Source organism: Lutra lutra, chromosome 3 (genome assembly GCF_902655055.1).
Source record: "Lutra lutra chromosome 3, mLutLut1.2, whole genome shotgun sequence".
Lineage (NCBI taxonomy): Eukaryota > Metazoa > Chordata > Mammalia > Carnivora > Mustelidae > Lutra > Lutra lutra.
Window position 1 is genome coordinate 112,649,637 of NC_062280.1, and position 51,019 is coordinate 112,700,655.

The window sequence follows — 51,019 nt, forward strand, 5'->3', positions numbered from 1 at the left end:
TCAACTTAATATAGACTGTTACACACATAAAATGTTCTATATGGACCCAATGATAACCACAAATTTTAGAAAAAGATATGCAAAAAATAAAAAGAAAGGAATCCAAGCATAACACTAAAGAAAGCCATCAAGCCAAAGGGAAGAAAACAACAGAATAAGAAAGAGAGAAGAACTACAAACACAGCTGGAAAACAACAAAATGGTGATAATTACTTTGATTGTAAATGAACTAAATGCTCAAGTCAAAAGACATAGGGTGACTAAATGGCTAAAAACAAAAACAAAAACAAAAACAAAAGCCATCTATATGCTGCCTATAAGAGACTCACTTCAGACCTAGACAATTCAGATCGAAAATGAAGGAATAGAAAAATATATATCATACAAATTAAAAAAGGCTGGGATAACAATACTTACATCAGACAAAATAGACTTTAAAATAAAGATGATAGCAAGAGACAAAGACATAATGATAAAAGGGTCAATCCAATAAGAGGATATAACAGTTGTAAATATTGATATATCCAATGTAAGAGCACCTAAATACATAAAGCAAATAGTAGCAGACATAAAGGAAGAAAGCAACAATAATTCAACAATAGTAGGCGACTTAATAGCAGATCATTCAGATAGAAAATCCACAAGGAAACAGTGGTTTTGAATAAAACATCACATTAGATAAACCTGACAGATATATACAGAACATTCCACCCAAAACAAATAGAATACACAATCTTTTCAAGTGCATATGGAGCATTCCCTAGGATTGATCACATTAGGCCACAAAACAAGTCTCAATAAATTTAAGAAGACTGAAATCATATCAAACACCTTTTCCAACTACAACTGTATGAAACTGGAAATCAATTACAAGAAAAATCTGGAAATAATCCAAAAACATGGAAGCTAAACAACATGCTACTAAATGATGAATGTGTCAACTAAGAAATCAAAGTGGAAACCAACAAATACATGGAGACCAATGGAAATAAAAGCACAAGGGTCCAATATCTTTGGGACACAACAAAAAGAGTTCTAAGAGGGAAGTTTATAGCATTAGAGATCTACCTCAAGAAATAAGAAAAATCTCAAATAAACACCTAAAGGAGCTAGAAAAGGAGAGCAAACAAAACCCAAAGCTAGCAGAAGGAAGGGAATGATAAAGATCAGAGCAGAAATAATGAAATAAAAATTAAAAACACAAGAGGGCCTGGGTGGCTCAGTGGGTTAAGCCTCTGCCTTCAGCTCAGGTCATGATCACAGGGTCATGGGATCGAGCCTGGCATCAGGCTCTCTGCTCAGCAGGGAGCCTGCTTCCCCCCCTTCTCTACCTGCCCTTCTGCCTACTTGTGATCTCTCTCTCTGTCAAATAAATAAAATCTTTTAAAAAAATTAAAAACACAATAAAAAAGACCAATGAAACCAAGAGCTGGTTCTTTGAAAAGATAAACAAAATTGACCCACTTTTAGCATGATTTATCAAGAAAAAGAGAGAACTCAAAATCAGAAATGATGGAGAAATAGCAGACACCATAGAAACACGAAAGATTGTAAGAGAATATTATGAAAAACCATATGCCAATAAATTGGACAACCTAGAAAAAATGGATAAATTCCTAGAAACACACCATCTTCCAAAACTGAATCAAGAAGAAATAGAAAATTTGAACAGATTAATTACTAGTAATCAAATTGAATCAATTAAAAAAAAAACCCCAACAAATAAAAGTCCAGGATCAGGCTTTACTGATGAATTCTATCAAATTTTAAAGAAGAGTTAATACCTATCCTTAAACTATTGCAATAAAATAGTAGAGGAAGGAAAACATCCAAATTTATTCTATAAGACCAGTCTTACACTAATACCAAAACCAGACAAAGACACTACAAAAAATGAAACAGGCCAATATCTCTGATGAACAGAGATGCAAAAATCCTCAACAAAATATTAATAAACCAAATTTAACAATACATTTAAAAAGTCATCTACCACAATCAAATGGGATTGTGGTTGCAAGATTGCAAGAGTGAGTCAATATTCATAAATCAATCAATGTGACATACATATCACATTAACAAGGGAAAGAACAAAAAGTGTACGATCATCTCAATAAATTCAAAAGCAGGGGTGTGGGGAGTTAGGTGAGCCTGGTGGTGGGTATTAAGGAGGACATGTATTGCATGGAGCACTCAGTGTGGTGCATAAACAATGAATTCTGGAATACTGAAAAGAAATAAAATAAAATGAAAAAGGAAAAAAATAAATTCAGAAGGAACATTTGACAAAATACAACATACATTACAAAATACAACATACACTCTCAACAAAGTGAGTTTAGAAGGAACATACCTCAACATAGTAATGGCCATATATGAAAAACCCACAATAACATAATACTTAATGGTGAATAATTGAAATATTATCATCTAAGATCAGGAACAAGACAAGGATCTCCATACTCAATACTTTTATTCAACACAGTATTGGCAGTCTTGGCTGCAGCATTCAGACCAATAATAATAACAGTAAATAAAAGGAATCCATCTACATTGGTTAAAAAGGGATAAAATTGTCACTATTTGCAGATGACATACTATATATAGAAAACCCAAAAGACTCCACCAAAAATCTATTAGAACTGATAAATGAATTCAGTGAAGTTACAGAACACAAAATTAATATGAAGAAACTGTTCCATTTCTATACACTAAAAATGAGGTAGCAGAAAGAGAAATTAAGAAAACAATCCCATTTAAAATTATACCACTCTCTCCTCCAGCAATCCAAGATGCCAAAGGGAAAGAAGGCTAAGGGGTGGTCCCAGGCCTTGCTCTTGTGAAGAAGCAGGAGGTTCAGAAGGCGATCAGTCCCCTGTTTGAGAAAAGACCCAAGTATTTTTGGCATTGGACAAGACGTCCAGCCCTAAATTTACCTCACCTGCATTGTCAAATGTCCCTGCTACATCCAGCTGGAGCAGCAAAGGGCTATTTTCTACAAATGTCTAAAATGCTTCCTGGAATTAACCAGTCCACCCAGGTCCTGGACTGCCAAATAGCTATTCAACTGCTTAAGCTGGCCCACAAATACAGACCAGAGACAAAGAAAGAGAAGAAGTAGAGGGGGGAGGAGTCAAGATGGCGGAGAAGTAGCAGGCTGAGACTACTTCAGGTAGAGGGAGATCAGCTAAACAGCTTATCTAAAGATTGCAAACACCTACAAATCCAACGGGAGATTGAAGAGAAGAACAGCAATTCTAGAAACAGAAAATCAACCACTATCTGAAAGGTAGGACTGGCGGAGAAGTGAATCCAAAGCGACGGGAAGATAGACCACAGGGGGAGGGGCCGGCTCCCGGCGAGCGGTGGAGCTACAGAGCACAAAATCAGGACTTTTAAAAGTCTGTTCCGCTGAGGGACATCGCTCCAGAGGCTTAACTGGGGTGAAGCCCAGGCGGGGTCAGCGCGGCCTCAGGTCCCACAGGGTCACAGAAGGATCGCGGGTGTCTGAGTGTCGCAGAGCTTACCAGTATTAGAACAGGGAAGCCGGCTACAGAGACAGAGCCGAGGAGTAAGCTCTCAGCTCAGGGTTACCTTGAACCGGTCGCAGGCTCGGTCAGCTCGGAGTGCAGCCGGAGGCCAGGGTGACGGGAGTGATTGGGCGCTGTTCTCTGGGGGCGCACTAAGGAGTGGGGCCCCGGGCTCTCAGCTCCTCCGGGCTGGAGACCGGGAGGCCGCCATCTTCATTCCCGTCTTCCAGAACTCTACAGAAAGCGCTCAGGGAACAAAAGCTCCCGAAAGCAAACCCAGCAAACCTGAGCGGATTACTCAGCCTGGCCCCTGGTAAGGGCCGTGCAACTCCGCCTGGGGCAAAGACGCTTGAGAATCACTACAACAGGCCCCTCCCCCAGAAGATCAACGAGAAACCCAGCCAGGACCAAGTTCACCTACCAAGGAGTGCAGTTTCAATACCAAGGAGAACATTGGAATTCCAGAGAAGAAGAAAGCAAAGCATGGAACTCATGGCTTTCTCCCCATGATTCTTTAGCCTTGCAGTTAATTTAATTTTTTTTTCTTTTTCAATTTATTTTCTCTTCTTCTGCTAAATTTTTTTAACTTTTACTGTTTTCTTTTTTAACGTTTTTTAAATAGTTTATCTAATATATATATATATATATATATATATTCCTTTTTATATTTTTTATCGGCTTTCTTTTTTTAATAGTTTTTTTTTTTTCTTTCTGAACCCCTTTTTATCCCCTTTCTCCCCCCTCACGATTTGGGATCTCTTCTGATTTGGCTAAAGCATATTTTCCTGGGGTTGTTGCCACCCTTTTAGTATATTACTTGCTCCTTCATATACTCTTATCTGGACAAAATGACAAGGCAGAAAAATTCACAACAAAAAAAAGAACAAGAACCAGTACCAAAGGCTAGGGACCTAATCAATACAGACATTGGTAATATGTCAGATATAGAGTTCAGAATGATGATTCTCAAGGTTTTAGCCGGGCTTGAAAAAGGCATGGAAGATATTAAAGCAACCCTCTTGGGAGATATAAAAGCCCTTTCTGGAGAAATAAAAGAACTAAAATCTAACCAAGTTGAAATCAAAAAAGCTATTAATGAGGTGCAATCAAAAATGGAGGCTCTCACTGCTAGGATAAATGAGGCAGAAGAAAGAATTAGCGATATAGAAGACCAAATGACAGAGAATAAAGAAGCTGAGCAAAAGAGGGACAAACAGCTACTGGACCACGAGGGGAGAATTCGAGAGATAAGTGACACCATAAGACGAAACAACATTAGAATAATTGGGATTCCAGAAGAAGAGGAAACAGAGAGTGGAGCAGAAGGTATGTTGGAGAGAATTATTGGAGAGAATTTCCCCAATATGGCAAAGGGAACAAGCATCAAAATTCAAGAGGTTCAGAGAACCCCCCTCAAAATCAATAAGAATAGGTCCACACCCCGTCACCTAATAGTAAAATTTACAAGTCTTAGTGACAAAGAAAAGATCCTGAAAGCAGCCCGGGAAAAGAAATCTGTCACGTACAATGGTAAAAATATTAGATTGGCAGCAGACTTATCCACAGAGACCTGGCAGGCCAGAAAGAGCTGGCATGATATATTCAGAGTACTAAACGAGAAAAACATGCAGCCAAGAATACTATATCCAGCTAGGCTATCATTGAAAATAGAAGGAGAGATTAAAAGCTTCCAGGACAAACAAAAACTGAAAGAATTTGCAAATACCAAACCAGCTCTACAGGAAATATTGAAAGGGGTCCTCTAAGCAAAGAGAGACCCTCAAAGTAGTAGATCAGAAAGGAACAGAGACAATATACAGTAACAGTCACCTTACAGGCAATACAATGGCACTAAATTCATATCTCTCAACAGTTACCCTGAATGTTAATGGGCTAAATGCCCCAATCAAAAGACACAGGGTATCATAATGGATAAAAAAACAAAACCCATCTATATGTTGCCTACAAGAAACTCATCTTAAACCCGAAGACACCTCCAGGTTTAAAGTGAGGGGGTGGAAAAGAATTTACCATGCTAATGGACATCAGAAGAAAGCAGGAGTGGCAATCCTTATATCAGATCAATTAGATTTTAAGCCAAAGACTATAATAAGAGATGAGGAAGGACACTATATCATACTCAAAGGAACTGTCCAACAAGAAGATCTAACAATTTTAAATATCTATGCCCCTAACGTGGGAGCAGCCAACTATATAAACCAATTAATAACAAAATCAAAGAAACACATCGACAAGAATACAATAATAGTAGGGGATTTTAACACTCCCCTCACTGAAATGGACAGATCATCCAAGCAAAAGATCAACAAGGAAATCAAGGCCTTAAATGACACACTGGACCAGATGGACATCACAGATATATTCAGAACATTTCATCCCAAAGCAACAGAATACACATTCTTCTCTAGTGCACATGGAACATTCTCCAGAATAGATCACATTCTTGGTCCTAAATCAAGTCTCAACTGGTATCAAAAGATTGGGATCATTCCCTGCATATTTTCAGACCACAATGCTCTGAAGCTAGAACTCAATAACAAGAGGAAATTTGGAAAGAACCCAAATACATGGAGGCTAAACAGCATCCTTCTAAAGAATGAATGGGTCAACCAGGATATTAAAGAAGAATTGAAAAAATTCATGGAAACAAATGATAATGAAAACACAACGGTTCAGAATCTGTGGGACACAACAAAGGCAGTCCTGAGAGGAAAATATATAGCAGTACAAGCCTTTCTCAAGAAACAAGAAAAGTCTCAGGTACACAACCTAACCCTACACCTAAAGGAGCTGGAGAAAGAACAAGAAAGAAACCCTAAACCCAGCAGGAGAAGAGAAATCATAAAGATCAGAGCAGAAATCAATGAAATAGAAACCAAAAAAAACAATAGAACAAATCAACGAAACTAGGAGCTGGTTCTTTGAAAGAATTAATAAGATTGATAAACCCCTGGCCAGACTTATCAAAAAGAAAAGAGAAAGGACCCAAATAAATAAAAATGAATGAAAGAGGAGAGATCAAAACGAACACCAAAGAAATACAGACAATTATAAGAACATACTATGAGCAACTCTACGCCAACAAATTTGACAATCTGGAAGAAATGGATGCATTCCTAGAGACATATAAACTACCACAACTGAACCAGGAAGAAATGGAAAGCCTGAACAGACCCATAACCAGTAAGGAGATTGAAATAGTCATCAAAAATCTCCAAACAAAAGCCCAGGGCCAGATGGCTTCCCGGGGGAATTCTACCAAACATTTAAAGAAGAACTAATTCCTATTCTCCTGAAACTGTTCCAAAAAATAGAAATAGAAGGAAAACTTCCAAACTCATTTTATGAGGCCAGCATCACCTTGATCCCAAAACCAGACAAGGATCCCAACAAAAAAGAGAACTACAGACCAATATCCTTGATGAACACAGATGCAAAAATTCTCGCCAAAATACTAGCCAATAGGATTCAACAGTACATTAAAAGGATTATTCACCACGACCAAGTGGGATTTATTCCAGGGCTGCAAGGTTGGTTCAACATCTGCAAATCAATCAATGCGATACAACACATTAATAAAAGAAAGAACAAGAATCATATGATACTCTCCATAGATGCTGAAAAAGCATTTGACAAAGTACAGCATCCCTTCCTGATCAAAACTCTTCAAAGTGTAGGGATAGACGGCACATACCTCAATATTATCAAAGCCATCTGTGAAAAACCCACCGCAAATATCATTCTCAATGGAGAAAAACTGAAAGCTTTTCTGCTAAGGTCAGGAACATGGCAGGGATGTCCGTTATCACCACTGCTATTCAACATAGTACTAGAAGTCCTAGCCTCAGCAATCAGACAACAAAAGGAAATTAAAGGCATCCAAATCGGCAAAGAAGAAGTCAAACTATCACTCTTTGCAGATGATATGATAGTATATGTGGAAAACCCAAAAGACTCCACTCCAAAACTGCTAGAACTTGTACAGGAATTCAGTAAAGTGTCAGGATATAAAATCGCACAGAAATCAGTTGCATTTCTCTACACCAACAACAAGACAGAAGAAAGAGAATTAAGGAGTCAATCCCATTTACAATTGCACCCAAAACTATAAGATACCTAGGAATAAACCTAACCAAAGAGACTAAGAATCTATACTCAGAAAACTATAAAGTACTCATGAAAGAAATTGAGGAAGACACAAAGAAATGGAAAAATGTTCCATGCTCCTGGATTGGAAGAATAAATATTGTGAAAATGTCTATGCTACCTAAAGCAATCTACACATTTAATGCAATTCCTATCAAAGTACCATCCATTTTTTTCAAAGAAATGGAACAAATAATCCTAAAATTTATATGGAACCAGAAAAGACCTCGAATAGCCAAAGGAATATTGAAAAAGAAAGCCAAAGTTGGTGGCATCACAATTCCGGACTTCAAGCTCTATTACAAAGCTGTCATCATCAAGACAGCATGGTACTGGCACAAAAACAGACACATAGATCAATGGAACAGAATAGAGAGCCCAGAAATGGACCCTCAACTCTATGGTCAACTCATCTTCAACAAAGCAGGAAAGAATGTCCAATCGAAAAAAGACAGCCTCTTCAATAAATGGTGTTGGGAAAATTGGACAGCCACATGCAGAAAAATGAAATTGGATCATTTCCTTACACCACACACGAAAATAGACTCAAAATGGATGAAGGATCTCAATGTGAGAAAGGAATCCATCAAAATCCTCGAGGAGAACACAGGCAGCAACGTCTTCGACCTCAGCCGCAGCAACATCTTCCTAGGGACTTCGCCAAAGGCAAGGGAAGCAAGGGCAAAAATGAACTATTGGGATTTTATCAAGATCAAAAGCTTTTGTACAGCAAAGGAAACAGTGAACAAAACCAAAAGACAACTTCAGAATGGGAGAAGATATTTGCAAATGACATATCAGATAAAGGGCTAGTGTCCAAAATCTATAAAGAACTTAGCAAACTCAACACCCAAAGAACAAATAATCCAATCAAGAAATGGGCAGAAGACATGAACAGTCATTTCTGCAAAGAAGACATCCAGATGGCCAACAGACACATGAAAAAGTGCTCCATATCACTCGGCATCAGGGAAATACAAATCAAAACCACAATGAGATATCACCTCACACCAGTCAGAATGGCTAAAATGAACAAGTCAGGAAATGACAGATGCTGGCGAGGATGCGGAGAAAGGGGAACCCTCCTACACTGTTGGTGGGAATGCAAGCTGGTGCAACCACTCTGGAAAACAGCATGGAGGTTCCTCAAAATGTTGAAAATAGAACTACCCCATGACCCAGCAATTGCACTGCTGGGTATTTACCCTAAAGATACAAACGTAGTGATCCGAAGGGGCACGTGCACCCGAATGTTTATAGCAGCAATGTCTACAATAGCCAAACTATGGAAAGAACCTAGATGTCCATCAACAGACGAGTGGATAAAGAAGATGTGGTATATATACACAATGGAATACTATGCAGCCATCAAAAGAAATGAAATCTTGCCATTTGCGACGATGTGGATGGAACTAGAGGGTATCATGCTTAGTGAAATAAGTCAATCGGAGAAAGACAACTATCATATGATCTCCCTGATATGAGGGAGAGAAGATGCAACATGGGGGGTTAAGGGGGTAGGAGAAGAATAAATGAAACAAGATGGGATTGGGAGGGAGACAAACCATAAGTGACTCTTAATCTCACAAAACAAACTGAGGGTTGATGGGGGGAGGGGGGTTGGGAGATGGGGGGTGGGGTTATGGATATTGGGGAGGGTATGTGCTATGGTGAGTGCTGTGAAGTGTGTAAACCTGGCGATTTGCAGACCTTTACCCCTGGGGATAAAAATATATGTTTATAAAAAATAAAATTAAAAAAAAAAAAAAGAAAGAGAAGAAGTAGAGATTTTTGGCCTGGCCTGAGAAGAAAGCTGCTGGGAAAAGGGATGTCCTCACTAAGAGGCCACCTGTCCTTCGAGCTAAGGATAATACTGTCAGCACCTTGGTGGAAAACAAGAAGGTTCAGCTGGTAGTTAGCACATGGTGTGGATCCCACTGAGCTGGCTGTCTTCCTGCCTGCCCTGTGTCATAAGTTTGGTGTTCTTTACTGCATTATGAAGGGGAACACCATGCTGGAGTGTCTTGTCTTCACAGAGGTTAACTTGGAAAACAAAGGAGCTCTGCCTAAGCTGGTGGAAGCTATTAAGACCAATTACACTGACCGATATGGTGTGATCCTCTGTCACTGGGGAGACAATATCCTAGGTCCAAAGTGAGTGGCTCACATTGCCAAGTTTGAAAAAGCAAAGGCTAAAGAACTGGCCACCAAACTGGACTGAGTGGATGCTGTTGGATTTTCTGTAAATAAAACTAACAAGAAGTTGTCTTTTAAAAAATAATAAATAAATAAAATTACACCAAAATTAAAAAAAACCCTAAGAATAAATTAAATCAAAAGGTGAAAGACCTATATACTGCAAACAATAAGATACTGATAAAAGGAATTGAAGATGACCAGAACAAATAGAAAGGTATGCCATGCCCATGGATTAGAAGAATTACTATAATTAAAATAAATGTCCATACATACCCAAAGCAATCTACAGATTCAATGCAATCCTTATCAATACAAACAGCATTTTTTACAGAACTGGAGCAAATAATTATAAAACTTGTATAGAGAGTATTATGCTAAACAAAATAAGTCAGAGAAATACAAATACCATATGATTTCACTCATATGTAGAATTTAAGAAACAAGACAAATTTGAGGGGGAAAAAGAGAGTGAGTGAGACAAACAAAGAAACAGACTCTTAACTATAGAGAACAAACTGATAGTTACCAGAGGGGACACGGGTGTGGGGATGGTTAAATAGTGCTTCCTGGAATTAACCATGGGGAGATGGGTATGGGGATTAAAGAATGCATTTGTTGTGATGAGCACTGGGTGTTGTGTGAAAGTGTTGAATCACTATATTGTACACCTGAAATTAATATTATTCTTTATGTGAACTAACTGGAATTTAAGTAAAAACTTTTCTTTTTAGTAGGCTACACACCCAGCATGGAGCCCAATAAAAGACCTCAAATAGCTAAAGCCATCTTGAGAAATAATAACAATGCTGGAGGTATCACAATCTCAGATTTCATGATATACTACAAAGCTATAGTAGTCAAAACAGTATGATACCAGCACAAAAATAGACACATAGATCAATAGTACAGGAGAGTGCCAAAATAGATCCACAAGTATATAATCAATTAATCTACACCAAAGGAGGCAAGAATATTGTATAATGGGGAAAAGACAGTCTTTCCAATAAATGATATCGGAAAAACTACTAGACAATTACATGCAAAAGAATGAACCTGGCCTCAGGAGGCTCAGTCAGTTAAGTGTCTGACTCTTGATCTCAGCTCAGGTCTTGATCTCAGGGTTGTGAGTTCCAGCTCCACAATGGGTTCCACACTAGGCATGGAGCCTATGATTAAAGACCTGAAACCATAAAACTCCTAGAAGAAAACATGGGTAATAAATGCCTTGGTATTGGTCTTAGTGATATTTTCATTGGATCTGACTGCAAAGGCAAAGGAAATAAAAACAAAACCAAACAAATGAAACTACACTGAACTGAGAAGCTTCTGCACAGTGAAGAAAACTATCAACAAAACAAAGAGACAACATACCGAATGGCAGAAGATTTTTGCAAATCATACATTTGATAAATTTTTCATGTCCAAAATATATAAAGAACTCATATAACTCAATGTCAAAAAAGCAAATGGATAAAAAAAATTGGTGGAGAATCTGAATAGAAATTTTTCAAAAGAAGACATACAGATATCCAACAGACACATGGAAGGATGTTCAATATCACTAATCATCAGGGAAATACAATAAAAACCACAATGAGATATATCACACCTGCCAGAATGGCTATCATCAAAAAATAAAAAACAAAAACAAAAAACAAGAAATAGCAAGTGTTGGCAATGGTGTGGAGAAAAGGGAACCCTGGTTTACTGTTGGTGGGAATGTAAATAGGGGCAGCCACTATGGCAACAGTATAAGGTTTCTCAAATTAAAATAGAATTACCATATGATCTAGGAATTCCACTATTAGATATCTATATGAAGAAAATGAAAACACTAATTTAAAAAAGATATATTCACCCTTATGTTCACTGCAGCATTATTTACAATGGCCAAGATATGGAAACAACCTAAGTGTCCATGGATGAAGATGGTGTAGCATAAGCACACCAAGATAATACCACTCAGCCATAAAAAAGAATGAAATCTTACTACATGCAACAACACACTTGGACATATTGGGTATTATTCTAAGTGAAATAAGAAAGAGAAAAAAGAATACTGCATGATTTCACTTATAGGTGGGATCTACAAAACAAATGAACAAATAAACAAAATAAAACTTAGACTTATAAATATAGACAACAGATTTGTGCCACCAGGGGGGAAGGGGGTTTGTGGAAGGGTGAAATGAGTGAAGGGGATCAAGAAGTACAAACTTCCCATTATAAAATAAGTCATGGGGATATAATGTACAGCATGGGGAATATAGTCAATAATGTTGTATTAACTGTGTGGTGACAGATGGTGACTACACTTTGGAGATAATTTTATAATGTATGCAAATGTCAAATCACTATGTTCTATACCTGAACATATAATATTATATATCCATCATATCTCAGTGATTAAAAAAAATAACTATGCTGGATGAAACTTGACCTCAGTTGTAGTTAGAAACAGATCCCATATGGTTTCAAATGATAGTAAGACACTCTCAGCTTTGGACTGAGAGACTGAAGGGTCTACTTTGTGCACTTCAAAGATGCAGGAAGTTGTTCTTCCTCTTGGAAGTTTTAAACTCCACTCTTCAGTTTCCTACCCCAGGCTGCTTCCAAACTTGTCAAATATTTTATGAAAAAGATGGGCACTCTGTTTGAGCTAAGTAAGCCCTTTTTCTGGAAAGGACTTTGTCTCCCAGATACCAAAGACTAAAGAAGATTAGGTTCTACCATTTAAAAACACTCCAGTCTCCTGGCAAAGATCCAGATGCACCAAATCAGCAAATTAATTGAAGGGAGGGGGAATAAAATGGCTGCCATGTTTAAAAAATTTAATAGGAGAGATGGAAGATGGTGGTGGAGTGGGAGGACCCAAGGCCTACCTTGTCCCATGAACACAGCTAGATAAATATTAAACCATCCTAAAAGACTGGCAAAACAATCTCCACAACTAAAGGGAGAGAAGAGGGGTACCTTGGTGGTTCAGTTGGTTAAGCATCTGCCTTCAGCTCAAGTCATGATCCCAGACCTTGGGATTGAGCTCCACATTGGGCTCCCTGCTCAGCAGGGAGTCTGTTTCTCTCTTTCTCTCAGCACCACCCCCATGATCTTTCTCACTCTCTCTCTCTCAAATAAATAAATAAAATCTTTATAAACAAACAAACAAGCAAATAAATGGAGAGAAGAGGTCACCTTGAAGAAGGTAGGGAGTGCAGAGACGTGGTTTGGGAGAGAAACAGATCATGCTTATGGAGAAGAGCAAGAGAGAAACTAACACACAAGGGAGCACACAGAGAAAATGAATCCCATAGAAATTGGCTCGGAAAGTGAGTGGGCCCAAATGTCATGAGTCTAACAACCAGATGGGTTTAAACATGGAATGTTAAGGTCAGTGGGCATGGTGCATGGAGAGAGCTCAGAGTCTTCAAGGCTGCTCTTGGAGAGAAGGCAGTGCAAACAGCCTGTAGACATACAATGTGGAAACAGCCATCTGAACAGCACCTGGAACCCAGAGGGGGGAGGTTATTTACTCATTTTGGACCACGTTCCAGAGAGGCAGTGTTCATGAAGAGATACTTCTGGGAACAAAGGAAATGGCAGGTGCCATTTTCCATCCCCACCCCTCCACATAAGCATAGGGCCACCTGTGGGAACCAGCACAGCACTGACACTCACTACCTAACTTGTTTATTTTTTTATTTATTATTATTATTTTTTAATTTATTTGACAGACAGAGATCACAAGTAGGCAGAGAGGCAGGCAGAGAGAGAGGGGAGGAGGCAGGCTCCCTGCTGAGCAGAGAGCCCGATGCGGGGCTCGATCCCAGGACCCTGGGATCATGACCTGAGCCGAAGGCAGAGGCTTTAACCCACTGAGCCACCCAGGCGCCCCCCTAACTTGTTTATACCAAGCCCTGCCCCCCCTGCACCCTGGTGGAACCACCCTTCCTAGTCATGCTTGCCTCAGTCCCAGCACCATGGGCCACCTCCTCCAGAAGACTGGTCCAAACTCCTGCTCACATCACACACCCCGATTTGGTAGTTTTGTGGAGCCTTGGTCCTTGTGGTGGTGGTGAAAGATCTCATTTCACAAGCAGACTGGAGCATACCTAGTTAAAATGCACTATATTCAGGCCAGGGAAAAAAAACTGCCCACATCAGGCAAAGAGAGCCTTTGCTGACAACTGGCCTGAAGGATAAAGCAGCCAGGACAAAACAGCAGAGTGCATGCAGCACACATTGGAAACACTCCTGGAAGCACCAGGCCTGGGAAACAGGGAATACTACATCTCAGGGTCACTACAAGACCTCTTCTCCATAAAGCCATTACCCTCAGGAACATAAGATGTAGCTGACTGTTCTAACACAGAGAAACAGGCATAGAGACTTAAATAAAATGAGAAGAAGAGAAATTTGTCCCAAATGCAAGAAAAGGACAAGGCCAAAGCTAGGGACTGAAGTGAAAAAGATAGAAGTAACATACTGATGGAGTGTTTAAAGCAATGATCATAAGACAAATCCACTAGACTTGAGAGAAGAGTGGAAGATATTAGTGAGGTCCTTAACATAAAGATAAAACAGAACCAATCAGAGGTGAATACAATGTGTAAAGAATACACATTCTTTTCAAGTGGAATGGAATGGAACATTCTCTAGAATAGGTCACATACTAGCCCACAAAACAAGCCTCAACAAATTCAAGAAGACAGAAATCATCCTGTGTATCTTCTCTCTCTCTCTCTTTTTTTTAAAAGATTTTATTTATTTTGAGAGAGCTAGAGAGAGAGAGAGAGCGCGCATGATGGGGGAGGACAGGGGGAGAGAGAGAAGCAGACTCCCTGTTGAGTTTGGAGCCTGAATACCATGCATCTTTTCTGACCACAATGTTATGAAACCAGAAGTCACACAGGAAAAAAACCTGAAAGATCACAAATACATAGAGGTTAAATAACATGCTACTAAACAATGAATAGGTCAATCAGAAAATAAAGAAGAAATTAAAAAATACATGGAAACAAGTGAAAGTGAAAACAATGGTCCAAAACCTTTGGGATGCATCATAAGTTTGTGCTAAGAGAGATATTTATAGCAATACAAGCCTACCTCAAGAAGTAAGAAAAATCTCAAATATTCAACTTAACCTTACACCTGAAGGAGTTATAAAAAGAATAAAAAATGAAGCCTTAAATAGGAAGAAGGAAGGAAATGATAAAGATTAGAGCAGAGATAAATAAAAACAAAAAAACAGAATAAAACAAAATTAAAAAAAAAAAACTACAATAGAATAGATCAATGAAACCAGGACCTGGTTCTTTGAAAAAAATCAATAGAATTGGTAAACCCTAGCCAGATTTATCAAGAAAAAAAGAGAAAGGACTCAAATAAAATCACAAGTGAGAGAGGAGGAAAACAACTAACACCACAGAAATTCAATTATAAGAGAATATTATATGCCAACAAATTGCACAACCTGAAAGAAATGGATAAATTCCTAGAAACATATAACCTACCAAAACTGAAACAGAAAGAAATAGAAAATTTGAAGAGACTGACATCCAGCAAATAAATTGAATCAGTAATCAAAAAACTTCCAATAAAGAAAAGTCTAGGGCCAGATGGTTTCACAGGCGAATTCTAACAAACATTTAAAGAAGAGTTAATACCTATTCTTCTCAAACTATTCCAAAAAATAGAAAGGGAAGGAAAACTTCCAAATTCATTCTATGAGGCTACATTACTCTGATACTAAAACCAGATAAAGAAATCACACACACACAAAAGAGGGTTACATGACCATATTTCTGATGAACAGAGATGCATAAACTCTCAAGAAAATACTAGCATACCTAATCCAACAATACATTTAAATACTTTTTTTAAAAAGATTTTATTTAGGGGCGCCTGGGTGGCTCAGTGGGTTAAAGCCTCTGCCTTCGGCTCAGGTCATGATCCCAGGGTCCTGGGATCGAGCCCTGCATCGGGCTCTCTGCTCAGCAGAGAGTCTGCTTCCTCCTATCTCTCTCTGCCTGCTTCTCTGCCTACTTGTGATCTCTGTCAAATAAATAAATAAAATCTTTAAAAAAAAGATTTTATTTATTTGAGAGAGAAGGAGAGAGTTTGAGCAAGAAGGGTGGTGAGGAGCAGAGCAAGGAGAGGCAAACTCCTCACTGAGCAGGGATCCAGATGCAGGGACTTGATCCCAGGACCCCAGGATCATGACCTGAGCCGAAGGCAGCCACTTAACCAACTGAGCCACCAGGCGTGCCCAATAACACATTAAAAAAAAAATCAATCACCATAATCAAATGGGATTTATTCCTGCATTGCAAAGGTGGATCAATATTCACAAATCAGTCAATGTGATAAAAGAAAGGATAAGAACCATTAGATCATTTCAATAGACACAGAAAAAGCATTTGACAAAAGACAACATCTATTCATGATAAAAAAAAAAAAAACACAACAAAGTAGGTCTAGAGGGAATATATCTCAACATAGTAAAGACCATATATGAAAAGCCCACAGCTAGCACGATCCTTAATGGGGGAAAAACTGAGAAATTTTCTTCTAAGGTCAGGAACAAGAGAAGGATCTCCACTCTCACCACTTTTATTCAACACAGTACTACAATTCCTAGCCACAGCAAACAGACGACAAAAAGAAATAAAAGCCATCCAAATCAGTAAGGAGGAAGCAAAATAGTCACTATTTGCAGATGACATGATATGATATATAGAAAACCCAAAAGACTCCACCAAAAAACTGCTAGAACTGATAAACAAATTTAGTAAAGCTGCAGGATACAAAATCAATGTACAGAAATCTGTTGCATTGCTATATAGCAATAATGAAGCAGCAGAAAGAGCTGTAGTAATCGAAATAGTATAATACTGGCACAAATACAGACACATAGATCAGTGGAACAGAATAGAAAATGCAGAAATGAGCCCACAATTACACAGTCAATTAATCTTTGACAAAGCGAGAAAGAGTATCCAGGAAAAAAACAGTCTCTTCAACAAATGATATCGGGAAACTGGACAGCAACATACAAAAGAATGAAACTGGATCAACTTCTTACACCACACATGAAAATAAATTCAAAGAGGATAAATGTGAGACCTGAAACCATAAAAATCATAGAACACAGGCAGTAACATCTCTGACATTGGCCAGAGCACCTTTTTTTCTAGACAGGTCTCTAGAGGCAAGGGAAACAAAAGCAGCATAAACTATTGGAACTTCATCAACATAAAAAGCTTCTACACAAGGAAGAAAACAACAAAATTAAAGGACAATCTATGGAATGGGAGAAGATATTTGCAAATGACATATCTGATGAAGAATTAGTATCCAAAATATATTAAAAACTTATCAAAGTCAACATCCAAAAAACAAATAACCCAATGTAAAAAATTAGCAAAGACATGAATAGACATTTTTCCAAAGAAGTCATACAGATAACCAACAGACACATGAAAAGATGCTCATCATCACTTATCATCAGGGAAAGGCAAACAAAACTACAATGAGATATCATCTCACACCTGTCAGAATGACTAAAATTAACAACACAGTAAACAACAGGTGTTGGTGAGGATGCAGAGAAAGGGGAACCCTCTTGTACAATTGGTGGGGATGCAAACTGGTGCAGCCACTCTAGAAAAGGGTATGGAAGTTCCTCAAAATATTAAAAATAGAATTACCTATGATCCAACAACTATACTACTAGGTATTTATCCAAAGTATACAAAAATACTGATTCAAAGGGATACATGCAACCTGATGTTTATAGCAGCATTATCAACAATAGCCCAAGTATGGAAAGAACCTAAATGTCTATTGAGTGAAGAATGGGTCAAGAAGATGTCACATGTATATATGCAATGAAATATTACTCAGCCAGAAGAAAAAATGAAATCTCGCCATTTGCAATGATGTGTATGGAGCTAGAGAGTATTATGCTAAAGGAAAATCAACAATACTGGAAACAACAGGTGTTGACAAGGATATGGAGAAAAAGGAACCCTGGTGCACTGTTGATGGGAATGCAAACAGTATGGAGTTCTTCAAAAAGTCAAAAACAGGGGCACCTGGATGGCTCAGTGAGTTAAAGCCTCTGCCTTCAGCTCAGGTTATGGTCCCAGGGTCCTAGGATCAAGCCCCGCATCGGGCTCTTTGCTTGGCAGGGAGTCTGCTTCCTTCTCTCTCTCTGCCTGACTCTCTGCCTACTTGTGATCTCTGTCTGTCAAATAAATAAATAAATCTTTAAAAAAAAAAAAGTTAAAAACAGAACTACCCTATGATCCAGCAATTTCACTACTGGGTGTTTACCCAAAGAATTAAAAAAATAATAATCCAAAGGGATACATGTACCCCTATGTTTATTGCAGTATTACTTACAATAGCCAAATTATGGAAGCAGACTAAGTGTCCACTGATTGATAAATGGACAAAGAAGACGTAGCATATATATACATGGGACTATTTATTCAGCCATAAAAATAATAAATTCTTGCCATTTGAATTGACATGGATGGACCTAGAGAGTATAATGCTAAGTGAAATAAGTCTGAGAAAGACAAATACTATATGATTTCACACATGGGAAGTTTAAGAAACAAAAGAATGAGCAAAGAGGGGAAAAGAATGGGAGACAAACCAAGAAACAGACTCTTAATTATATGTAACAAACTGATGATTACCAGAGGGGAGATGGGTGGGGATGGGTGAAATAGATGATGGGGTTTTGAGGAGGGCACTTGTGATGAGCACCAGGTGATGTGTGGATTTGTTGAATCACTGTATTGTACACCTGAAAGTAATGTAACACTGTGTGTTAACTAACTGGAACTAAAATGAAAACTCTAAAAACTGAAAACAGGGCACCTGTGTGGCTCAGTGGGTTAAGCTGCTGCCTTCGGCTCAGGTCATGATCTCAGGGTCTTGGGATCGAGTCCTGTATCAGGCTCTCTGCTCGGCAGGGACCCTGCTTCCCCCTCTCTGCCTGCTGCTCTGCCTACTTGTGATCTCTTTCTCTCTCTGTGTGTGTCAAATAAATAAATAAAATCTTTAAAAAAAATGAAAACATTATCAAACATTTTAAGGAGTTTTTGTTATACAGAAAAATTGAATGAAAGAGAGAGTTCCCATATATCTCTCTCCCCATCCCAGGTTCCACTCTTATTAACATCTTGCATTGGCATGGTACATTTGTTACAACTGTTGAGTCAATATTGATACATTATTATTAACAAAAGTCATGGTTTACATTAGAGCTCTGTCTTTGGGTTGTACATTGTATGGGTCTTGACAAATGTATAATGACATGTATTCAACATTACAGTATCACAGAAAATAGTTTCACTGCCCCCCAAAAATCTCCTGTTGTTCACCAACGCATCCTTCCCTCCCTTCCTCTAAGCCTTAGCAAACACTAACGTTTTTTGCTGTCTCCATATTTTTGCCTCTCTCAAAATGTCATATACTTAGAATCATATGGTATGCAACATTTTCAAATTGGTTTTCACTATGCAGTATGCATTTAAGTTTCCTTCATGTCTTTTCATGGCTTGATAGCTCATTTCTTTTTATTAGTGAATAATATTTGATTGGATGTCACATGGTTTGTTTTGAAGGAATTCTTGGTTGCTTCCAAGTTTTGGTAATTATTTATTTTACTTTATTTTATTTCTATAGAAGGGGAGAAAGTGTGGGGAGGGACAAAGGGAAGGGGAATATCTTAAGCAGACTTCATCCCAAAACAGATCCTGACCTGGGGCTTGATTTCACAACACTGAGATCAAGACCTAAGCTGAGATCAAGACCTAAGCTGAGATCAAGAGTTGGATGCTGGGGCGCCTGGGTGGCTCAGTGGGTTAAGCCTCTGCCTTCGGCTCGGGTCATGATCTCAGGGTCCTGGGATCAAGTCCCACATTGGGCTCTCTGCTCAGCGGAGAACCTGCTTCCTCTTCTATCTCTCTCTCTGCCTGCCTCTCTGCCTACTTGTGATCTCTCTCTGTGAAATAAATAAATAAAATCTAAAAAAAAAAAAAAAGAGTTGGATGCTTAACTGATTGAGCCACCCAGGCGCCCCTGTATGCAGCTGTATTTAGTAGCTTTATTTATAATTACCAAAACTGGGGCACCAGTTACATATATATATATATATATGGGGGGGGGGTTCTCCCAGTTTGCAGCTTGTCTTTTCATTGTCTCAGCAGTGTATCTTGCAGAGCAGTTTTTAATTTTAAAGAAGTCTAAGTTATTGGTTCATGCTTTTGGCATTGTACTTGAAAAGTCATCCCAAACCAAGTTCACACAGATTTTCTTCTAAATTATCTTCTAGATGTTGTATAGTTTTGAGTTTTGAGTTTAAGTCTATGATCCATTTTGAATTAAGTTTTGTAAAAGATTTGGTCACAGCCAAGAATACTTTGTCCTTGCTGGATAAATCTATTTTCAATCCTTCACCGAAAATAGAAGAGAGATAAAGAGCTTCTGGGACAAACAGAAACTATAAGAATTTACAATCACCAAACCAGCTCTATTAGAAATATTAAAAGGGGTCCTCTAAGCAAAGAGAGACCCCAATAATAGCATAGGCCAGAAAGGAACAGAGAAAATATACAGTAACAGTCAATTTATAGGCAATATAATGGCACAAAATTAATATCTTTCAATACTTATCCTGAATGTAAGTGAGCTAAATGCCCCAATCAAAAGACACATATCAGATTGGATTAAAAAAACACCACCCTCATGGTTCATCTCCCCCTCCGATTTCATGTATTGCATGGGGCACTGGGTGTGGTGCATAAACAATGAATCTTGGAACACTGAAAAAGAAAATAAAATTACAAAAACAAAAACAAAAACAAAAACAAAAACACCAAGACCCGTCAATATACCATATGCAAGAGACTCATTTTCAGACTCAAAGACACCTCCAGATTTAAAGTGAGGGTGTGGAAAACAACTTATCATGCCAATGGTCATCAAAAGAAAGCTTGGGTGTCAATCCTTATATCAGACTATTTAGATTTTAAGCCAAAGGCTGGAATAAGAGATGAGGAAAGACACTATATCATATTTAGAGGAAATAAGGGGGGTGGTGTGCCTGGGTGGCTCAGTCGTTAAGTGTCTGCCTTTGGCTCAGGTCATGATCCCAGGGTACTGGGATGGAGCCCTGCATTGAGCTCCCTGCTTGGCAGAAAGCTTGCTTCTCCTTCTTCCACTTCCCCAGCTTGTGTTCCCTCTCTTGCTGTCTCTTTCTCTGTCAAATAGATAAGTCTTTAAAATTAAAAAAAAAAATAAATAAAGGAAATAAGAGCTTTAAATTACACACTGGACCAGATGAACTTCACAGATATATTCAGAATATTCCCTCCCAAAGCAAGAGAATACACATTCTTCTGTAGTGCACATGGAACATTTTCCAGAATAGATTACATCCTGGGTCACAAATCAGGCCTCAACTGGTACCAAAAGATTGGAATCATTCCCTGCATATTTTCGGCCAACAATACTTTGAAACTCAAATTCAATCACAAGAGGAAAGTTGGAAAGAACTTGAATACATGGATGCTAAAGAGCATTCTATTAAACCAGAAAATTAAAGAATTTTGAAAATTCATCAAAACAAATGAAAATGAAAACACAACTGTTCAAGACCCTTCAGATGCAGCAAAGGTGGTCCTAAGAGGGAACCATATAGCACTACAAGCCTTTCTCAAGAAACAAGAAATTTCTCAAAAACACAACCTAACCCTACACCTAAAGGAGCTGGAGAAAGAACAAAAACTAAAGCCTAAACCCAGCAGGAGAAGAGAAATAATAAATATTATAGCAAAAATCAATGAAATAGAAACCAAAAGAACAGTAGAGCAGATCAACACAACTAGGAGATGGTCCTTTGAAATAATCAATAAGATTGATAACCTCCTGGCCAGACTTATCAAAAAGAAAAGAGAAAGAATTAATAAAATCATGAATGAAAGAGGTGAGATCACAACCAACACCAAAGAAATACAAACAATTATAAGAACATATTATGAGCAATTATATGTCAGCAAATTAGACAATCTGGAAGAAATGGATGCATTCCTAGAGACGTATAAATTACCAAAACTGAACCGGGAAGAAATAGAAAACCTGAACAGACCCATAACCATCAAAGAAATTGAAGAAGTAATCAAAAATCTCCCAACAAACAAGAACCCGGGGCCAGATGGCTTCCCAGGGGAATTCTATCAAACATTTATTAACAACTATTCTCTGAAACTGTTCCAAAAATAGAAATGGAAGGAAAAACTTCCAAACTCATTTTATGAGGCCAGCATTGTCTTGATCCCAAAACCAGACAGAGACCCCATCAAAAAGGAGAATTATAGACCAATATCCCTGATGAATATGGATGCAAAAATTCTCACCAAAATACTAGCCAATAGGATATAACAGTACATTAAAAGGATTATTCACCACGACCAAGTGGAATTTATTCCTGCACTACAAGGTTGGTTCAACATCCACAAATCAACCAATGTGATACACTACATTAATAAAAGAAAGAACAAGAATGATATGATACTCTCAATAGATGCAGAAAAAGCATTCGACAAAGTACAGCATTCTTTCTTGATCAAAACTCTCCGCAGTGTAGGAATAGAGGGTACATACCTCAATATCATAAAAGCCATCTATGAAAAACTCACAGCAAATATCATTCTCAATGGGGAAAAAACTGAGAGCTTTTCCTCCAAGGTCAGGAACACAGCACAGATGTCCACTATCACCACTGTTACTCAACATAGTACTAGAAGTCCTAGCCTCAGCAGTCAGACAACAAAAAGAAATAAAAGGTGGGGTGCCTGGGTGGCTCAGTCATTAAGCATCTGCCTTTGGCTCAGGTCATGATCCCAGCGTCCTGGGATTGAGACCTGCATTGGGCTCCCTGCTCAGAGGAAAGCCTGCTTCTCCCTCTCCCACTCCCCCTGCTTGTGTTCCCTCTCTTGCTGTGTCTCCTCTCTTGCTGTGTCTCTCTTTGTCAAATAAATAAATAAAATCTTAGAAAGAAAGGAGAAGAAAGAAAGAAAGAAAGAAAGAAAGAAAGAAAGAAAGAAAGAAAGAAAAGGCATCCGAATCTGCAAAGAAGAAGTCAAACTCTCGCTTTTTGCAGATGATATGATACTTTATGTAGAAAATACAAAAGACACCACCCCCAAAACTGCTAGAACTCATACAGGAATTCAGTAAAGTGGCAGGATATAAAACCAATGTACAGAAATCAGTTGCATTTCTATACACCAACAACAAGACAGAAGAAAGAGAAATTAAGGAGTCAATCCCATTTAAGTTGCACCCCAAACCATAAGATACCTAAGAATAAATCTAACCAAAGAGGCAAAGAATCTGTACTCAGAAAAGTATAGAATACTTGTGAAAGAAATTGAGGAAGACACAAAGAAATGGAAAAACATTCCATGCTCATGGATTGGAAGAGCAAGTATTGTTAAAATGTCTATGCTACCCAGAGCAATCTATGCATTCAATGCAATCCTTATCAAAATACCATCAACTTTTTTTATAGAACAAATAATCCTAAAATTTGTATGGAATCAGAAAAGACCCAGAATAGCCTAGGAATGGCAGAGGAATGTTGAAAAAGAAAACCAAAGCTGGTGGCATCACAATTCCAGACTTCAAGCTCTATTACAAAGCTGTAATCATCAAGACAGTATGGTGCTGGCACAAAAACAGACACACAGATCAATGGAACAGAATAGAGAGCCTAGAAATGGACCCTCAACTCTATGGTCAACTAATCTTCAACAAAGCAGGGAAGAATATCCAATGGAAAAAAAGACAGTCTCTTCAGCAAATGGTGTTGGGAAAATTGGACAGTCACAGAAGAATGAAACTGGACCATTTTCTTACACCACACATAAAAATAGACTCAAAATGGGTGAAAGACCTAAAATTGAGACAGGAATTCATCAAAATCTTATAGGAGAACACAGGCAGCAACCGCTTCAACCTCAGGCATAGCAACGTCTTGCTAGACATGTCTCCAAAGGCAAGGGCAAAGGCAAAAATGAACTATTGGGACATCATCAAGATAAAAAGCTTTTGAACAGCAAAGGAAATAGTCAACAAAACCAAAAGACAACTGACAGAATGGGAGAAGACATTTGCAAATGATTTATCAGATAAAGGACTAGCATCCAAAATCTATAAAGAACTTCTCCAAAGAAGACATCCAAATGGCCAACAGACACATGAAAAAGTGCTCAACATCACTCAGCATCAGGAAAATTCAAATCAAAACCACAATGAGATACCACCTCACACCAGGCAGAATGGCTAAAATTAACAAGTCAGGAAATGACAGATGTTGACAAGGGTTCGGAGAAAGGGGAACCCATTCCCATTTTGTTGGTGGGAATGAAAGCTGTTGTAACCACTCAGAAAACAGTATGGAGGCTCCTCAGAAAGTTGAAAATAGAGCTACCCTACAACCCAGCAGTTGTGCTACTGGGTATTTACCCTAAAGTTACAAATGTAATGATCCAAAGGACACCTACACCCCAATGTTTATAGGAGCAATGTCCACAATAGCCTAACTATGGAAAGAGCCCACATGTCCATCAACCGATGAATGGATAAAGAACATGTGGGGGGTGCCTGGGTGGGTCAGTGGGTTGAGCCTCTGTCTTTGGCTCAGGTCATGATCTCAGGGTCCTGGGGTCGAGCCCCACATCAGGCTCTCTGCTCAGCGGGGAGCCTGCTTCCCCCCCCCTCTCTGCCTGCCTCTCTGCCTACTTGTGATCTATCTCTCTGTCCAATAAATAAATAAAATCTTAAAAAAAAGAACATGTGGGATATATATATTATTCCACCACATATATATGGTGGAATATTATTCAGCTACCAAAAAATTAAAATCATGCCATTTACAATGATGTGGATGGAAATAGAGGGTATTATGTTAAGCGAACTAAGTCAGTCGGAGAAAGAATTTTCATAAGATCCCACTGATATGTGGATTTTAAGAAACAAGGCAGAGGATCATAGAGGAAGACAGGAAAAAATGAAATGGAATGAAACCAGAGAGGGAGACAAACCATAAGAGACTCTTAATCTCAGGAAACAACTGAGTGTTGCTGGAGGGGAGGTAGATGAGGGGATGGTTGTGGCTGGGTGATGGACGTTGGAGAGGGTTGTGTGTTGCGGTGAGTGCTGTGTATTGTGTAAGATGATTAATCACAGGCCTGTACTCCTGGGGAAAAATGAAATAAATGGAAATTATATTTGTCTTAAGAAAATATGTATAGTTTATATTAATTTTTTTGCATGTGGATGTCCAGTTGTTCCAAAAGCATTTGTTGTAAAAGATTATCCTTTATCCATCAAACTGCCTTTGCTTCTTTGTCAACAATAAATACACTACAGTTATACAGATCTATTTCTGGCTCTTTACTCTCTTCCATTGATCTATTTGTCTGTTCATTAATACCAAACTGTCTTGATTACTGTAGCTTTATAGTAATTATTGAAGTCAAATAGTGATGATCTCCAATGCTCTAAATTTCCCTCTAATACTTTTCTTGACATCTAACAAATTTTGATTAAGTTGAATTTTCATTTTCATTTAGTTGAAAGTATTTTAAACTTCCCTTAAGACTCTTTGATCCATGTGGTATTTAGCAATATGCTGTTAATCTCCAAATATTTTGGGGTTAACAAAATGTCTTTCTGGTGTTAATTTCTAGTTGAATTCCACCACATTCTGAAAACAGACATTGTATGATTTCTATTCTTTTAAAGTCTGTTTTTAAGGTGTGTTCTATGGCCAAAAATGTGGTCTATCTTAGTGAAAATTCCATGTGAGTTTGAGAAGAATGTGTATTCTGCAGTCATTGGATGAAGTGTTCTAAGATGTCAATTAGGTCCAGTTGATTAATGGTACTATTCATTTCAACTATGTCCTCACTGATTTTATGCCTGCTGAATCTATCAATCACTATAAAAGAAATTTGAAATCTCCAACCATGAAAGTGAACTCTTCTATTTCTTTTTGCATGTTTATCAAGTTTTTGCTTCACATAATTTGACACTCTGTTGTTAGGTACAAACATGTTAAGTATTGTCATGCCTTTTTAAAGAATTGACCCTTTTATCATTACATAAGCCTCTCCTTAACCCTCATAATTTTCTTGCTCTAAAGTCTGCTTTAAAAAAAAAAAAGCCTGCTTTGTCTGAAATTAATATGACTACCCTAGCTTTCTTTTGATTAGTCTTGACATGGTATATCTTTCTTTACCTCTTTACTGTCACTCTGTGTCTTTTTTTTTTTTAAGATTTTATTTATTTATTTGAGGGAGAGAGCATGAGCATGGGGAGTGGGAGAGGGAGAAGCAGACTCCCCACTAAGCAGGGAGCCCAATGCGAGGCTCCATCCCTGGACTCTGGGATCATGACTTGAGCTGAAGTCACATGCTTAACCAACTGAGCCCCCCAGGTGACCCACTCTGTCTCTGTCTTTACCTATGAAGTAGACCTTATCTATTTTCTATTCATTGCCATTGTTCTTTGTTTCTTTTTCTTTGCAATATTTTTCTGCCTTCTGTGATTTTAATTGAACATTTTATGATTCCCTTTTTCTTCTCTCTTAGCATATCAATTAGGCTTTCTGGAAAGATATGTATTATTGCCATTTTACTTGCTTTGTTGTTGTTTCTGGAGATTTTTCTCTGATCCTTCTTGTTTTTGTCACTTTTGGTCCTTCCTTTCCACTCAAAGGGTCCTTTTTAATATTTCTTGCAGGCCTGGTTTAATGGTCATGAATCCCTTTAGTTTTATTTGTCTAGGAAACTTTTTTACTATGTTTCCCTTGAGTTTGTAATATACATTTGCATCTAACCCAAATCCTCTTTCAAATAATACTATAGCACTTCATGGAGAGTGTGAACACCTTATAACAGAGTAGTCCCAATTTCTCTCTCTCATCTTTAAAATATTTTAGTCATTCTTATCCATAAGCTACAATCACTATTATTATTTGGAACAAATGGTTACCTGCTAGATCAATTAGGAATTAAAAAAATTAAATAATTAATCTTTAATATAGACAAGAAATAACAAGTGTTGGCAAGGAATGGAGGAAAGGGAACCCTTGTGCACTATTGGTGGGAATGTAAATTGGTACACCCACTCTGGAAACATTATTCAGCCGTAAAAAAGAATGAAATCTTGCCATCCATAAGAACATGGATGGCCATAGAGTATATTATCCTAATGAAATAAGTCAGAGAAAGACAAATACAATGACTTCACTTATATATGGAATCTAAAAAACAAAACAAAACACACACACACACACACACACACACAGAAACAATATCATAAATACGGAGAAAAAACTAGTGGTTGCCAGAGTGGAAGGAGTGGAGAGTGGGTAAAATAGCTGAAGGGAATTGAGAAGCACAAACTTTCAGTTACAAGTAAGTAAGTCATAGGGATGAGAAGTACAGCCTAGGCACTGTAGTCAATAATAACATATAGAATTGTCAAATCACCATGTTGTACATCTGAAACTAATAAAACACTGTATGTTAATATACTCCAATTTTACTTTTTATATTTTTTAAAGATTTTATACTCCAATTTTAAAAATAAAGTAAGATTAAAATTTTTATTTTACCTTGATTTATTTCTTTCCTTCCTTTACGTAGATTTGACTTTCTGACTTACATACTTTTCCTTCTCTGTGAAGAATTTAACATTTCTTGCAAGGCAAGTGTACTGGTGACAACTTCTGTCAATTTTTTCAAAGGAGGTCTCTATTTCTCCTTCATCTTTCAGGGATAATTTGCTGAATAGGAATTCTAGATTGGTAGTTCTTTTCTTTCAACAGTTTAAATATTTCATATCACTTTCTCTTGCTTGCATAGTTTCTGAAAAGAAGCTTGATGTAATTCTTTTTTTTTTTTTTTTAGATTTTATTTATTTATTTGACAGAGAAAGACATAGCAAAAGAGGAAACACAAGCAGGGGGAGTTGGAGAGGGAGCAGCAGGCTTCCCACAGAGCAGGGAGCCCAATTTGGGACTTGATCCCAGGACCCTGGGATCATGACCTGACCTGAAGGCAGATGCTTAATGACTGAGCCACCCAGGAGCCCCAGAATTTTGATGTCATTCATACCCTTGTTTCTGTATAGGTAAAGTGTTTTTCCCCTCTGGCTTCTTTCAAAATTTTCTCTTTGCATTTGATTTCTGTGGTTTGAAATGTATGCCTAGATATATATTTTTGGTATTTATTAAACTTGGTGTTCTGTATCTGTGACTTGGTATCAGAATTAATTTGAAAAAATTCTGAATCATTATTACTTCAACTGTATCTATTTCTTTCCTTTCTTTCTTTCTTTCTTTCTTTCTTCTTTCTTTCTTTCTTTCTTTCTTTCTTTCTTTCTTTCTTTCTCCCTTTCTAATTTTGGTATTCCCATTATGTATATGTTACACCTTTTGGATTTTTCCCACGGTTTCTTGGATATTCTGTTCCATCTTTTCATTCTTTTGTCTCTTTGCATTTCAGTTTGGAAGTTTCTATTGAGGTATGTTTAAGCTGATTGAATCTTTCCTGGGCTAGTGTCCAATCTATGATGAGTTCATCAAAGGCATTTTTCATTTTTATTACAGTAGTTTTTTAAATTTATTTTAAATTAACAAATAATGTATTATTTGTTTCAGGGGTACAGGTCTGTGAATCATCAGTCCCACACAATTCACAGTGCTCACCATACACACACACCCATTCCCAATGCCATACCCAGCCATCTTATCACTCCCCCACACCCCCCCAGCAACCCTGTATGTTTCCTGAGATTAAGAGTCTCTTATGGTTTGTCTCCCTCCTGATCCCATCTTGTTTCATTTTCCCTCCCTACCCCCCAGGAACCCCCACCTTGCCTCACAAATTCCTCATATCAGTGAGATCATATGATAATTGTCTTTCTCCAATTGACTTATTTTGGTTAGCATAATACCCCTAATTCCATCCACCTCGTTGCAAATGATAAAATTTCATTTCTCTGATGGCTGCATAGTATTCCATTGTACATAAAGCCCACATCTTCTTTATCCATTCATCTGTTGATGGACATCTAGGTTCTTTCCATAGTTTGGCTATTGTGGACATTGCTTCTATAAACATTCAGGAGCACATGCCCCTTCGGATCACTACTTTTGTATCTTCAAGGTAATTACCCAGTAGTGTGATTGCTGGGTCATAGGGTGCTCTATTTTCAACTTTTTGAGGAAGATCCATATGGAAAAGCTGCATGGAAAACAGCTGGCATTCCCACCAACAATATTACAGTGTTTTTTTGATCCTAGTATATCCATTTTTTTCCATCTCTCTGCTTATATTGCCCACTTGTTCTTGCACATTATCCACTTTTTCCATTAAAGATGTTAGCATATGAGTCATGTTGTTTTAAATTCCCAGTTTGGCAGTTTCAATATCTCTGCCATTACTGAGTCTTATTCTGATCCTTGCTGTCTCTTCAAAATGTATTTCTGTTTTTTGTTAATTTTTATAAACATATAATACATTTTTATCCCCAGGGGTACAGGTCTGTGAATCGCCAGGTTTTACACACTTCACAGCACTCACCATAGTCACATACCCTCCCCAATATCCATAACCCCACCCCCCCCAACCTCCCTCCCCCTATCAACCTCAGTTTGTTTTGTGAGATTAAGGGTCACTTATGGTTTGTCTCCCTCCAATCCATCTTGTTTCATTTACTCTTCTCCTACCCCCTTCACCCCCCATGTTGCATCTCCTCTCCCTCATATCAGGGAGATCATATGATAGTTGTCTTTCTCCGATTGACTTATTTTGCTAAGCAAAATACCCTCTAGTTCCATCCACGTCATCGCAAGGGGAAAGATTTCATTTCTTTTGATGGCTGCATAGTATTCCATTGTGTATATATACCACATCTTCTTTATCCATTCATCTGTTCATGGACATCTAGATTCTTTCCATAGTTTGGCTATCGTAGACATTGCTGCTATAAACATTTGGGTGCACGTGCCCCTTCGGATCACTACGTTTGTATCTTTAGGGTAAAGACCCAGTAGTGCAATTGCTGGGTCATGGGGTAGTTCTATTTTCAACATTTTGAGGAACCTCCATGCTGTTTTCCAGAGTGGTTGCACCAGCTTGCATTCCCACCAACAGTGTAGGAGGATTCCCCTATCTCCGCATCCTCGCCAGCATCTGTCATTTCCTGATTTGTTAATTTTAGCCATTCTGACTGGTGTGAGGTGATATCTCATTGTGGTTTTGATTTGTATTTCCCTGATGCCGAGTGACATGGAGCACTTTTCATGTGTCTTTTGGCCATCTGGATGTATTCTTTGCAGAAATGTTTGTTCATATCTTCTGCCATTTCTTTTTTTTTTTTTTAAAGATTTTATTTATTTTTTTGACAGACAGAGATCACAAGTAGGCAGAGTGGCAGACAAGAGAGAGAGGAGGAAGCAGGCTCCCTGCTGAGCAGAGAGCCCTATATGGGGCTCAATCCCAGGACCCTGGGACCATGACCTGAGCCGAAGGCAGAGGCTTTAACCCACTGAGCCACCCAGGCGCCCCAGTCTTCTGCCCATTTCTTGACTGGATTATTGTTCTTTGGTGTTGAGTTTGCTAAGTTCTTTATAGATTTTGGACACTAGCCCTTTATCTGATATGTCGTTTGCAAATATCTTCTCCCATTCTGAAGTTGTCTTTTGGTTTTGTTAACTGTTTCCTTTGCTGTGCAAAAGCTTTTGATCTTGATAAAATCCCATAGTTCATTTTTGCCCTGCTTCCCTTGCCTTTGACGATGTTCCTAGGAGGATGTTGCTGCAGCTGAGGTCGAAGAGGTTGCTTCCTGCGTTCTCCTCAAGGATTTGGATTCCTTTCTCACATTGAGGTCACTCATCCATTTTGAGTCTATTTTCGTGTGTGGTGTAAGGAAATGGTCCAATTTCATTTTTCTTCATGTGGCTGTCCAATTTTCCCAGCACCATTTATTGAAGAGGCTGTCTTTTTTCCATTGGACATTCTTTCCTGCTTTGTCGAAGATGAGTTGACCATAGAGTTGAGGGCCTATTTCTGGGCTCTCTACTCTGTTCCATTGATCTATGTGTCTGTTTTTGTGCCAGTACCATGCTGTCTTGATGATGACAGCTTTGTAATAGAGCTTGAAGTCCGGAATTGTGATGCCACCAACTTTGGCTTTCTTTTTCAATATTCCTTTGGCTATTCGAGGTCTTTTCTGGTTCCATATAAATTTTAGGATTATTTGTTCCATTTCTTTGAAAAAAATTGATGGGATTTTGATAGGGATTGCAATAAACGTGTAGATTGCTTTAGGTAGCATAGACATTTTCACAATATTTATTCTTACAATCCAGGAGCATGGAACATTTTTCCATTTCTTTGTGTCTTCCTCAATTTCTTTCATGAGTACTTTATAGTTCTGTGTATAGATTTTTAGCCTCTTTGGTTAGGTTTATTCCTAGGTATCTTATAGTTTTGGTGCAATTGTAAATGGGATGGACTCCTTAATTTCTCTTTCTTCTGTCTTGTTGTTGGTGTAGAGAAATGCAACTGATTTCTGTGCATGATTTTTATATCCTGACACTTACTGAATCCTGTACAAGTTCTAGCAGTTTTGGAGTGGAGTCTTTTGGGTTTTCCACATAGAGCTATCATATCATCTGCGAAGAGTGATAGTTTGACTTCTTCTTTGCCGATTTGGATGCCTTTAATTTCCTTTTGTTGTCCGATTGCTGAGGCTAGGACTTCTAGTACTATGTTGAATAGCAGTGGTGATAACAGACATCCCTGCCGTGTTCCTGACCTTAGCGGAAAAGCTTTCAGTTTTTCTCCATTGAGAATGATATTTGCGGTGGGTTTTTCACAGATGGCTTGATGATATTGAGGTATGTGCCCTCTATCCTTACACTTTGAAGAGTTTTGATCAGGAAGGGATTGCTATACTTTGTCAAATGCTTTTTTCAGCATCTATGGAGAGTATCATATGGTTCTTGTCTTTCTTTTATTAATGTGTTGTATCGCATGATTGATTTGCAGATGTTGAACCAACCTTGCAGCCCTGGAATAAATCCCACTTGGTCGTGTGTGAATAATCCTTTTAATGTACTGTGAATCCTATTGGCTAGTATTTTGGTGAGAATTTTCACATCTGTGTTCATCAAGGATATTGGTCTATAGTTCTCTTTTTTGATGGGATCCTTGTCTGGTTTTGGGATCAAGGTGATGCTGGCCTCATAAAGTTTGATATGTCATAAAGTTTGGAAGTTTTCCTTCCATTTCTATTTCTGGAACAGTTTCAGGAGAATAGGAATTAGTTCTCTTTAAATGTTTGGTAGAATTCCCCTGGGAAGCCGTCTGGCCCTGGGCTTTTGTTGTTGGAGATTTTTTTTTTTTAAGATTTTATTTATTTATTTGACAGAGGGAGATCACAAGTAGACAGAGAGGCAGGCAGAGAGAGGGAGGGAAGCAGGCTCCCCACTGAGCAGAAAGCCTGATGCGGGACTCGATCCCAGGACCCTGAAATCATGACCTGAGCCGAAGGCAGCGGCCTAACCACTGAGCCACCCAGGCGCCCTTGTTTGGAGATTTTTGATGACTGTTTCAATCTCCTTACTGGTTATGGGTCTGTTCAGGCTTTCTATTTCTTCCTGGTTCAGTTGTGGTAGTTTATATGTCTCTAGGAATGCATCCATTTCTTCCAGATTGTCAAATTTGTTGGCGTAGAGTTGCTCATAGTATGTTCTTATAATTGTCTGTATTTCTTTGGTGTTCGTTTTCGATCTCTCCTCTTCATTCATGATTTTATTTATTTGGGTCCTTTCTCTTTTCTTTTTGATAAGTCTGGCCAGGGGTTTATCAATCTTATTAATTCTTTCAAAGAACCAGCTCCTAGTTTTGTTGATTTGTTCTATTGTTTTTTTGGTTTCTATTTCATTGATTTCTGCTCTGATCTTTATGATTTCTCTTCTTCTGCTGGGTTTACGGTTCTTTCTTGTTCTTCTCCAGCTCCTTTAGGTGTAAGGTTAGGTTGTGTACCTGAGACCTTTCTTGCTTCTTGAGAAAGGCTTGTACCACTATATATTTTCCTCTCAGGACTTGCCTTTGTTGTGTCCCACAGATTTTGAAACCGTTGTGTTTTCATTATTGTTTGTTTCCATGAATTTTTTCAATTCTTCTTTAATTTCCTGGTTGACCCATTCTTCTTCTTTTTTTTTTTTTTAAAGATTTATTTATTTATTTGAAATAGAGAGAAAATCACAAGTAGGCAGAGAGGCAGGCAGAGAGAGAGAGGGAGAAGCAGACTCCCCGCTGAGCAGAGACCCCGATGAGGGCCTCATCCCAGGACCCTGAGATCATGACCTGAGCCGAAGGCAGAGGCTTAACCCACTGAGCCACCCAGGCGCCCCGACCCATTCATTCTTTAAAAGGATGCTGTTTAGTCTCCATGTATTTGGGTTCTTTCCAATTTCCTCTTGTGATTGAGTTCTAGCTTCAGAGCATTGTGGTCTGAAAATATGCAGGGAATGATTCCAATCTTTTGATAACGGTTGAGACCTGATTTAAGACCGAGAATGTGATCTATTCTCGAGAATGTTCCATGTGCACTAGAGAAGAATGTGTATTCTGTTGCTTTGGGATGAAATGTTCTGAATATATGTGTGATGTCCATCTGGTCCAGTGTGTCATTTAAGGCCTTTATTTCCTTGTTGACCTTTTGCTTGGATGATCTGTCCATTTCAGTGAGGGGAGTGTTAAAGTCCCCTACTATTATTGTATTATTGTTTATGTGTTTCTTTGATTTTGTTATTAATTGGTTTATATAGTTGGCTGCTCCCATGTTAGGGGCATAGATATTTAAAATTGTTAGATCTTCTTGTTGGACAGATCCTTTGAGTATGATATAGTGTCCTTCCTCATCTCTTATTGTAGTCTTTGGATTAAAATCTAATTGATCTGATACAAGGATTGCCACTTCTGCTTTCTTCTGATGTCCATTAGCATGGTAGATTGTTTTCTACCCCCTCACTTTAAATCTGGAGGTGTCTTCAGGTTTAAAAATGAGTTTCTTGTAGGCAACATATAGATGGTTTTGTTTTTTATCCATTCTGATACCCTTTGTCTTTTGATTGGGGCATTTAGCTCATTAACATTCAGGGTAAACTATTGAGAGATATGAATTTAGTGCCATTGTATTGGCTGTAAGGTGACTGTTACTGTATATTGTCTCTGTTCCTTTCTGATCTACTACTTTTAGGGTCTCTCTTTGCTTTGAGGACCCTTTCAATATTTCCTGTAGAGCTGGTTTGGTGGTTTGCAAATTCTTTCAGTTTTTGTTTGTCCTGGAAGCTTTTAATCTCTCCTCTATTTTCAATGATAGCCTAGCTGGATATAGTATTCTTGGCTGCATGTTTTTCTCATTTAGTGCTCTGAATATATCATGCCAGCTCTTTCTGGCCTGCCAGGTCTCTGTGGATAAGTCTGCTGCCAATCTAATATTTTTACCATTGTATGTTACAGACTTCTTTTCCCAGGATGGTTTCCGGATTTTCTTTGTCACTAAGACTTGTAAATTTTACTATTAGGTGACGGGGTTGTGGACCTATTCTTATTGATTTTGAGGTGGGTTCTCTGAACCTCCTGGATTTTGATGCTTGTTCCCTTTGCCATATTGGGGAAATTCTCTCCAATAATTCTCTCCAACATACCTTCTGCTCCCCTCTCTCTTTCTTCTTTTTCTGGAATCCCAATTATTCTAATGTTGTTCGTCTTATGGTGTCACCGATCTCTCGAATTCTCCCCTCGTGGTCCAGTAGCTGTTTGTCCCCTCTTTTGCTCAGCTTCTTTATTCTCTGTCATTTGGTCTTCTATATCGCTAATTCTTTCTTCTGCCTCATTTATCCTAGCAGTGAGAGCCTCCATTTTTATTGCACCTCATTAATAGCTTTTTTCTAAAAAAAGATTATTTATTTGACAGAGAGAGAGATCACAAGTAGGCAGAGAGGCGGGGGGGGCGGGGAAGCAGGCTCCCTGCCGAGCAGAGAGCCCAATGCGGGGCTCGATCCCGGGACCCCAAGATCATGACCTGAGCCGAAGGTAGAGGCTTAACCCACTGAGCCACCAGGCACCCCATTAATAGCTTTTTTTATTTCAACTTGGTCAGATTTTAGTTCTTTTATTTCTCCAGAAAGGGATTTTATATCTCCTGAGAGTGTTTCTCTAATATCTTCCATGCCTTTTTTGAGCCCTCTAGAACCTTGAGAATCGTCATTCTGACCTCTAGATCTGACATATTATCAATGTCTGTATTGATTAGGTCCCTAGCCTTTGGTACTGCTCTTGTTCTTTTTTTTGTGGTGAATTTTTTCCGCTTTGTCATTTTGTCCAGATAAGAGTATATGAAGGAGCAAGTAAAATACTAAAGGGTGGCAACAACCCCAGGAAAATATGCTTTAACCAAATCAGAAGAGATCCCAAATCGTGAGGAGGAGAAAGGGGATAAAAAGAGGTTCAGAAAGAAAAAAAAAAAAGAAACAATTAAAAAAGAAAACGAATAAGGAAAAAATATAAAAAAGAAAAAATATATACATTAGATAAACTAGTTAAAAACCTTAAAAAAGAAAAGGGTAAGAGCTAAAAAAATTTTGGCAGAAGAAGAGAAAAAAAATTGAAAAAGAAAAAAAAATTAAATTAACTGCAAGGCTAAAGAATCATGGGGAGAAAGCCATGAGTTCCGTGCTTTGCTTTCTCCTCCTCTGGAATTCCGCTGCTCTCCTTGGTATTGAACCTGCACTCCTTGGTAGGTGAACTTGGTCCTGGCTGGATTTCTTTTTGATCTTCTGGGGGAGGGGCCTGTTGTAGTGATTCTCAAGTGTCTTTGCCCCAGGGGGAGTTGCACCGCCCTTACCAGGGGCCAGGCTGAGTAATCCGCTCGTGTTTGCTTTCCGGGAGCTTTTGTTCCCTGAGCGCTTTCCGCTTTCCGTAGAGTTCCAGAGGACAGGAATGAAGATGGTGGCCTCCCAGTTTCTGGCCCGGAGGAGCCGAGAGCCCGGGGCCCCACTCCTCAGTGCGCCCTCAGAGAACAGCGCCCAATTACTCCCGTCACCCTGGCCTCTGGCCGCGCTCCGAGCTGACCGAGGCTGCGACCGGTTCAAGGTAACCCTGAGCTGAGAGCTCACTCCTCGGCTCTGTCTCTGTAGCCAGCTTCCCCGTTCTAATACCTGTAAGCTCTGCAACACTCAGACACCCCTGATCCTTCTGTGACCCTGCAGGACCTGAGGCCACACTGACCCCAAGTGGGCTTCACCCCGGTTAAGCCTCTGGAGCCATGTCCCTCAGCGGAACAGACTTTTAAAAGCCTTGATTTTGTGCTCCGTTGCTCCACCGCTTGCCGGGAGCCGGCCCCTCCCCCTGTGGTCTATCATCCCGTCGTTTGGATTCACTTCTCCGCCAGTCCTACCTTTCAGAAAGTGGTTGATTTCTGTTTCTAGAATTGCTGTTCTTCTTCTCTTTGTTCTCCATTGGATTTGTAGGTGTTTGCAATCTTTAGATAAGCTATCTAGCTGATCTCCTGCTACCTGAAGTAGTCTCAGCCTGCTACTTCTCCGCAATCTTGACTCCTCCCCTGTATTTCTTGTCTTTTAATACAACTTGTAATTTTTTTGTTAGAAGCCAACATGATATACTGAGTAAAAATGAACTGAGGTAAATAGGGTTTCAAGTGAGTTTTTGGAGCCTTCTACTTTGCATACCCCAGGATACAGCACCCACCATCCACTAGCCACAGATAAAATATCCCTGGAAAATCTCTGATTCAAAATACCCTCTGCTATGCCACCAAGCAACACCTTGTGGACACATAAATCCTCTCTTCAATTCTCCTCTTCCTCAGGAATTCTTTTGCCCTTCCCCCTTCTTGCAGGTGGTCCCTATATTGAAGACTCTGGATGGCCTCATGTGATAAGGGAATTCCCTACATGCCACCCTGTCATTGTTGCCCAAATAAAGCTCACTGTGTGCTGTTGCTACTTCATGGTCATTTCTTTTTTCCTATTTAGCCTCCAAATCTCTTGAACTCAATATAAGTGGTGATTTAAAAAAAAAAAAAAAGGCAGGGTGGAAATTTTGGAAATGATGAAGAAATTGATATGGGGGTCCATCCAGTCAGTGGGACAATCAAATGGCAAAATGATCATGGACAGCCTTAGTGGTTGGAACTCAAAATTTGGAACACTGCCATGTCAATTTAGTGTGGAATTGATGAGGGAACAGAGGCTGGCTGAGGACAAAGCAAAAGGCCGACACCTTGCAACCCACCCCCCACACTTCTGGGTGGGACATACGTGACATTCTTTGGGAATCTCCCATCTATCTTAATGTTAATAACTTGCTAGAGGGCAAAATGACCTTGGCAATGGTAAGGCTTCTGGTATCTGGTATCTTGTAGGTCCTCTTTAGCATATGAAAGTTCTATTGAAACCTCCCTTTCCCTTACTTTCCTCCAACCCATGGTACATAACCTGCCACCCCTCACAACCCTCGGGGCTGCAGCTCTTCCTTCTCATGGGTCCTGTCCCCATGCTTTAATATACCACCATTTTACACCAAAGATGTCTCAAGAATTCTTTTTGGTCGTTGGTCCAGACCTCACCCCACCAAACCTCACCTATATTCTAGAACTTCATCATTTGGCACCCATTGTGGGGCTGTGAATCTTTACATTTGGACTCTGAGCTTCAGTGCAAAATTGGTGAGTACTTTCTCTCTTCTTCCCTTACTCTCATTTCAGGGGCTTTTCAAGGAGTATGGTCTTATTGGAACACTTGCATGTCGATTGCTCAGGCTGTAATCCTCTAGCCCATGACTACTCTATGGGGAGGAGAAAGTCTGCCTTTTGGCTGGAAGTCAGTACCCTGGCTAGAATGGTAATAAGACCCAGAAACTTGATGCCCTCTCTTTATTCCTGTTCTTACATAAAGCTGTCTCTCTTGGGCATGGGACAGCCACCTAAGTCACCAGGACGGCTGCCAATCTTAAGACTCCCATGTGAGGTTTCCTCCTGTTTGATCTAATGTGATCCCCTCCACATCCCTGGTCTAGCAACTTCTGGCCACAGGACCTCCATGGAGAGCCGGCCGAAACCAGTACCCGATTGAATTAAAACACAACTGGGGACCGTTTCCTGGGGAAGTTGGCTTCAAGGACCACATGTTTTGGAATGTCGCATAGACCATGATGGATTTCAGTCTTTATTGTCTCTTGTCAGTGTCTTCTACAAACTACTTAAAGCTACAAAATTGGGTAAATTTCCTCTTGCCAAACTTTTCTAGTATTTCCATGGGTTAAAATGGCAAAACAATATGCAATCTTCAGGACAGATGATGGCATGGCATGGCACAGTATTTGGTTCATTCACCAGGCACACACTGGCAGCCTAGGATGTGATGGGGAAGAGGAGGGACACCGGTACCTCTCCAGGGCCTTTTATGGCAGGAATGCCTTCCCAGGGAAGGCAGGATCGTGATCAATAGCGATATCTCGAGGGACACCTCCAGTCGCTTTTGACACATGGGAAACTCTGACATATCCTGCGTGGGATGCCACCCAGGAGTCGGGGGGGATTTGGTAATGGACCTTCTTTACATTTCTGGGAGCATGACCTCAGTAGGCTTCTTCAGTTCCCAAGGACTCTACCTTGGCGTGCCTTTTAACCCACTGGAAATAATTTGGATTGCAAAACTTAAGAAAGGACTGAGCTCCTGTAACACTGCATGGCCTCCATAGGATCTATTCCTTCTCTGCAGGAAACAGGGCAAATGGACCTAGGATACCTTCATTGCTCATACCTAGGCCTTCATTGCTCTCCACCAGGACCCCGACCTAAGGGCCTTTTGCAGAATGTGTTTGCCCAAATGAGTCAGCTAGTAAACTCCCTCCTGACCTTTTGGATGATAATTACATAAATAAGCCTTCTCCTAGTAAACCCAGGTTGCCGGAGGATACACAGGCCATCCCTAGCAAAGGGGACTCTGACTTTATCTCTCTCTCTGTTCCGCCTAATAGATGTGGGGGCTTCTCCCTCACTCATTTCCTGTGTTAATGGCTTTAACTGGAGCCAACTGGGGTTTAACTCAAGAGGAGACTTTAAGGAATATTCCCAAGCAGCTGCTGAAACTTCCTTTGTTTCAAGGAAATTCCCTGTCTTCTCTGACCAGACGTGGACTGCCTGGCCCCTCCCCCCTTGTTGGCAGGAAATCATGGCGTCTGCTCCTCTGTTGGGGCTGATGAGCTCTAAAACCGGGAATCCTTTCTCTGCCTCCTGGCAGCACTGTGTTTCTTCTGTCTCCCCCTTCTCCTGTTTCTGCACCAATGTGCGTGCAGCCTGCATGACCAGCCTCTAGACCATGCACCAAGGCTCCTTCTCTCTTAACTGTCAAGGAGCAAGAAGAGCATCCCCTGGACCTAACACCCCCCACTCCAGATTTCCCCACCTGTGTCTCAGGTAAATACTGAAAATGGGGTGGGCCCAGGTGGAACATAAATCAGTATTTAAACTAAGTTAAGTTTGTTGGTTTAATCAAAATAGACATGTCTTTGAAGTTACAGCAGTAAATGTGAAACTTTTATTCTATCAAGGTTTACTGAAGGTCAAATAACCTTGTGTTAACTGTTGGGTTGTTCGTCAAAAAGATGATGGAACTGATGGTTCATTGTCTATTTCAGAGTTTTTTGGTAATTGTTGGGTAATTGTTAATATAGCTTTGAAACTTTTTGGTAACCTGAAAGTTTATAAAGTTTTGCTTGGATGACAAATGGAATTAAATTCATTGGACATATAAGTCTTTCAAATAGGATAAAATGCTAAGTCATTAATTACTGGATGTAGGTTTGTGGTTTTGACTTCTTACAGCAAAGAAAAAAAAGAATATTTAAATCTGTTGGTAAACACGTTTTGTGCTTAACTGATTCATAAATTTGCCATCTAAAAAATTATGTTACAACAGTTCACAATTAATACTTAACTTACTAGAGACTAAGGTGTTTCTAAGAGTACAAAATTCTAACTGTAACTAAGACTAATGGAAATAAGGGAAACAACTCTGTATGTGGAAAAGTAGGTATGGAAGAAAGATAAGGAATGGGAATGCATTTTGTTAAAGATAAAAGGCAATTTTGTTCTAAATGAGATGGTTATTTGGAAAGAAATGGCTTGGGACAAAATCTAAATGTAAAAGAAAGTTAGTATAAGGTTTGTGAAGGGAAATCTTCAGAAAAAGTTTTAGATGTGGTCAGGACTAAGATTGAAATGAATGGGTTTTAAAGGTATGTTGGTATAAGATTAAAATTGTCTCCATTCAAAAAGACAGTTTTCTTAAATCTGCTGTTAGGAAGAAAATGTAAATAGTTGTTTCCTCTTTGCCTGTTCAGAAAAACCATTTTCCACATTTTGCCTATACCAGGTCTTAAAATCCTTAATTATATTTAGACATGTGCCTTAAAACTTTATAAGATTTTAGCAAATGTTGACAAGATTTAAATTGTAAATGAAATCTCTATAACTTATTAGGCTTTTCCTTGTCCTAAGTTACTCAGGAAGTACTGCTAAACAACTGATAAACCTTGGGTTACATTTGGGTAAATGCTATAACTATTCTAGAGGTTCTATACATTTCCTAGAGTTTTAATGTTTTGATAAGGTCATCACTTGGTATTTTAATTATTGAAATGTTCTGTGCCACAGAAATAACCTGATTTCCTTGCCAGCTATATTGTAAACTCTAATCTCATCAACTCTTTAACCATATCTATTCTGAGTTTTTGTCATTTATAATTGTTTTAATTCTCATGTAAATTTGAGTTTCACCTTAAAGGAGATTCATATAAAGTACTTTCAGGACAAATACAGATATTTGATATATTTGAAAATCCTAAAACTGAAATGGGTAAGAATTTCCAGAACTAACTAAAGTTGCATTCAAACTAAACCAGAATTAGTAACATGGGACTAGCCGAACTAAAAGATTATAGTGTTATGTCTCTTATTTTAGACATTGCTCGTTCTCTAATGTTTACTCTTCCAGACTAAGAAAAATTAAAAATATTCATTTGTAAACAAATCAAAGAATTTAACTTTTCTCTCTATCTGAATCCTCTGAAACTCAAAAGGTCTCAGTATTCTTCCATGGCAATCAGTCATTTGTATAAGTTCAATAAGAATCTGTTCTCCTTATAACAGGACACTATAGGAAACATTGGTTATTTTACCAAGGCTTTGACTGGAACGTCATATTTGAGAAAGACATGCATAGACTAAGATATGACCAGACAGCTTTAAGGAACTAAGGTTGGCTTTATGAAACCTGGAGCCATAAAGCCCCTTGGAACTGTTGGTCTGATCCCTTACTTACAGAGTTCCTGGCAGCCTCATCAGGTGAGTAGAGGATGTCACTTCCTGGCAGGGGCAAGAACCTCAGGATACTTTGGGGACCTCATGAAGAGGAATTCACCTAAATTGACAGGTATTGCAGACGTGTCTGATGGCAAGTACTTGGCTTGGCTTCTGGCCTGGAGAGGCAACTAAAAGTTCAACCTAGAGACTCCTTATAAGAAGTTCCAGTAAAGCAGATTCTAAAAGATCTATATGATCACTCAGTGTTCTTGTCGAGCTTATGTAAATAATTAGGCCAAGTTTGTTAAAACTGGACTTGTTTTTCAAATAATTTAGACCTGATTTGGCCATTTCTGGAAATGAGGGTTATTTTAGAGAGAAAAATTATGTTTCAGTAACACCCCTTTGTGGATGTTAAGTTCTAGATTTGATTGTCTTTAAATGTTTATTGATTACCTAAGCTAGACAACCTGAGTTAAACTTCAGAGAAGTTACACAATAGCTCATTTAGATGATCTTGCTTAATATTCTGTAGGGATAATAACAGAACCCCATGCGCACATAACTGTTTAAACAACTGGAAAATGGGATTGATTCCCCAACAATTGTATAACTTAACTATCACCTTGTGTGTGGCTGGGATAATGAAATTGCCTAAAAGCCAGCATACCCCACTCCATAGGATTAACTATGGACTTGTGGAGATAATGGTTGACCCCACTTTCTTTATGATTGGATTGAATGATGCATGTGGGACTCCCCTTATCTCTTGACAAGTTTTCTCCCACTTGCCAGTGATCCTTTGTAATTAGGATATTGTTAAGGCTGGACCACTCAAAGGGCTTAATGGTTTCATCCCTTAGTCATATTTATCCTAGAAGGTACAGTTGCAAACAAATGCTTTAACTAAGCATAGAATATCCCTCCTCATAAAAAGAGCCTCAAAGCTCACTATGGGACAGTCCCTGACTGCAAGGACTTAACATCAGGTCCAGATTTGTCTTAGAAACCAAAGGCCATCATTAAGTGTTAAGTGTTTTCATTCTGGTATTGCTGATAAAAACTGGCTTTTGCCTCATGACCCTAAAGCAAAGCCTGCCAATCAGTGGGCTTTGTCAATGCATATGGCTTTCCCTGTATTTAAAAGAAATTACCTCCTTTTTAAATTTTAAAAAAATGACTGAATACCCAACTATAGTATTTATACATGCACATTTGCATGGTGTCAAAATTATTTTTTTAAAGGAGACAATTATGGCTAGCTGGGATATTAATAAGCTGGTAGAGAGGAAGTTAGAGTATAATGACAGGCAAGAGGTATATATACAGAAAGTTTCTAGGGTGCCGTCAATGTTCTATTTCTTGATTTGAACAAAAATTCACTCAGTTGAACACTTGTTTTCATGCTTTCTTTTTTCTGTACATGCGTTACTTATTTTCCACAATAAGATAGTTTAAAGGAAAAAATATGAACTAAGACTCACTGGATATTTGAAGAAAATCCTTGATGTGAAAGTAAAAAACCCAAATAAAGAAAGAAAAAAGACTCTAGAGGAAAGACAGAAATTCAGGAGATGAAAGAGAACTTAAAAAGAAAAAGTTAATTTTGCCAAAGAGATCTTTTAAAAATTACATCCTTAGGCAAAAAGAAAATGCAATTAAAAATGAGGGGGCGCCTGGGTGGCTCAGTGGGTTAAGCCGCTGCCTTCGGCTCAGGTCATGATCTCAGAGTCCTGGGATTGAGCCCCGCATCGGGCTCTCTGCTCAGCAGGGAGCCTGCTTCCTCCTCTCTCTGCCTGCCTCTCTGCCTGCTTGTGATCTCTCTCTGTCAGATAAATAAATAAAATCTTTAAAAAAAAAATGAAATAGAGAACCAATTTTTAAAATGGGCAAAACATCTAAATAGACACCTCATCAGAAAATATACAGATGGGGGGCGCCTGGGTGGCTCAGTGGGTTAAGCCTCTGCCTTTGGCTCGGTTCGTGATCCCAGGGTCCTGGGATCGACCCCCGCATCGGGTTCTCTGCTCCGCCTCTCTGCCTACTTGTGATCTCTGTCTGTCAAATAAACAAATAAAATCTTAAAAAAAAAAAGAAAATATACAGATGGGAAATGAGTATATGAAAGGGTGCTGAACATCATATGCCATTAGGGAATTTCAACTTAAAACAAGATACCATTACACGGCTATTAGAATGGCTAGAATCCAAACCGCTGACCATACCAAATGCTGTCAAGGGTGTGGAGCAACAGGAAATTTCATTTATTGCTGGTAGGAATGCAAAATAGTGCAGCCACTTTGGAAGGTAGATTGGAAGTTTCTTACAAAGCTAATCATAGCCTTACCACATGACCTAGCAATTGTGCTCTTAGGTATCTACCCAACTGATTTGAAAACTTATCCCAAACAAAACCTACATCGACATATTTATAGCAGTTTTATTTACATTTGCCAAATGTAGAAACAACCAAGATATCCTTCAATAGGTAAACAAATAAATTGTGCTATGATCATAAATGGAATATTATCTGGTATTTGAAAATTAGCTATCAAGCCATCAAGAGATATGGATGAACCTTAAATGCATAGTGCTAATTGAAATAACTCAGTCTGGAAATGCTACTTACTGTATAAGTCCAACTAAAGAGGTTAAATGGATAAAGCAAAAGGGATTTTTTTTTTAAAAGATTTTATTTATTTGTCAGAGAGAGAGGAGAGCGAGCGAGCACAGGCAGACAGAATGGCAGGCAGAGGCAGAGGGAGAAGCAGGCTCCCCACCAAGCAAGGAGCCCGATGTGGGACTCGATCCCAGGACGCTGGGATCATGACCTGAGCCGAAGGCAGCTGCTTAACCAACTGAGCCACCCAGGCGTCCCGCAAAAGGGATTTTTTAGGGCTGTGAAACTATACTACTACTATAATACTTAAATGATGGATACATGACATTCTTCATTTGTCAAAACCTATAGGAATTTACAGTGTGCAAATTAAAAAAATTGTTTAGGATGTTGGGAAAATCCTATGATGGAATACAGACTGTGAGCCCCCCCCCCCCAAAAAAACCCCACTAATGTATTACTAATACATGAAACAACCTCACTGGAGGGGGTTGGAGTAAAGCTGCTGACCTGCATAAAGGACTGCATGTAAGCACTGTACTTTTGTTGATAAAGTTGTTTCCTATAGGTGAATGAGTTAGCAATTCTCATATTGCTCTTTAGAGATTCTAGAACTGGACAGTAAAAGGATGGCAGAGGGTGAAATCCAGATTCTTCAGTGGTAGACTGGGAGTTTGCAGATAAGGAACAGGAAAGGCTAGAATAATCCATATGGTAATAGAGTAGAGAACACCAGTATGAACTCATGTGTAGCTTAACACAGATACAGATGGTTACACACAGAAATATTTAGGGATCTACTTACACACATGGGTTAGTACACACACACACACTCACACACACACACACATCCTTGCTCTGTCAGCAGAGAAGACCTAGATGCAACAACACCCCAGTAGCAACAAGTACACCTAGTGCCCAGATCTTGGTTTCTAATACCATAGAATCTAGATACCATGGAATCTAATTCCAATAACAAGAACCAGGGATCTTTAGAGAAATGGGTGATTCTACACCTGGGGCAAGAAATATCCAAGATAAGCTTACAGTGCCATAAAAGAAGGAATTGCTCAATACCCACCCCCACCCCATCTCTGATAGGACTATGCCAAGGGACACAGGAGCCAAATGAAAGAGTTCTCAATGGCCAAACCTTGATCAGTTTGAACAACAAAATAAAGAAGTACTGGATTACAACCCAAAATATAAAACAAATACTCTGGAGTCTACATTGACATAAATAAATGATTACATAAATTTAAAAATGGGGGATAAAGAACTTATCAAACTCAACACCCAAAGAACAAATAATCCAATCAAGAAATGGGCAGAACACATAAACAGACATTTCTGCAAAGAAGGCATCCAGATGGCCAACAGACACATGAAAAAGTGCTCCATATCACTTGGCATCAGGGAAATACAAATCAAAACCACAATGAGATACTACCTTACACCAGTCCTAGAATGGCTAAAATTAACAAGTCAGGAACGACAGATGTTGGCAAGGATGCAGAGAAAGGGGAACCCTCCTACACTGTTGGTGGGAATGCAAGCTGGTGCAGCCACTTTTGGAAAACAGTATGGAGGTTCCTCAAAAATTGAAAATAGAGCTACCCTACGACCCAGCAATCACACTACTGGGTATTTACCCTAAAGATAGAACTGTAGTGATCTGAAAGGGCACGTGCAGCCTAATGTTTATAATAGTAATGTCCACAACATCCAAACTATGGAAAGAACCTAGATGTCCATCAAAAGATGAATGGATAAAGAAGATGCAGGCTTTATATACAATGGAATACTATGCAGCCAGCAAAAATGAAATCTTACCATTTGCAATGACATAGATGGAACTAGAGGGTATTATGATAACCAAAATAAGTCAATCAGAGAAAGACAATTATCATATGATCTCTCTGATTTGAGGAGTTTGAAAGACAGGGTGGGGGAGTCATGGGGGGTAGAGAGGGAAAAAATGAAACAAGATGGGATCAGGAGGGAGACAAACCATAAAAGACTCTTTATCTCAGGAAACAAACTGAGGGTTATGGGGGGGGCACGAGGGGAGGGATAGGGGGCTGGGTTATGGACATTGGGAGGATGTGTGCTATGGTGAGTGCTGAATTGTGTAAGACTGATGATTTGCAGACCTGTACCCCTGAAGCAAATAATACATTATATGTTAATTTAAAAATGGGGGATACAAATGTCCTATGTGGAAAAATTTCAAATAATTTCTGTAGATACTCTGCCCTCAGGAAATGGAGCGTAATTCCCCACTCCTTAAGTGTGAGCTGGAGATAGTGATTTCCTGCCCAAAAATACACTGTAGAAAACGGAGAAAAGAATAGTTTTACAGCGGAAAATGATGACATACACAGTGATTAAGATGATAATACGTTGCCTTGATATGATGTGATGAAAATGGTGTCTTAGCTCCATGGTCTTCCTCCCCAAATCCAGTAACAGCAGTCTAACCATGAAGAAAACACCAGACAAATTCCAATACAGGAACAGTCTACAAACACCTGACCAACACTCCTCAAAACTGTCAAGGTCATCAAAAACAAAGAAAGTTTGAGAAACTATCACAGTCAAGAGGAGTCTAAGAAGACATGATGACTAAAGGGTAAATGAATCCTGGATGGGATTCGGAAGCAGAAAAGGACATTAGATAAAAAACTAAGGAAATCTGAATAAAGTATGGACTACAGTTAACAATAATGTATCAAAATTGGTTCATTAAATGTAACAAATGTACAACACTAAAGTAAGATGTCAATAAACTGGGTGTGGAATATGCAGGAACTATCTGTACTATCTTCAGTACTGTACCATACTGAAAAATCAGTTTTTCCGTAAATCTAAAATGGTTTTTGAAAATAAAGTCTGCTTGTAAAAAATGAAACAAGGACAACAAAGAGAACTTAGAAGTAAGAAAATAATTACCATGAGTTGAGTTGAAAAATAAAGTTGAAGAAATCTCAATGTGCAAAAGAAGGAAAATGTAAAAACAGGGTTTTTTGTTTGTTTTTTTACAAATGTTCAGGATCTGACTAAAAGCTATACCAGAAAGAGAGAACAGGGGGAAAAAAAATGAGAATGGAAGTCACTGAAGAAATAATAGAAGAAAATGTCCCAGAGCCAAGATGTCTTCAAATTGAAAGAGCCCTTCAAGCGCCAAGCAAATGAATAGAAAAGGATCCAAACTAGGGCACCTGGGTGGGCTCAGTTGGTTCAGCATCTGCCTTTGGCTCTGGTCATGATCCCAGGGTCCTGGGAAGGAGTCCCGCATTGGGCTCCATGCTCTGTGGGAAGCCTGCTTCTCCCTCTCCCACTCACCCTGCTTGTGCTCCCTCTCTTGCTGTGTCTCTCTCTGTAAAAGAAATAAATAAAATCTGGAAAGAAAAAAAGACACACACTTATACACACTCTTGTAAACTTTCAGATCAGAGGCAAATAACCCAGAAAATTTCTAGAGACATTTTTTTTTTAAGATTTTATTTATTTATTTGACAGAGAGAAATCACAAGTAGGCAGAGAGGCAGGCAGAGAGAGAGGAGGAAGCAGGCTCCCTGCTGAGCAGAAAGCCCGATGTGGGGCTTGAACCCAGGACCTGGGATCATGACCTGAGCCGAAGGCAGCGGCTTAACCCACTGAGCCACCCAGGCACCCTAGAGACATTTTTTAAAAAGATTTTATTTATTTGAGAGAGAGAAAGAGAATGAGCCAGAAGCAAGCACAAAGAGAGGAGAAACAGACTCCCCACTGAGCAGGGAGGCGGCTGTGGGCTTTGATCCCAGGACCCTGAATTCATGACCTGAGCTGAAGGCAGATGCTTAACCAACTGAGACACCCAGGTGCCCCAAGAGAGAACTTTTTTTTAAGGCCACTTTTAAAGGAAAAGCAAAATTCTTTTTAGCACCATTGTATACTAGAAAAGATTGACAAGATCTGCAAAAATTGGGGGGAAAACTATTTTGTATCTTGAATTCTAAAACCTGCCAAAGAGTGAATCAAACTTGAAGGCAAACTAAAGTTATTTTCAGGTGTGCAGGTCTCAGTTTTCTTCCCATGACCTCTTTCTCAAAGAAGTTACTATACTCTGGCAAAATAACCCTTTAAGAACAAGAAATAATCCTATAACAAGAAAAATGTGGGATCCAAGATACACTGCAACTTTCAAGGGAAGAAACAAGGGTATTATATAAAGCTTTCATATAAAGAAAGCAAACAGAATGATAACACAAACACTTATTAGTATCAAAAGAATTACGATAAAAAAACAGAAAAATATCTGTCAAATCAATAAAGTGAATTTAATTCATTAACTGAGAAAAAAATTCTGATTAGATCACAAAGTAAAACCCAATACTGTGCTGCACATGAAGCAAAATGACACCAAAAGCGCAAGAAACAAAAGAAAAAATAAACTGAATTCCATTTAAATTAAAAACTTTTATGCATAATGGGGGAATATTTTTGCAAATCATATATCTGATAAGTGACTGATATCTAGAGTATATAAAGAACAATTATAGTTTCATAGAAAGACAACCCAATTAAAAATGTACAAATTATCTGAATAGACATTTCTCTGAAGAAGATATACAAATGGTCAATGAGTCTCAAATATTATTAGCTATCAGGAAAATGCAAATCAAGAGCATTAAAAAGATAATAACTGTTGGCAAGTATATGGTAAAATTGAAGCCCTCATACATTGTTGGTGGGAATGTGAAGTTATACAGCTACTGTAGAAAAAATTTTAGCAGTTCCTCAATAGTTAAGTTACATGAGCCAACAATTCTACTCCTATGTATCTATCCAAGAGACAGAAAAATACATGTCTATATAAGAACTTGCACACAAATGTTCATAATAACATTATTCATAATAGCTCAAAAGTAGAAACAACCTAAATATCCATATACTCTTGAATAAATAAAATGTAATATAGCCATTTAATATTTATTTGGCAATTAAAAAGTGAAGTGCCGATACTTGCAAGTATAAAAGATTTTATTTCTTACTTTTAAGTTTCTTTAAAAAATAATTGTTTAAAGCAGTATAATAATAATAATAATATGTTGTGTGCTGTTATGGGTTTAGAATTATGTTCCTTAAAATTCATATGTTGAAGTACTAACCCCCAGTACCTCCAAATGTAATCTTAGCTGGAAACAGGATCTTTGCTGATGAAATTAGTTAAGTTAGGATGAGGTCTTACCTGGATGGAGTAGGGTTAGTCTCTAATCTAATCTAACTGGCATCCCCATAAAAAGGGGAAATTTAGACCCAGACATGCACACAGGGAAAATGACATCTGAAGACTGAGTTATGCTGCCACAGCAAAGGAACTACCATAAAAGAGTCCAAGACCAGGAAAGAGTCGTGCACCAGATCCTTCCCTAGCACATTCAGAAGGTATATGGTGCTGTCCACACTTTGATCTTGGACTTCCAGCTTTCAGAACTGTGAGATGATAAATTTCTGTGATTTAAGCCACTCAGTTTGAAGTAATTTGTTGTGGCAGTTGTACCAAACTAATACAGGGAGTTAAGAACATGTAAAAATAAAATGTGTAACAACAGCACAAAGGCTGAGGGAACAGAAAAAGACATACACTGTTAGACTGCCATGTGTCAGCAGACTGACCTAAGTTAGGGATCCATACTCTAAACCCTAAAGAAATGCCTTAATGTGGAATTATAAAACTATATTCAATTAATCCAAAATAAGTGTTCTTCCCACAAAAGAGGAAAAAGAATAGATGAGATAAATAGCTAGAAAATAAATAGCAATATGGTAGATTTAAATCCAGTCACATCAACCAACACATTAAATGTGAAGATCTAAATATTCAAATGCAAAGGGCAGAGATTGTCAGTTTGGACGAAAAGTAAGGCTCAAATTGCCTACAAGAGGCCTACTTTAAACACAAAGAAACTGGGGCACCTGGGTGGCTCAGTAGGTTAAGCATCTGCCTTTGGCTCAGGTCATGGCTCTCCACTCAGCAGCGAGTCTGCTTCTCCTTCTGTGATCTCTCACTTTCACGCTCTCTCAAATAAATAAAAAAATAAAAATAAAAAATAAACATAAAGAAACAAATAGGGTAACAGTAAAAGAATGGAAAAATACACACCATGCTAATATTATCAAAAGAAAATTAGGTAACGGGCGCCTGGGTGGCTCAGTGGGTTAAGCCGCTGCCTTTGGCTCAGGTCATGATCTCAGGGTCCTGGGATCGAGTCCCACATCGGGCTCTCTGCTCAGCAAGAAGCCTGCTTCCCTCTCTCTCTCTCTCTGCCTGCCTCTCCGTCTACTTGTGATCTCTCTCTGTCAAATAAATAAATAAAATCTTTAAAAAAAAAAAAAAAAGAAAATTAGGTAACTATATTAATAACAGACAGAGTAGATTTCAAAGCAAAGAATATAATGCGGGATAAAAAGGACCACTTCGGGGCGCCTGGGTGGCTCAGTGGGTTAAGCCTCTGCCTTCGGCTCAGGTCATGATCTCAGGGTCCTGGGATCAAGCCCCGCATTGGGCTCTCTGCTCAGCAGGGAGCCTGCTTCCTCCCTCTCTCTCTCTCTGCCTAGCTCTCTGCCTACTTGTGATCTCTCTCTCTCTGTCAAAAAAATAAATAAAATCTTAAAAAAAAAAGGACCACTTCAAAAGATAAAGAGAAAAGCCAATCTGTCAAGAGGACATAATAATCCTAAACATTAATGCACCTAATAATAGAGCTTCAAAATACATGAAGCAAAAATTTGTGGAATAGAAAGAAATAAACACACCCACAACTATAGCCAGAGATTTCAATATCCCTTTCAATATTTGATAGAACACGAAGAATAAAAATCAGTAGATACACAAAACTAGAACAACACTACCAACCTACTTGACCTGACAATTGTGGAATACTCTTCCAACTACAGCAAAATACACATTGTATTGAAGTACACACAAACTGCTTACCATAATAGGTCCTATTCTATGCCCATAACA

At 38.8% G+C, this 51,019-nt stretch overlaps 1 pseudogene; it reads left to right on the forward strand.

Annotated features, from left to right (window-relative positions):
• Positions 1-2,789: 2,789 nt before the first annotated feature.
• Positions 2,790-9,915, forward strand: LOC125095593 (60S ribosomal protein L7a-like; annotated as a pseudogene).
• Positions 9,916-51,019: the final 41,104 nt, after the last annotated feature.